Below are 71,605 nucleotides of genomic sequence, written 5' to 3'. Positions count from 1 at the left end.
CCATTTTTAGGGCCTTCCTCTGACACCGCCTGGTATAGAGGTCCAGGTATAGAGGTCCATTCGGGCGTTATTGGATTTATTTGCTATTTGTAAGCCACTCTGACACATTTTTCTCCATCGAGTGAGTAGCCTTCTGCAGTTGAGCTGGCTGCTTAAAGGAAAGGGCTCAAATCTACCCATGTAACTGTCATACTCATGGAATTTGTTGTCTGAATTAGCCTAAGTCCATTTATAGCTACATCTAGACCTTATGCCAATGCATCGTAGAGAATAGATGGGTTTTATCATTTCACTCCAGCGTTAGGGAATAGGTATAACTGTCCACCTTTTAGATGAATGGTTGTTATGGCGCTATGCATGGCATGTTTGAAGATGACGAGTAGCCTACACTATACCACTTTAGGCTATAGATTTGGTGGTTTTTAACTGGCACTGCCAGAGAACTGTTCAGTTATCCTCTCTAGCTGCATCCTCAATATAGCCAGGTATTTGCTTCTAGAACAAGTGTTCCACGCTTGTCATTGGCTTAAAAATAGCTGCTCTGCATTGTCCCACTTACCTACCTTTGCAATACTCCACCAAATAACTTTCCAAGTATCTATATTCTGCTCTTGGTATGTGGAAATATTAGCCTCAAGTGTCAAAGCCTTTGTTTTTTTCCCTCAAATTTACTGTTTACCGTATTTGCTTGGGAGTCACGTAGGCCTTTCCCTTTAGGCCGAATAGCTGCAGGGTTAGCCCAGGTCACTGACTGAAGCTAGGCCCTAGCTACTTTAATTGCAAGGAATCATAATTTGTTATATTGTTTACTTCAATGGCTCTAGACGTAGCAAGCAGATAGATTGTTTCTGTAAACAGAATTGTTTTGAAATTCAGAAAGGGGTAGGTCAGCACTCACAGCCCTGCATTTAAATGAACACTTTGACTTTGAAGGGGCACAGCACGACTCCTCAAAGCCACCACCCTCACACTTTCCTGTCTATCCTCCTCTGTGCAGGAACAAGTAAGCACGCCGTCCTCTGCGCACACTCACCTGCCAGAGGCGGCCAGCCCAGCCGGGACTATGAGCGAGCGTGGCCCTCGCACGGAGGCCTCCATGTTTTTCCAGGTGGAGGTGGACCGCCTCGAGCGCGATGACAAAGAGGACAACGATGAAGACAAGATGGCGCACTACGACGACGGACGACCTGATGTCGCCACCCTCGGGCTCCCGTGTCTACGACCGCACTACGGTGCTCATCGAGCAGGACCCAATCCGGCTGGATGAGGAGGGAGAGGAGGACCATAGACACTGCGTGGGGGACGACGACGGGGGCGCCTTCCTGGTCGACGGGGACCTGGACGAGGAGGATGAGGAGGAGGGCTCTATGACCTTCATGGGCGACCAGGATGGCATGTCGCAGGGATACGTGCATCACACCATCTCGCCCGACCAGATCCAGTTCATCATCAACCCGGGGTCCATGGCCATGCCGCGCAACATCGAGGGGGCCACCCTCACCCTGCACTCGGAGTGTCCGGAGACCAAGCAAAGAGAGGTATGTTTGCTTACGTGCCCCCTCACCACTGTAATGCATTATGTGACACTGTATGGAGGTCATACAGCGTGTTTGAGGGTATCAGTTTGAGCAAGGCGAGGCGCAGAATGAGTAGTCATTTGGAAAATAATAGAGAACCCGTGTTGAAAGGGAGCAACGTGAGGCATGAGCAGGGAGAGTACATTTGCCCGGATGAATTAAATGCTTTGATTTGCCTAGCGAGCTAGGTTCTCCGCAAGGCCTTTCTGCTTCCACATGGTTTTATATGATAAATGTTTAACCCCTCCTTCCCTGTGTAACAGCACAGCACACATAGTAAATGACTCAGCTTGTGCATTTGTCATTGTTTGTTTGTATTGTACTTTATGATGGCAGGTCTAGTGGCTGCAGACTTTACGCCTAGCTCTTAATCATTGTGTAAGGCACGCTGGTCTGCAAAAGAGCACTGTACAATGGAGCTTGTTGGAGGGTTGCACCTCTAGGCTATTTCTTCCTGAAATGCAAAGCAGCACCGTAACAACAGGCTAGCTCAGGGTCACACCAGTGTTCCGTTCAACACTACTCCTAGCCAATCATGGTGAGGCCCGGCCAAATATTGCACCCTCAATGCAACAAAGTTCCTGTTTGTTACCAGTGTCCCCCTTTGTCACCATGTTGGCCACTTGGCCAGTGCCACTAGGGTCCTTGTGCTGTCTTTGTGGTAAAGTGCTCTGCTGGAGCCCATCCAGTCCACTCCTCCCCCTCCTAGCCTAGCTACTTGCATGATGTCATTGAGGGAGAGACAATGCATTTTATTACTTACAATTGGATTTATGAAATCTCATCTACAGACTCTGAGCCAAAGATGCTATCACCCCAAATGATTGTTCCTCTCCCAACTCATTTGGCATCCGTTCTTGCTGCTTCTCCACAATGTGTCCTCCTTCTTTCCTTTTGACTTTTGTCAAACATTGCAGATGTTAATTTCAATGTTTCTCTAGCCTAGGTGTTCTAAATGTCTCTGCAACACAAAGCAGTCCATAGCATTGCATTTCAGTAGGCTTTGCCACATTCTTACATACCATTTCAGTACGCTTAGCAGCATCTAGTTGCATTTCTCTGTGTAGCCTACAACTGGAGTGCTCTTTCCCCGTTATTGTGCATGTGGGAGGCGATGGCATGCCAATCTAGTTACCCTCTGTGATGGAAGTGATGCTGCAGAAATTGGGGAGTCAGTCGTGAAGCTGTGGGGGTTGAATAACAACACAGTACAGCTAATCCACTGTAGCAGCACTGCAGCCAGGCTCCTCACTGCGTGGGGTTCATGTTCATTCATCTCTTTACTTCCTTTCCACCTCTCTCCAGTTAGAAATGATTTTTATTTTTTGCGCTGTCTTTATGCACATTCACAGGAGCCCTACACACTCACACACTCACTTCATTTGCTCATGCACACATAACACACACACAACATGCACACACATTTAAACTGACCCTACACACACGCACACATTCATCATATACGCTGTACTACTCTGTTTATCAGACAGTGCATTCGAAAAGTATTCAGACCCCTTGACTTCTTGATTTTTTTTTACTTTACAGCCTTATTCTAAAATTGATTAAATCGTGTTTTTCCCTCATCAATGACAAAGAAAAAACAGGTTTTTAGAATTTTTGAAATATCACATTTACGTAAGTATTCAGACCCTTTACTCAGTACTTTGTTGAAGCACCTTTGGCATGGATTACAGCCTCGAATCTTGTTTCTCATGGTCTGAGAATCCTTTAGGTGCCTTTTGGCAAACTCCAAGTGGGCTGTCGTGCATTTTACTGAGGAGTGGCTTCTGTCTGGCCGCTCTACCATAAAGGCCTGATTGGTGGACTGCTGCGGAGATGGGAGAACTTTCCAGAAGGACAACCATCTCCACAGAGGAACTCTGGAGCTCTGTCAGAGTGACCATTAGGTTCTTGGTCACCTCCCTGACCAAGGCCCTTCTCCCCCGATTGCTCAGTTTGGCCAGGCGGCCAGCTCAAGGAAGAGTCTTGGTGGTTCCAAACTTCTTCCATTTAAGAATGATGGAGGCCACTGTGTTCTTGGGGATCTTCAATGCTGCAGACATTTTTTGGTACCCTTCCCCAGATCTGTGCCTCGACACAATCCTTTCTCAGAGCTCTACAGACAATTCCTTTTGACCTCATGGCTTGGTTTTTGCTCTGACATGCACTGTCAACTGTGGGACCTTATATAGACCGGTGTGTGCCTTTCCAAAACATATCCCATCAATTGAATTTACCACAGGCGGACTCCAATCAATTTGTAGAAACATCTCAAGGATGGTCAATGGAAACAGGATGCACCTGAGCTCAATTTTGAGTCTCACAGCAAAGGGTCTGAATACTTTTGTAAAAAAGGTATTTCTGTTTTTTATTAGTAATACATTTGCAAAATTTCTAAAAACCTGTTTTCACTTTGTCATTATGGGGTATTGTGTGTAGATTGATGAGGAAAATAAATAATTTAATCAATTTTAGAATAAGGCTGTAACGTAACAAAATGTGGAAAAAGTCAAGGGGTCTGAATCATTTCTGAATGCACTGCATGTCCTGATTCCTAGTCACCTTACCCCTATGCATATCTACCTCTATCACTCCAGTATCTCTGCACGTTGTAAATATATACAGTTTACTTACTTTCTCGTGTTCTTATTTCTATTTCTCGTGTGTTTTTGCTCTATCTTATGTTATTTTTACTACATTGATATTGATTACTGCATTGTTGGGTTTAGAGCTTGCAAGAAAGGCATTTCACTGTACTTGTGCACATGACATTGACATTTGAATGAATAGCACAACCAGTCTCGTATCCCCAAGGGACGGGTTATGCTGGGTCGTATTCATTAGTGCACAATGTAGCATAACGATTTGCAACGGACAACTTCAGGTAGTCCCTCCCTATTTCAGTCAGTTTTCTTCAGTTTGGTCCCTGATGAATATGACCTCCGGCTGGGGGTTCTCCTTCTATCTCCTCCTTAAACATAGCCAAGACAACTGTTGGCCTATCTCCCGCTGCGTCTCTGTTAGGTTCCAGTAATTTGTAGTCTCATGCGGAGACTGCTAGCGGACACCAGTTGTCATGGCTGGAATCCATGCTTTTGGAGAAATAATAGAGGACCGCTAGCTCTAAATAATAACTTGGATTGGACAGGCTGTTGTGTCTAGTAGGGCCTCTGTGTGCAATGTGGCCATCCAGGGGTTACATAAGGGGATGTACGCCATTGTTGACTATTTATTAAGGGAAAAGAGTGTCATTTTAACGCGGTCAGGGCTGGTTGACTTTCTCTTGAAATGTTTTTTTTTTACCCCCAGTCTACAAGAGGATCAAGGCATTAAGTTATGGGATATAACGCGTGCTCTGAAAATAGATTTGTTTTGTTGGGGGGGGACGACAAAGCTTGGATGGGAAGGCTTTGTGTTATGACAATGTAGGGTGTGTTCTATGGGTATACGGAGGAGGGGAGAGGATCCAGCTTTATTCTCTCCCCGGGGCCTTTTGTGTGAGAACAGAACAGAGCCATAAGATTGACTGACTGCCACGGCCGCTGAATGCGGAGACTGCTGAGTTGAAACACAGTGCACAGCAGAATCAGTCGGATGGAAATGGATGGGGGGGTCGAGTCACTGGTGACATGTGTGCTTACCCGCTCATGCGCTGACGTGTGGCTGAGTCACTGGGTTCAAGCCCTGGGTTCAGGTTCACTTTGAGTCAGTGCGGTGGTTGCCTATGCGACCGTTGGAATGGGAAAGGTTCCTTATATTAAGCCATTCATCTTCCCTGCTCTCTCATATAAAATACTGTTTAAACAGCTAGTTATCTAAGGACCATTACTTTGATTGCTGGCTTTTACCTAAGCCTCTAGATAGCAGGAATCAGCCTTTTTCACTTTTTTTTCTCCACATCCTATTATCAGAAATGAGACAGAATCACTTCTCCATATTGCAATATACATCTAGCCGTGTCATTGTTGCCTGTGCAATCATACCCCATTTTGTTTTCCTATTGCCTCCTTCTCAACCGTATTGGAGGAGGAGAAGGTCCAAGGTCCCTCCCCTCTGACCTTATTATCCAAAGTCTTTCGAGAGGCGAGGAGAGAGGTCGCAAAGAATCAAGGAAAGATTAATTAAGAAAAAGTAATTATCTTCTTGTCTGTCACTCAGGTGAAGAGGTACCAGTGCATGTTTGAGGGCTGCACACGGACCTACAGCACAGCGGGCAACCTACGCACGCACCAGAAGACCCACCGGGGCGAGTACACATTTGTGTGCAACCAGTTGGGCTGCGGCAAGGCCTTCCTCACCTCCTACAGCCTGAAGATCCACGTGCGGGTTCACACCAAGGAGAAGCCCTTTGAGTGCGACGTGCAGGGCTGTGAGAAGGCCTTCAACACTCTGTACAGGTGAGGCTCGACTAACACAAAACTTCCTAGCTGCGTGTCGAAATATTCCCAGACATGCTGACTAATCGGATGACTATCTATCTACAGGTAACTGCCTAAATAAAGGAAACACCAACATAAAGTGTCTTAATAGGGCGTTGGGCCACCACGAGCCACAATAACAGCTTCAATGTACGTTGGCATAGATTCTACAAGTGTCTGAAACTCTATCGGAGGGATACAACACCATTCTTCAACAAGAAATTCCATCACACCATTCTTCCACAAGAAATTCCATCACACCATTCTTCCACAAGAAATTCCGTCATTTGGTGTTTTGTTGATGGTGGTGGAAAACTCTGTCTCAGGCGCCGCTCCAGAATCTCCCATAAGTGTTCAATTGGGTTGAGATCTGGTGACAGAGACACACACCCTTTAAACCCCCTATGCTGCTTTGAAACCCCGCTTTTCAAAGTTACTGAGATCTCTTATTCTAGTCATGGTAGCCAAAATAATGGGCAACTGGGCATTTTTATACATGACCCTAAGCATGATGGGATGTTAATTAACTCAGGAACCACACCCGTGTGGAAGCACTTGCTTTCAATATACTTTTATCCCTCATTTACTCAAGTGTTTCCTTAATTTTTATTATACAGTTACCTGTATATGTAGGCCTATACTAAAGATGGATAGATGATAGATGAAAGATAACCGGTAATAGATGACATATAAAATAGATAATAACTAAGATAATAGATACAAAGATAAAACAAATGAATAGTAAAGTGACTACCTAACCTACACCTAGGGCCTAAAATTTACTTTTTGGTCCACCATCCACAACCACTCAATTTTTTACCATAAAACAACAGATGACCATGCTTTTTAATGTTTCTTAAACAAGAAATGTATTAGAAGTAATGTGGTATATTGCTCAATTTTTTTGGGGGTGTGACCAATCTTTTAACCAAAATATCAGAGACAAAATGTTCAGCTGCCCCTTTAAAGGTGGGAGGTTACCGTGGTAACGGGTACACTTGAGTCCTGTCACATGATTTGGTATCAGACGAGGGCATCTCATCATAGTCCCAGTAAGCAAAATGACGTTGAAGTTGCGGTCAATTTAGGTTCTGAATGAAAGGTGAAAAGGTATTTCCCGTATGTTTTAAAGTATGATGAAAATACTTATTTTACAGATGTTGAAAATATGTATTTTCCGGATGTTGAAATCAGGCAAGTTTTTGGTTCTGAATGAAAGTAGAAAATAAGTCATTTATAGACGTCTATGTTTGGGCCAAATCAAGGCTGGTCTAGACCAGACAAAATCTGAACCAAACATAGACCGGACCAAAAATCTATGTCTGTTCTAATAGCAAAACTTTTCCCTTCTTCAGTCAGCTGTTCGTTCCACAAAACCCCCCAGCTGTGACAGTTATTTTATTTTCCATAACCATCAGTTACGCAGTAACAGTGAGCTCCATAATTCATTGGACAGTGACCAAAAAATGTAAATGTTATTTTGGTTCTGTACTCTAGCACTTTGAGTTTGAAAGGATACAATGACAATGAGGGTGAAGTGCAGACTGTCAGCTTTAATTTGAGGGTATTTTCATACATATCGGATGAACCGTTTACGAATTATAGAAGCTTTTGTACATGGTCCCCCCCATTTTCGGGCATCAAAAATCATTGGACAGTTTAACATAATGTAGAATAAAGTAATCATTGTTAATATTTGGTCGCATATCCTTTGCATGCAATGACTGCTTGAAGTCTGCAATGCATCGCCATCACCAGACGCTGGGTATCTTCCTTGGTGATGCTCTGCCAAGCCTGTACTGCAGCCATCTTCAGTTCCTGCTTGTTTCGGGGACTTATTGCCTTAAGTCTCCTCTTCAGCATATAAAATGCATGTTCAATTGGATTCAGATCTGGTGATTGACTCGGCCAGTCAAGGTTTTTCCACTTTTTGGCCATCAAAAACCCCTTTGTTGCTCTAGCAGTATGTTTAGGGTCATTGTCTTGTTGCGTGATTAAGTGCCGTCCAATGAGTTTGGAGGCATTTGGTTTTATCTGAGCAGATAAAATATTTCTGTAGACTTCAGAATTCATTGTTCTACTTCTGTCTGCAGTCACATCATCGATGAAGACAAGTGAGCCTGTTCAACTGGCAGCCATACAGGCCCAAGCCATAACACCCCCTCCACCATGTTTCATGGATGAGGTGGTATGCTTTGGATCATGGGCATTTCTTTTTTTTCTCCACACTTTTGTCTTTCCATCACTCTGGTACATGTTAATCTTTGTCTCATCTGTCCACAATATTTTTTCCAGAACTCTTGGGGTTCTTTTAGGTGCTTTTTAGCAAACTGTAATCTTGCCTTTCTGTTCTTCAGGCTTATCAGTGGTTTGCATCTTGTAGTGTACCCTCTGTAGTCCTGCTGGTGTAGTCTTCTGCGTATGGTAGACTTTGACACATCTACACCTGCATCCAGGAGAGTGTTTTTGATCTGTTGGGCTGTTATCAGGGTTTTTTTCTTCACCATAGAGAGTATTCTCCGGTCATCCACTACAGTGGTCTTCCTCTGTCTACCGGGTCTTTTGACATAATTGAGTTCACCGGTTGTTTTTTTCTTGTTAATGATGAACAAAACTGTTGACTTGGGCATGGCCAGGGTTTTTGCAATGTTCCTGAATGATTGATTTTCATTTCTGAGCCTTTTGACGGCCAACTTCATTTGCATCGACACTGCTGTCTTCCTCATGTTGTCACACCCCAATAACAACCTCCAAAGGCAATAGCAACGTCTAGAATCATTACTATTAATCAACAGCTCTCCTGCATTCACTAACGACACAAATGAATACACCTGCCTAACGACACACATCTGTGAAGCCAATTCAACAAATACTTGTAGTACCTTAAAATGGGGGGACCATGTACAAAAGGTGCTGTCATTTCTAAACGGTTCATCCGATATGTATGAAAATACCCTCAAATTAAAGCTGACAGTCTGCACTTCACGCTCATTGTCATTGTATCCTTTCAAACTCAAAGTGCTAGAGTACAGAACCAAAATAACAAAATAATGGTCACTGTCCAATGAATTATGGAGCTCACTGTATATGGTAATTGTGCCAGCCCTAGGCCTAGTTTCTTCATTCAGTCAGAGCCTGCATAAAAAATGATGTATCAAAAAAGAGGATGTGCTTGCTTCTCTTATCTACAGCACGGTCTGTCTGTAGGCCCAAGCATTCTGTCAGTTCATTGTGGTCTAATATTGGTAGTATTGAAGTTGTGTTTTTTCTCCCAAGTACTGAGCAGTGCCTTTTTATGCATTGTTGGGTGATCTAGCCTGATTGATATGGACTTTGTTTATAGATTATCTCCCAATTTAGTTTTCTAATTTGACTGTTGAGTTCTGCTACATTTAGCTTATTTGGTTTAGCACTCAATAAAGGCATTATGGATGGCCAGTAGTAGGTTTGTCAGCCAGTGGCTCCAGTGTTGTGACATTGAACTGAAGGCCACAGAGACGGGAGATGGTGGAAGCGTGCCACCATCGACTCCCCTGTCAGGGTCCATTTATCAGCACGGCCAAGCCAATGCCATGCTGTGTTGTTTCGCCCTAATCACATTACTTTGCTCTTATCAGAACCATGCTGCCCTGTCCCCTCCTATAAGGGAAACAGTGGCACTACATGTCTACTAGATCAAGGCTAATGTCCTGTTCATTAGGCACCAAACAGAAGAAACCAGACTGAAACAGGGAAGGACTACCTAGACTTGTCCAATAAGAATTGCTCATTTTGGTTTTCCATTGCTTGCCCTAATCAACATGACCCTGGATAGTGTCCTTAAAGTTTAAAGCAAGATTAGGTTAAATTCTTTCCCGATTTGGGCTCTTTCTCTTGGTGTGCTACCTAATCTTCTAGGCCCAAGTGTTTGCACATTAACAGTCTGCTGTGTTGTAATGTGTGCTAATGTTTTTTGAATGTTTATTTAATTCAAGACGGTGAGAACATTTTCAGCAGCTCAATATTTTTGCTCTTATTAAAATGTCCACTTGGAAGTAGGCCTAGCATTAAATATATATTATTTATATATATACAGTTGACATTCCTGTCTTGCAGGAAATCACGCACAGAACGAGAAGTATGGCTGGTGGCATTGTCATGCTGGAGGGTCATGTCAGGATGAGCCTGCAGGAAGGGTACCACATGAGGGAGGAGGATGTCTTCCCTGTAACGCACAGCGTTGAGATTGCCTGCAATGACAACAAGCTCAGTCCGATGATGCTGTGATACACTGCCCCAGACCATGACGGACCCTCCACCTCCAAACCGATCCCGCTCCAGAGGACAGGCCTCGGTGTAGCGCTCCTTCCTTGAACGATAAACGCGAATCCGACCATCACCCCTGGAGAGACAAAACCGCAACTCTTCAGTGAAGAGCACTTTTGGCCAGTCCTGTCTGGTCCAGCGACGGTGGGTTTGTGCCCATAGGCGACGTTGTTGCCGGTGATGTCTGGTGAGGACCTGCCTTACAACAGGCCTACAAGCCCTCAGTCCAGCCTCTCTCAGCCTATTGCGGACAGTCTGAGCACTGATGGAGGGATTGTGCGTTCCTGGTGTAACTCGGGCAGTTGTTGTTGCCATCCTGTACCTGTCCCGCAGGTTTGATGTTCGGATGTACCGATCCTGTGCAGGTGTTGTTACATGTGGTCTGCCACTGCGAGGACGATCAGCTGTCCGTCCAGTCTCCCTGTAGCGCTGTCTTAGGCGTCTCACAGTACAGACTTTGCAATTTATTTCCCTGGCCACATCTGCAGTCCTCATGCCTCCTTGCAGCATGCCTAAGGCACGTTCACGCAGATGAGCAGGGACCCTGGGCATCTTTCTTTTGGTGTTTTTCAGAGTCAGTAGAAAGGCCTCTTTAGTGTCCTAAGTTTTCATAACTGTGACCTTAATTGCCTACCGTCTGTAAGCTGTTAGTGTCTTAACGACCGTTCCACAGGTGCATGTTCATTAATTGTTTATGGTTCATTGAACAAGCATGGGTGTTTAAACCCTTTACAATGAAGATCTGTGAAGTTAGTTGGATTTTTACGAATTATCTTTGAAAGACAGGGTCCTGAAAAAGGGACGTTTATTTTTTTGCTGAGTTTATATATACACACACTACCAGTAAAAAGTTTGAACACACCTACTCATTCAAGGGTTTTTCTTTAATTAAAAAAAAAATGTTACATTGTAGAATAATAGTGAAGACATCAAAACTATGAAATAACACATGGAATCATGTAGTAACCAAAAAAGTGTTAAATGAATCAAAATATATTATCTTCAAATAGCCACCCTTTCCCTTTATGACAGCTTTGCACACTCTTGGCATTCTCTCAACCAGCTTCATGAGGTAGTGACCTATATATTTACAGTAAAGGAATAGAATTCCACGAGAGGAGTGCATCATTCTTCAAACACTGCTTAACCCTTACGTTTTTGTTTTTATACTGTAACTAGCCGGTCCGGCCCACTGCTTCCTGCTTCACGATTGGCTCTCATTCGCTGAGGTTGAAAACATAAACAACAGTACACTACTTCACGTCCATGCAACGTTTTTGGGGGATTACGACATGGTTAGAAAGCAGTAATAAGCTAATTTCTAAGCCGTATTCTTCAAAAAGGAAATCAAATGTATCCCCCAAACGTTACACGTAACTCCTTTAAATCTTCCCCATGGTTGATGAAATGTGATTATCTCCTCTTGGCAGACTGAAAGCACACCAGAGACTGCACACAGGGAAGACGTTCAACTGTGAATCGGAGGGATGCACAAAGTACTTTACCACGCTCAGTGACCTGAGAAAGCACATTCGCACTCATACCGGGGAGAAACCATTCCGGTGAGTTCTCCGACACGCACCACTGTGGTTTATGTTTCACAAAGGGGAGAAAGACCGCTGCCTTGGATATAAAGCAAGGACATTATCTCCTCATGTTTGGATGAGGATGCCCTTTTATTGGTATTAGATTTTCTATGCATATAAACAAATGTAGCCTAATTGAGTGGGACAAATGCACATTGAGGGGATTATATTGTTCATCTGTACTGATTTGTGAGATATATGGGTTTGTATTGGAAGAACAGTGAGGGGCATGACTGTGCTTTGTGGTGCACCAATTCTTTTCTAATTTCTATGCACCAGCTTTTCTAATTTATGCATTTTTCTCTACTGCTGTTTGGTTACATTGACAGATCATTTGTGTGATCTTCCCTCTAGGTGTGACCATGATGGTTGCGGCAAGGCGTTTGCTGCCAGCCATCACCTAAAGACGCACGTACGGACACACACAGGTTCGCTTTACTTAGGCTACTTCTGTTTGGAAAATACATTCTCAGTCAAATCTCAGAATGACAGTCAACCAATCATTCATCCACATTCCATACCTCAGAGACACAGAGTAGTGCTTAATATCTCAATTTTAACATTTTACAATATTTTATATTAGGAAATTATAGTGTTTGATTTAACATAACTGTTCGATTGGAAACTGTTTGTCATGCAGACCAAATAGTCATTTCCTTTGGCATACAGTGAAGGTGACCCTCTCCCTTCCTCCCTTCTCTCTCGCCCCCCTCACCAATCCATCCTTCCTTCGTTCCCTCAGGGGAGAAGCCCTTCAACTGTCCCAGCGACGGCTGTGAGAAAGCATTCAGCAGCCAGTACAGTTTGAAGAGTCACGTCAGGGGCCATGGGGACACCCTCACCCACCCCCTGTCCGAGGTGAGACATACATAAATCAAAGCATCTATTTAAGACAGGTCATGTGTGGCTCATTTTTGGTAAGAGCATGGCGCTAGCAACGCCATAGCCGTGGGTTCGATTCCCGCTGGGGCCACCAATTAGAAAAAGTATGCACTCACTGTTGGATAAAAGTGTCTGAACAGAGTGTATTTATTTAACATGGATTTGCCTGTGAAGTCATTTTAAGGTCAGTGTTTTCCTTTCAGGGGTAAACTCATTTATTTGTACCTAGAACATTACGCCTGCTATCAGTATAGTCTGTTTTGATTGTTTTTATGATCTAACGTATTACATTCTATCCTTATGCATCTTTTTTTTTACTTCAGATGGCTTTTGCTCTATAAAGGAAAATGTCATTTGGGCCTATTCCTCTCTAATTACAGGATGCAAATCATTCACTGTGCCTCAGTGACTTGAGCCTCATCTCGACTGACTCGGAGCTCCGAGAAAACATCCGCAATGTGAGTGTGTGCTTTATTTCATCAGCCCTTATTTGACTATATAGGTCCTTCTGCTTTTGTCCATGTATGAACATTTATTTTGTGGTGGGGTACTATGACAGCAAAAACTACCACATGTATTTTGTTTCTGTATAAAGGATCAATAAAGAATAAAGATGCATTGTAAGACAGACATGTACTATCGTCTTAATGCTTTGTTACCTCTGTTACAGTCTCAGAACTTGGACTTGAGCAGTGTTACCCCCGTGAGGATCTTCGAGCTCATGTTCCAGAGTCCGGAAAACAGTGTTAGTCAAGACGATGCCCATCCTCACGGCAAGTACCCATCACAATCTATAAACTGTAACTCGGGTTGATTTCAGTGCCTTTTCATGCTATCTTTTGCTCTTCGTATTTTTTCAGAGAGCCTTGTTGAAGCCTTTGGCCAGGAGACTGGCCAGTCCACCATGGGCGATGGATCCACCCCCATCTCCTTCTCATTCTCCCTCGTCCCTTTCTCCTCATCCTCCTGTTCCCACTCCCACCCACACTCTCACCCTCACTCCCACACCACCACCACCACTGTCCTGGAGGCTTCCTCCCAGCTCCCTCTTAGCCAATCCCCCTCTTCCCAGACTCCAGCACCTCCTGCCCCCATTAGTAATGTTACTGCAGTCAGCTCCGCCCAGCCCCCCGCCACCTTCGTACCCTTACCCACTGCCCTGCAGACGACAGACGTGCCTGCCCCGGCTCCAGCCCCCACCACCGCACCCATGCACTACGTGGCACTGCCCGCCCAGACCGCTCCAACAGTGCCCTCTGCTGCGCCAGTAGTGGTGCCAGGCCCAGCCCTCTCCAACGCGGCTCTGGGCGCTGTAGTCGCTGCCACAGAGACTGTGCCGCTGCCGGCCGTGGCTCACGCTCACACCGTGCCTTTGGCCAGCAACACCAACCCTGGCCTGGCGCCCCCAGCCTCTGCCCCCACCATCGCCCCAAGCCACAGCCACACCCAGAGCCTGCTGCAGCCCAGCATCGTCATGTCCGACCAGAACCTGCAGTGGATCCTTAACACCGCCGCCAACAGCCAACAGAACCCAGAGCAAGCGGTAAGAGTGCCGGTTTGACATGCCGGTTAACATTTAATTGATAGTTTGGTTGGCTGGTGATGAATTTGTGTGGACATCAATGCTGTCAATCTTGTTTGTTTCCAGCCACATGGAGGTCCAAAAGTGGAAAAGGTCTTCTTTACCACAGCCATACCAGTGGGAGGAAATTCAGGTGAGATTTGGCCCCTGCTTTTACCAGTGTGATTATTGATAGCAATAATGCTGCACTGACCCACATGAAAAAATACTACAGTATACTATTATTGTAGTGGGGGTTTTTTGTGGACATGACTAGGATACTGTAGTATTTACATAGAGGAAACCTACTGGACAAATACTAAAATAGCAAATTTCCCATAACCTGTAGATAGGTAGGACTGGGGTCTGAACAGATAGTTCAGAGCTTCTGCTCTTTTCTAAAACCTGAAGGGAACACTATATGTAGGTTTCTCACTTATGGGTGGCACAAATTGGGATATGGGGGAGGGGAACGGACACATACAGTAGTTTTGCTATAGTTAAAGACTAGTGTTTTTGCAAACTACTGTTTACTATAGTGTTTTACCATACACTACAAAATTCTATAGTAAGTACTGTACATGGTCAAGGGATACTACAGTGTGTAGGATATTATTCTGTACTGTAGTATTCTATAGTAAACTGTAGTATTTTTTCATGTGGGGTAGCCTACCAATGTTGAATGAATCAGGATATTTAAAAAGCACAAACTCGTCAGTCATGTAGAAAACTCATCCAATCTGAATGCATTTACATGGCACAATTTCATTTGATGTCCCTTAGTGGCATTTGATTGTAATTTGAATTACAAAGGATTGGATGTAATTATTGGACAGCTGTCTTGGTCTGTCGTCATACTGTAGCTCTGGTTTGTGTTCTTTAGGGTACGTTGTGTTTCAAAGCGTTGCACAAAAGAAAATGAAAACAGGCTTTTCTTATTGGAGAGTTCACTCTGTTTTGGACCACTTTCTTCTGTTTCGTGCCTAATGAAATACAACCCTTGTTTTGTAATGTGTTACAGGCAACTCTGTCCAGCAGATCGGCCTCAGCCTGCCCGTCATCATCATCAAACAGGAGGAGTCCTGCCAGTGCCAGTGTGCCTGCAGGGACTCTGCTAAAGACAAGAGCTCCAACAAGAGCAGCAACGCCTCGGCAGCACCGCAACAACAGCCTCCCGCTCCTCCACCTCCCCCCGCTCCCGTACTCCCCCCGGCACCCTCTCCCCCCTTGTGCTGCCTCCCACCGCCCACCTCGGAAGTGAACGAGCCCCCTCCTCGTCCCCAAACAGGAGCGGTACTAGGACCAGGTAGCCTCTCCCCCTCAGCCTCCGTACAGACATTCCCCCCAGGGGTGGCTACGGCCACCACCAACCCCTCTCCTATCACGGATGGTTTGGCCACCATGGATGTGTCGGACTTCCTGTCCCTGCAGAGCCCCGAGAGCACAGCCAACATCGAGGCTCTGCTACTGGTGGCCAGCAGTGACGACTTCACTATGGCTGGCGCTAGCAGCACCACCAACCCATAGTGGACACTCAGGCTTCGTCCCTGTTCTCCACCCTTCTCTTTAAGTGTGCACTTGCACACTCCCAGTCATGGATTTAAAAGCATTGAGTTGGTGTAAGCGTTGGGCAGAGGGAGTTTCTACCATTGTTCAATTCATTAAAGGGAGTGTGCAAATGCACACTTTGGGAGAAGGATGTAGAATCAGGACGCAGCCGCACTTGCCTATTTACCCACTACGTGTCCGCTTTTCAAGTATTGTAAGTGAAATTTCATGAGGGGGCTTATTTTGGCAAAGCCAGTCTATAAAAGTGTTCTTAATTGGCTGGCTCTCCATCAAACAAGACAATGTCCTAAGCACTGATCATTTGAAAGGCCCTAGGAACTATTGTGTGCTTCTAATATGGCGTGAAGCTGATTCCTGAGAGCAGCAAAACAAAACATTGTTGTCTATATCCATGTACTGTACAATAGTTCCTAACTGTAACTAATACGATTAGTTGGTAAGTGATTGACCAGAATGCACTGCATGTGAAGTGAATTGGAATTTCATCAACTATATTTCCTACAAGGAATTAGCGTTGCAGTTTTGCCATTCCCTTAAAAGCAATGTCCTGCTAATGCCATAATGTGAAGAGTAATTTCCAGTGTTTTACCTAAGTTAGCTAGTGTAGTCCAGATTATTTTTGTCTTTCGTCTCGCTTTGTTTGTTAGTTTTTGTCAATTTCTTTACAGATATATTTACTAATTTTAAAAAAAAAAAAAAAAAACCTGTGACACAATTTGCTTGTATTTTAAATATAATTTAGAAGTCAATACATTAGTAATAAATTGCCCATAACTTAATATTCATATTTAATTTGTAAAGAAATATATATATTTATTGGAGAAAAAATGCTAAATCTCTGCCATTAGACTGTCATCAAGTCGCGGCTTAATCATCATCATTTGCAATTGTTAATTTATTCCACTTTTCATCCAAGGTTTCTTTTTTAGTCCCCCTCCTGTTGTTACTGATTTTTGTTTTATGGAGCCCCTCTCAATCCAAGTTTCAGAAAGCTGTTTCAACACTGCACCGTATTGCAATTAATTGTACATGGAGGTTGTCAAAAAAGGTCCTGAATGGTCTTTTTGGTCTGCAAAACCTCTTCACAATGAAATAATGAATCAATTATGAAAATAATTGCTCACAACAGTGTTCCTCTATTAATTACGACCCACTCAGGGATGCATCATATCTAATTTATACAGCTTGAGATGTTCCTTTATTTGATAAGAGATTGTCCATTTAGACATTTTAGCAGTCAACTGCCCAGATGCACATCGATTGTAGGAGCCCCCTTTTTCGGCTGCACTCTCCCCTCTTTGTGCACTGTCTAATATGACTAGTTATCTGCGTTATTACTATGACGCTATTTGAATACCACTGCTGTCAGAAGGGGTTTCCGAAGGGTGTTGATGATGGTGTAAATACAGAACATTTAAATATATGAACACTTATTCCTTCAGATTGTTTTAGAATGTATTTGTTTTGTATATCATTTTGAATATGTAGACTTGAACCTTGGAGGCTAAAGACAATAGCCCCTGCTCTGCCCTTTGTCTCTGCATTCTGCCCACATGCAGATGCTCACACATCTTATGCAGAAGAGTTTCAAATGAAGCCTTATAATGGTTAGTTTTAGGGCCATTGGTGTCTGTGCAGTCAACATAGTATTTATTTTCAAATGCAAGCGTATGTAACTTTCTTAGAGTATAAGACGATATTGTTTCACATGGGACATAATGCAATGCTTACAAAAAAAGACTAAATTGGAGAGAAGGCATTATGCCCTAATATCTTGTGTAGAGCAACCTTGCCTTACTACAGGATATCTCACTTGCTGTGGCTTACTGAGCTGGCTCCTTGCCTTGTCAATCTTTGCCTATAGCTTGATTGGACATGCTGCTTGACTACTTCCTCCTGTTCATCTAGTCTTGTCCAATGCCTTTTAGCAGCTGTCTACAAGTGGACAAAATTACATTGAAAAGAAAATACATAATTTTTTGTTTGAAGGTTTAACAGAATTGTGCCAACAAATCACGTGTAAAATTATCTCCAATTTATTTGTACTTTTTTTCCGTGAATGTGAAGATGTGCTACTGCAGAAAAATACTGTAGACTGAAATTGTTTCTCTTTTTTTTTTTGTGGTACTATATTGTAGACAACTTAATACTGCATTTTACAGATCACTACATCAATGTTGTAGTCACCAATTGTAATTACATCATTTTAATTGCTACTTCACAGGCATTGATTGACAGCAGCTATCATGTTTTATTATTTAGCCATTGAGCATGGAAAGAGGGACTGAGATCCAACCTAGGTGTCATGTATCATAGGATAACACAGTATGCAGGACATCTTTGTCTGGCTAACCTGAATAGGAGAAATGTGTAAACACTAACATTGGGCTTTGCCCTTTTCCTGTTTTGAGAATTAACCGATACCAGAACTTGTGATAACCTGTAATATTAATTTATGTAGTTAGCACTTAAAATTGGTTCCACTAGAATTATGTGAATTATCAAATGTTAAATCGTTTGTTTCCTATTGATATTCCTACTGAACAAAAATATAAATGTAAAAATGTCAAGATTTTACTGAGTTACAGTTCATATAAAGAAATCAGTCAATTGAAATTAATTCATTAGGCCCTAATCTATGGATTTCACATGACTGGGCAGGAGCGCAGCCAATCAGAATGAGTTTTCCCCAACAAAAGGGCTTTATTACAGACAGAAATACTCCTCAGTTTCATCAGCTGTCCGTGTGGCTGGTCTCTGACGTTCCCGCAGGTAAAGAAGCCGGATGTGGAGGTCCTGGGCTGGCGCGGTTACACGTAGTCTGCGGTTGGACTTACTGCCAAATTCTCTAAAACAACGGAGGTGGCTTATGGTAGAGAAATGAACATTCAATGCTCTGGCAACAGCTCTGGTGGACATTTCTGCAGTCATCATGCCAATTGCACGCTCCCTCAAAACTTGAGACATCTGTGGCATTGTGTTGTGTGACAACTGTACATCTTAGTGGCCTTTTATTGTCCCCAGCACAAGGTGCACCTGTGTAATGATCATTCTGTTTAATCAGCTTCTTGACATGCCACACCTGTCAGGTGTATGGATTATCTTGGCAAAGGAGAAATGCTCACTAACAGGGATGTAAACAAATTTGTGCACAAAATTTGAGAGAAGCTTTGAGTGCATGTACAATTTCTGGGATCTTTTATTTTATTTATTTTCATGAAACATGGGACCAAAACTTTACATGTTGCGTTTATATTTTTGTTCAGTATAGGTATCCCCCTGACAATTCTGGTCAATAACTTGATGTATTGTAAGTATGAACCCTGACCCACCCTCTTACTGCCCTCAACATGTTCACTTCCAATTCCATGCGTACCTTTTTAAAGAAAATATCTATGTTATGATTTGACTGCAGTATTCCTTCAAGTACAAAATGCAACAAAAATCATGACCAACCTTTCACATCAATGTCTTGGTCCAAGTAATTCTGTTAAATCAATATTCAGGTTTGCTAGTGTCAAATTTGAAGGCTCAACTTTTTCATTTGCGAAGCTCCATGTATGTAACCATTTTTGCTCACAAAAGTCTTTCAGTATTCAACTTAGCGGTATGACCAACTGGGCATCCTATTTTGATCACCATAATCATCCATTTTATGTGAAGGTCCAATATATTACATGTGATTGATCATGTTTGAGGTGGGTCTGTGAACCTGGGCATTGAAATGTTCGTCTTTTTTTCCCCATTGCTTTCCAGTGAATATTGAATCATGAGTCTTATTTTTACATTTACCTGTTATCTCCAATGAGAGTTACCTAGTTAAAAACTAACTGGATTTGCTTGGGGTAAAAATTACTTGTAAAATCAATATGATTCTGTTGTAAGAATTATTTGGGTCAAATGTTGTACACTGCATCTTAAAAGTTTTGGGTGAAAAACAATGTCATTTTTCTTGGTCTCATACTGTATGTGCTATTTTTACTCAAGTCATCTCAATTAACTATGTTTATCTGTAAGGGTAATACAAATTTGGACCTGATTTGTTAACCCAATTTAACTATTTAGACCAACTGTTAGAATTGAAAGTGCTGGTTCTACCTTTGCCAGAAGATACCGACCTTACTGTTACGCTTGTTTACACTGAGCTGCACTAGGGTCAAAACTCAATCATGGTTACATTAATACACTGGAGCCGGCGCGAGATATGGGTGGGAAAACGCACCTCAATGCAGGGATGGGATATGCCACTGTACTCCAAAAAACTGCCCTTTTAGCTAGCAGTAGCGACAGCAGCCATTATGGAATGGCACAGGTATCCACTAGTTACCACAGCCACAAAGTCTAAATTGGCTATATTGTAAAACAAGAGCTTTTATTATCTTAATTTAAGGATAGGGTTAGGCATAAGATTAGCAGTGTGGTTAAGGTTAGGTTTGAAATCACATTTGAGTCGAAATTGAAGAAATAGTCGGGGTTTATGACTGAATTCATGAAAAATTAGCTTTTATCTTAATTTAAGGTTAGCATTGTGGTTAGGTTTAAAATCACATTTTGAGTAGAGAAATGGGCAGGGTCTATGACTGTGGCAACTAGTGATGACCAAGTCACGTCGTGTTGAACAACAAAGAAGCTGATTGGCTGACACTGCCATTCCAAAATGGCTGCGGTGAATACTGCTAGCTAGCATGAGCACGAAAACTAGCAGTACTTCAATCTTCTCGATGTTCTGTGCAAAGGTAAAATTGAATACAGTGGAATATCCCATTGAGGTACATTTTCCAACCCATATCACGCGCTGGCTCCACGGTGTCCAGGGCGGCAGGTAGCCTAGTGGTTAAGAGCATTGGGCCAGTAACCGAAAAGTCGCTGGATCGAATCCCCAAGCCAACCAGGTGAAAAATCTTGAGCAAGGAAACTTAACCCTAATTGTTCTTGTAAGTCGCTCTGGATAAGTGTCTGCTAAACTACCCTTGTTTACAGCTGTGTAAACAAGGGTCGAGTCCTGGCAAGTTCAGCCTTTATGGGATTCATTATATGTACTGCTTACCTTTAGGTTGAATTGTCAGGTGAATAACAGCACAAATAATGGGGATTTTGTACTTTTTCTAGCCAATGGTCAGATGCTTGGAGTTCATAGGTGCAAAACACTGGCAGTTGTTTGGAAGTTTTGGAAAGTGCCACTTTGAAAACAGCACAGTTTCTATTTTGGAATTCTGTTCATAGTTAGGAACACGTGATAATTTGAACATTCTCAATGGGTAAAATGAGGGGGAAAACATAGTAATTCTGAAGGAATGTCAACACCCAAAGAGTGAGAAGTTGTAAAGTAGTTATATTTTTTAAAAGAATGTATGTGAAATTGGTTTGCTTATGCTTGTTTTGTATAGAGTAATATTGTATTATGATAAAGTAATACCTTTTTGAATTGAGAGCAACATAATACTAATAAAATCTTCTGACTTGTCATTGGGTTCCTCCCATTTTTGCCCAAGCAAAAAACTTAATGATCCTTGATAGTTTATTTATTGACATACAAAATGTTCCACATTTCCACCAGGAGTAAAATGTCAAATCAGTCACTTCGGAGCAGGGAGTGATCCATCACTAAGTTTCTTCTCCTGTGGGGTTGAGAGAATATACTTTGGTCGTTGAGACATTATTCAAAGCTTGAAGCATGGAGAAACATACCCTTAAAACACCCCGCAGGTCCACCAAGTCCTTCAGAACAGTGTTGCATAGATCCATCTGTTCCTTCAGGGAGACCAACTGGTCTTGGAGATCTTCAAGTAGCTGTGCTGACCAAAACCAGGATGAGTTAACTTTTCATTGTATTACCAAAAAAAAAAGTCACACTCCTAACCAGAAACCAATAGAAGTTAAAACCTTCATTCAGTAAAGCGCATACCTTAGTTGATAAATACATGGTTATGAATTCTATTTGTATTAAGTGTCTGAATACCTTCAGTTTACTACCGCCAATTAGAGGTACTGTTTGAAGAATACATTAAAGTCCCATTGCTGACCTGTGTGTTTGAAGAGTCTGTCTCATCATTTTGGGGAGCTGGAGCCTTCACCATATTATCTACAACGGAAATGGCATTACAAGTAAAGAACCACAAATTAACAGATATATTGGCATTTGTGTAGTATAACGTTACCTGGAACCGACGCCATTTCTTCTTTCTGGAAAATCACCTGGCGTGTAAGTTTGTGGGTTACACGTGATATAGTTTTACTAATTAGTAATTGATTGGAGGCATGCTAGAAGTTGAATAACTGAACGTATCCTTTTTCATTTGATGTAATGGGCATGCACTATTTTGTTATTAAATTTGGATGAATTTCAGCCACTTCTTATCCAAAGTAGAAAGCACATTTTAACCTTCTTTATACTCATTTAACTGGAATGTTTAGCAAAGCTGTGTGCTTTCCCTTTAAGGAAATGCGTGTCATCGTTTTGAGGGCGTTACCCGGAAGACTGTCAATGTTATTTCATCAGCCGACACAGCATGCTTTCATCAACAGTGAGACACAATTTCTATGAATACCTTTTTTAAGTTTATTTCTTACTTCATGATATTAAGACGCGTTTATAATTCAGCCTTAGCGACCCGAGACGGAAGAGCTATGTGCAAAGAACTGAATAGCTAAAATGCTGCTCTTGTCACCGCAGTCGCAGACGGTCATGAATGGACCATCTGCCCGGTGTGAGGAAAGACTGCAAGGTAGGTTCAATATGTCACCATTCAAACTCAAACTGCAAGGTTCTACAATTAACATAAATATGAGAAGCTAACAGTTGCTAGCTAGATATCTCATTCTCAAGGTTTCAAGTGCACGTGTTATGTATTCTGCAATAACATTTCTCAAACTAACTAATTGTTAGGCTTTTTGTCAAATGCTTTGCATTAGCCACGTTCTGTTGTTGAAGGTCTACTCATGATGACATGAATCATACATCAATCAATGTAAGCTGTTTGCATAAGACCATTCATTCCTAATGGTTTGCTTTTGAACTGTAGATTGTGCTGAAATCCTGAATTCAACAGTGAAGGCTCTAAAGGATGGACAAGTTGTGGCTGTTCCAACGGACACAATATATGGGCTGGCTTGCTTGGCTCAGAATTCCAATGCCATCAAAAAGGTGTATGACATCAAAGGACGTAATGGTCAGAAACCACTGGCCATTTGTGTGGGAGAAATCCAAGACATTTACAAGTAGGCGTGCATTGATGTTGTTCATATCATTGTTCTTGTGGCTCAAAATGTCTCAATGTCTTGCATACATGCCTGACTCACACTATAGGGCCAAGCTGGACTGGCCTGGCCTTGTTACGCAACCACCGTAGTTGCTCAAATCTACCTTGCTGGAAAGGACAAAGTGAAAATGAAAATATCGGTTCCAGCACAGTATGGTTTGCTTCGGCCCTATAATGTGAATCAGCCTAAATTGTATCTTTTTTACCCTTGTGGTGGCAGGTACTGTAAGGTGTCAGTCAAGGAAGAGCTGCTTGGGGACCTGTTGCCTGGCCCTGTCACTCTGGTTCTGGAACGAGCTGAAGTACTCAACACTGACCTCAATCCCTTCACTCCGGTAAGACTTCCATAGACACGGACCATTACACAGACACGGACAATTCGCTGCCCCTAAAAGATGACAAATTATACTATAATTCATAAACCACTCAATTTGAAATGTGTGTTGCTTTTCTGCATGCTAGCTTTTGGTCCGGCACTTAGTAAGTTATTTATTGCTTGTATTGAGCTGTTGTTGATGTGTTTACCTGTTCCTTCCAGTTAGTAGGAGTGCGCATCCCAGACCATGCCTTCATGAGACGCCTCTGCCAGATGTGTGGGGAACCTCTTGCCCTCACCAGCGCCAACATCAGCTCACACTCCAGCACTGTGGCTGTACATGTATGTAGAGACAACCCACCGTGTGTGTGTGAACTGTTTTTATTCCATGAACTGGAGGGGAGGTGGTACTGCATCATGTACAACCAACCAAGGTTTATCAGTGCATCATTTTTTTTTCACTGATGCTGAAAATTACTTTTGGAAAAATAATAGTTATACAGGGATTTTCTCTACAGGAGTTCCAGGATCTGTGGCCTCTGTTAGCAGTGGTGGTGGATGGCGGACCAATAGGAGACAAGAGTCGGTTGGGGTCAACAGTGGTCGACCTATCGGTGCTCGGCAAATACCGCATCATCAGACCTGGCTGGTGAGTAGTGATACTGGCATGCTCAGCAGAGTACAGGCCACTGACTGTTAACACATTTCAATCAAGCTAGTTATGTTCAGGTAATTCCGTTTTGTTAATTCATCCAAGTGAAAAGTACATGAGCACATTTTGTGAGTAGTAGTTTAAACATACATTATAGAGAAAATGACCTGTGGAAGTGATAACCCCCCTGTGCTTTTTTGTTATTTCTTTCAGTGCCTTCTCTTCCACAGTTGATGTGCTGGAGCACAAATACGGACTGTCAGACACAGGGGATCATCAGTGAGGTTTGCCCCCTCCAAATTCATACCACATGCTGAAACCCACAACCAGCAAGAACCTGTGCATACCGTTGGCCAAATACAACTCTGAATGATGGCAATGCCTGCAACGCTGAGGCGAGTGATGAAAGCACTCATCTTTCTAAAGGAAGGACGGTCCTTTTGCACATTGCAGGCTGTTGTGGAAAGCTCTGGGTTTCATGTCAAACTTAAGGGATTTGTTTAGCCTTTCTGAGTTATTAGTTGTTCAAGCGTTCTTGTTTCTATGGGAAAACCCTGGGCACTTAAAACTCACGTCTTTGCTTTTACAAATTGACTTTTTTGTGTGGAGACTAGGTTGTTTTAGTCAAGCATGCTTACACCCAACAGAAGACCCCACTCTTGCCTCCTCTCTAGTGGGTCAAAATGACAGAGGCTTGGCACAGAATAAAGGTTGGAGTTCTACCCTGTTACTGTCATTTTGAGTTATGGCTAGGTTAAGCAAAGCTACTATTTAATTGATTTATTTCAAATGTCCTTTTCATGCAGTACAAAATCAAGTCCTGTGGGTTTTATGAACTGGTCTTGGAGTTTCAGGGATGTGAACATTGTGTAAATACATTTTATTTTCATGGAGAATTTATTTAACATTGTTTGGAACCAATTTCGGACTGTAAGGCTGCGTTTACACAGGCAGCCCAATTCTGATATTGTTTTCACTAATTGGTATTTTGACCAATCAGAGCAGCTCTGAAAATATCTGATGTGATTGGTCAGACCAATTGGTGGGGAAAAAATATCAGAATTTGGCTGCCTGTGTAAACGCAGCCTATGAGCCGTGATCTAGTGTATTATTGCTCGACGGTTGTGAGTACCTCATTACTAAACATCAGGCGTACTGGTTTGTATAATGGACCAATGAGAGTATGTTGTTGAGAATAAATGGCATGCATTATGCAGATCATGATGGCTTGTGTTGGTTTTCTCTCCTCGCCCGTAGTACTGGGTGAATATCAGTGTGGTGGATGTACTACTGCAGAAGCTCCCGTCAACAGAACCTCTCAATGACTTTTTGTGGTAAGTGTCTTCTCACATAATGGAAATGTAGATGGTCAGTATTCACCAAAGCCATATACATTAAGGAGGTAGCCTAGTGGTTTAAGAGCGTTGGGCCAGTAACCGAGAGGTCGCTGTTTCGAATACCCCAGAGCCGGCAAGGTGGAGAAATCTGCTGTTCTGCCATTGAGCAAGGCAGTCAACCCCCAACATCAGCTGCTCCCCGGGCGCCAATGACGTGGATGTGAATTAAGGAAGCCCCCCGGTACACCTCTGATTCAGAGGGGTTGGGTTTAATGCGGAAGACTCATTTTGGTTGAATGCATTTAGTTGTGCAACTGAGTAGGTATCCCCGTTTCCCTTCCCCTAATAGTTTCTGCTAGTTTGTTAGAGAATGACTAACAGTGACTGAGTGGACTTCCAAGCTGGATCAGTTGACTGAGTTAACGCGCAATGGCTCACACAACACTGCAGCTGTAAGTAGTTTTTTTTTCTCACAGAAAGGATAGTCTTTCTTTAATGATAAGTCAGAGGGCACATCCTTTTATTCCTAAAATATGTCATTCATTTTTTTAATGGACAGCAAGTACCTAGGTACAAATAGGTCATACACACTGCATATATCATTCATATTCCAGCACCCAGCCTGACCTGACTATACATTTACATTGCCTGCACACGAGACTGTTCATTTCTAAAAAATGTCAAATTATTTTAATGTCCCTACTGTAACTACTTTTGAACATATTTGCATTTATTGAAATTGTGCTAGATGTAAAATATGAAATTGTTGAATGTTTCTCTGTTGGTGGTGCTTGTTTTCTGTCTTCAGATAAAAGGAAATTGCTGTGGACATGGCGTTTCCCCTTGGCTGAATTGATCTGGTTGCAATCTCATGCTCCGATACGCCCAGCATCTGTGGAGCTGCTCCGACTCTCCCTAGTGCACTGACATTAAACCATTTGGTGGTCAACCATGCAGTTTTCCCTTCCACTTTGCTTTGGCTCCAGAGTGAATTTCCCTAGGTACAGATCTAGGATCAGCTTCCCCTCACCCAATCATAACATTAACCATTAGTGGGGGAAATGTAAAACTGACCCAGATCAGCATCTAGGGCGCAACTTCACCTTACATCTTTGGGCTCCACATCCTTGTTAAGCCACACAGGAAATACCCATTTACTTGACAATGAGCACACTTGCTTTGAGTGAAGAGAAAAGACTAGACTTAATGAAGAGAAAATATAATGGTACAAGCCCTCTCTCTCCTGTCCTTTATTCTCTCATACTTTCCAAGAAAGAGATGTCTTGTGGATGAAAGTGAAATCCTAGAAATGTCACCCAGTCTATTTTATTGGTATTATCATTTTAAAAACTTAAAAGGATTGTGCAGAAAGAAAAAACATCATGCCAGGGTCCATTGTATCAAACACATGGTTACATTGGGCAGTGGTTTGTCAAAGTAGGACAGAGTGTACTGTATACAGTATATTGGACTATTGATGTGTCTGTCCATCCATGCTTTTAGCAGGGGATGGGGGTTGTCTGGAGGTTATCAGGAGGAAAATCCAGGGCAGAGATATGGCAAGCAGGACTGGGGAGCTTTCTGTTGCACATAAAAGTGTCAACTGTAGAATATTCCAAATGTTCCACATAATGCCATTTCACTCAACAACAAAAAATTCAATCAAGAGGATTTCTCCCTGTTCTCCTTTTCTTTCTGGCACACACAAATACATACTCGTTCTCCAGTCCAATCCCCACACACTTGACTCTCACACATTCATAAACCTCTGCAGTCACTCATGCTTTTCCTCTCTCCTTCACACACACAGCGCCAGTTCACATGAGCCATGTCTCCTTCTCCTTGTTGAACTGCTCTGCCCACCTCCTGGTGAGCTCCAGGTAGTGTTCAGGCTGGTGCGGCTGGTAATCCAAATACAACCTGGTCACCGTCTTTTTTGGCACAGCCCTCTCGATCTGCGTGCCCTCGTGCCACTCGTTGAACGACGTTATCGTGACGATCTCGGGCCGCACGTTCAGCGCCGCCTGCAAGCCTGTCTCGTAGTAGCGGCCGTTGACGCGGTTGCGCGTGTTGTGGTTGTTCCACGGTCTGACCGCGGTGTCGATGTAGCCCGGCCCGGCGCTAGGTATAAATAACAGGTTGTTACCGTCGCAGAACGACTTGACTGCCTTCCAGTTCTGATGGGACGAACCAAACGAAAACCCGTTGGAGGCGAAGTACGTATACATCCATCGAAACCGCCGGCAAGGATGTCGTGCTTGTGGCGCTCCTCCACGATGAGGGCGATGAAGACGCTGTCGTACGGCGTGCCGCGCAGGCTGTGGGAGCCCGTGGGGTGGAGCAGGTCGGACCAGTTCTCGGGCGGCGTCAGATATGAGTCGTAAATGTAGAACAGAGGCAGGATATTCCCCGTGCTAGAGGTGAACTTGTAGAAGGCTCCGTGGTCCCCGTACCTTCAAACACAAATAAATGGACAGGAGATTATTGGCACAGATTTTGATATTTGCATGGAAGGAGAAATTACCTAGAAGTAACCTAATAAGATATGATGCTGCACATTCTAGAGTTATTTAAATGTAATCTAGCCTTCAGGAGACAGCAGAGGGATCACGCCCCCATCCACATTGACGGGCCGCAGTGGAGAAGGTGAAAAGCTTCAAGTTCCTCAGGAGGCTGAAGAAATTCACCAACTTCTACAGATGCACCATTGAGAGAATCCTGTCAGGCTGTATCACCGCCAGGTACGGCAACTGCACCGTCCACAACCGCAGGGCTCTCCAGAGGGTGTTGCGGTCAGCCCAACGCATCACTGGGAGCACACTTCCTGCCCTTCAGGACATCTACAGCACCCAGTGTCACAGGAAATTCAAGAAGATCATCAAGGACCTCAGCAACCCGAGCCATGGCCTGTTCACCCCGCTAGCATCCAGAAGGCGAGGTCAGTACAGGTGCATCAAAGCTGGGACCGAGAGACTGAAAAACAGCTTCTATCTCAAGGCCATCAGACTGTTAAATAGCCATCACTAGCCGGACTCCACCCAGTACCCTGCCCTGAACTTAGTCAATGTCACTAGCCGGCTACCACCCGATTACTCATCCCTGCACCTTAGAGGCTGCTGCCCTATGTACATTGACATGGATCACTGGTCACTTTAATAATGTTTACATACTGTTTTACCCATTTCATATGTACATCCTGTATTCTAGTCAAGTCCATCCTACTCAACTATTGCTATTCTATCCTACGTATTCTTCAGATATACTACATATTCTATCCATATACTGTCCATAATGTCTATGCATCCCATCACATATAACAGTGGGGGAAAAAAAGTATTTAGTCAGCCACCAATTGTGCAAGTTCTCCCACTTAAAAAGATGAGAGAGGCCTGTAATTTTCATCATAGGTACACGTCAACTACGACAGACAAAATGAGAAAAAAAATTTCCAGAAAATCGCATTGTAGGATTTTAATGAATTTATTTGCAAATTATGGTGGAAAATAAGTATTTGGTCACCTACAAACAAGCAAGATTTCTGGCTCTCACAGACCTGTAACTTCTTCTTTAAGAGGCTCCTCTGTCCTCCATTCGTTACCTGTATTAATAGCACGTGTTTGAACTTGTTATCAGTATAAAAGACACCTGTCCACAACCTCAAACAGTCACACTCCAAACTCCACTATGGCCAAGACCAAAGAGCTGTCAAAGGACACCAGAAACAAAATTGTAGACCTGCACCAGGCTGGGAAGACTGAATCTGCAATAGGTAAGCAGCTTGGTTTGAAGAAATCAACTGTGGGAGCAATTATTAGGAAATGGAAGACATACAAGACCACTGATAATCTCCCTCGATCTGGGGCTCCACGCAAGATCTCACCCCGTGGGGTCAAAATGATCACAAGAACGGTGAGCAAAATACACGGGGGGACCTAGTGAATGACCTGCAGATAGCTGGGACCAAAGTAACAAAGCCTACCATCAGTAACACACTACGCCGCCAGGGACTGAAATCCTGCAGTGCCAGACGTGTCCCCCTGCTTAAGCCAGTACATGTCCAGGCCCGTCTGAAGTTTGCTAGAGTGCATTTGGATGATCCAGAAGAGGATTGGGAGAATGTCATATGGTCAGATGAAACCAAAATAGAACTTTTTGGTAAAAACTCAACTCGTCGTGTTTGGAGGACAAAGAATGCTGAGTTGCATCCAAAGAACACCATACCTACTGTGAAGCATGGGGGTGGAAACATCATGCTTTGGGGCTGTTTTTCTGCAAAGGGACCAGGACGACTGATCCGTGTAAAGGAAAGAATGAATGGGGCCATGTATCGTGAGATTTTGAGTGAAAACCTCCTTCCATCAGCAAGGACATTGAAGATGAAACGTGGCTGGGTCTTTCAGAATGACAATGATCCCAAACACACTGCCCGGGCAACGAAGGAGTGGCTTCGTAAGAAGCATTTCAAGGTCCTGGAGTGGCCTAGCCAGTCTCCAGATCTCAACCCCATAGAAAATCTTTGGAGGGAGTTGAAAGTCTGTGTTGCCCAGCGACAGCCCCAAAACATCACTGCTCTAGAGGAGATCTGCATGGAGGAATGGGCCAAAATTTTACATTTACGTCATTTAGCAGACGCTCTTATCCAGAGCGACTTACAAATAGGTGCATTCACCTTATAGCCAGTGGGATCACCACTTTACAATGGTTTTTTTAAAAGTATTTGGTCAATAACAAAATACCAGCAACAGTGTGTGAAAACCTTGTGAAGACTTACAGAAAACGTTTGACCTGTGTCATTGCCAACAAAGGGTATATAACAAAGTATTGAGAAACTTTTGTTATTGACCAAATACTTATTTTCCACCATCATTTGCAAATAAATTCATTAAAAATCCTACAATGTGATTTTCTGGATTTTATTTTCTCATTTTGTCTGTCATAGTTGACGTGTACCTATGATGAAAATTACAGGCCTCTCTCATCTTTTTAAGTGGGAGAACTTGCACAATTGGTGGCTGACTAAATACTTTTTTTCCTCACTGTATATATACTGTGTGTGTGTGTCTTAATTCCATTCTTTTTACTTTTAGATTTGTGTGTATTGTTACATATTACTGCACTGTTGGCGCTAGGAACACAAGCATTTCGCTACACCCGCAATAACATCTGCAAAACGTGTATACGAACAATAAAATGTGATTTGATTTTAAGTGAACTGTGTGTCAGTCCTTTAAAAGGGTCTATGTTGACTGAACTATTCTTTCAACAGGAAAGTTCAAGGTTGAAGGTATTCTAAACAAAGACAACACCTACCTGTCGATGATATACTTGATGTTGTCATGGACACTGTGGTCGCTCCGGCCTCTGTAAGGCTGGAGGTGAAATGCAACCTGGAAAGAAAATGAAAAACATCTTAGTCCACGGCTTTCCATTCATTACGTTGTTGTCACATATTTGTTAGTGCGTCTATGCAGCCAACCCAACCATCTAAGGTGACGTCAGTTAGTATAGACTCAAACTCTAGAGAGTATTCACATTTGGAAAGGTAACAGGAGCTGGGCTGTGTTCAGCTGCCCCTTGGGTCTAATTGAGAGCTATTCAAAGCCTAAGGACACAGCAGGAGCAAGACAGACATTATTATGCAGCCATTATAATAAGCAGTTGTTACAGCAACAAGAAAATAGCTTCAAGTGTTGTGTCCAAATACTGGTAGAGTCAACTAAGAAAAGAATGGACGACCTGACCAGAGAGGTCCAGGACCTGAAGAACAGTTTGCAGTTCTCCCAGGGTCTGCTCAATGAGTTAAAACAGGAAAACGGCAAGATGCCAACAATCTGTAAGTCATTGAGAGAGGACATTAGTTCTGTATGTGAATCCATGATAACAATGACAGAGAAATCTGATTATCTCAATCAAGGCAGAACAACATTGTTGTAGATGGAATTGCAGAATCTCCACATGACCTGGACGGAGTCTGAGGACAAAGTGAGGGAAATGATCTGGGGCGGCAGGTAGCTTAGTGGTTAAGAGCGTTGTGCCAGTAACCGAAAGGTCGCTGGTTCTAATGCCCGAGCCAACTAGGTGAAAAATCTGTCGATGTGCCCTTGAGCAAGGCACTTAACCCTAATTGCTCCTGTAAGTCGCTCTGGATAAAAGCGTCTGCTAAATGACTAAAAAATAAAATAAAATAAATAAATAAAATAATCTCGGAGAAACTGAAGATGGACCACAGGAAGATTGAGTTGGAGCACGCCCACAGGACTGGAAAACCCATTACCAGCCCAGGTGACAGGCCCAAGGTAGCAGTTCTGGAAAGGGCCAAGAACTTGAGGGGAACGTACATTACTGCACTGTTGGCGCTAGGAACACAAGCATTTCGCTACACCCGCAATAACATCTGCTAAATGTGTATTCAAACAATAAAATGTGATTTGATTTTAAGTGAACTGTGTCTTCCTCAACGAGGACTATGCTGAAACTGTGCCCCAGAAGAGAAAATAACTTATCCAGGCCATGAAAGCTGCCAGAGTGCGTGGGGACATTGGTTACAACCGATATGACAGGCTCATTGTCCACCCTCCCTACCAAAAGCCTGGAAGGGATGAGAGAGCCAAGCCTATGGGTTCGAAGATTCAACGCAAAGTACACACACACACTTACACACACCAACTGATTAATGGACTGCTAAATGTATGTTTTTTTTCTTGCTTTGTTTGTTCTTTCCCATATTATGTCTATATCTGAGAAGCTATCCAGGAAATGGCTGAAAATAGCCCATATTAATATATGTAACCTTAGAAACAAGGTTAATGAAATCAATAACTTGCTAACATCAGATAACGTTCATATATCAGCCATTTCTGTTATATAGCAGTAGCAGCAATACAAGGATATAACATCTATAGAAGAGACAGGAATGCTTATGGGGGAGGTGTTGCTAATTATATTCAGAGCCATATCCCAGTAATGCTTAGAGAAGATCTCATGTCAAGTGTTATTGAAGTACTGTGGCTGCAGGTTCACCTGCCTCATCTAAAGCCTATCCTTTTGGGGTGTTGCTATAGGCCACCAAGTGCTAACAGTCAGTATCTAAATACTGTGTGTGAAATGCTTGATCGTGTATGTGATGTAAACAGAGAGGTCTACTTTCTTGGGGACCTGAATATTGACTGGTTTTCATCAAGCTGTCCGCTCAAGAGGAAGCTTCTCAAACCAGTGCCTGTAATCTGGTTCAGGTTATTAATCAACCTACAAGGGTGTTTTCAAAAACTACAGGAACAAGATCATCCACATGTATTGATCAAATTTTTACTCATACTGTAGAACTCTGTTCTAAAGCTGTATCCGTACCCATTGGATGTAGTGATCACAATATAGTGGCTATATCTAGGAGAACCAAGGTTTCAAAAGCTGGGCCTAAAATAGTGTATAAGAGATCATATACAAGTTTTTGCTGTGACTCATGTGGATGTTTGTTGGTCTGATGTGATTAATAAGGTGCATCCAGATGCTGCACTTGATGAATGTATGAAATTGCTTCTTCCAATTATTGATAAACATGCACCTGTTAAGAAACTGACTGTTAGAACTGTTAAGGCGCCATGGATTGATGAGGAATTTAAAAACTGTAAGGTTGAAGGAGAGGCTAATAAGTCTGACTGCACATCTGACTGGCTGACTTACTGCAAAGTGAGAAATTATGTGACTAAACTTAACAAAAAGAAAAAGGAACTGTAATATGAAGCCAAGATCAATGATATAAAGAATGATGGAAAAAATAAAAATAAATAGGTCATTTAGCAAACACTCTTATCCAGAGCGACTTACAGGAGCAATTAGGGTTAAGTGACTTGCTCAAGGGCACATTGACAGATTTTTCACCTAGTCGGCTCGGGGATTAGAACCAGCGACCTTTCGGTTACTGGCACAACGCTCTTAACCACTAAGCTACCTGCCGCCCAAACTTTGGCATACTTCAAATTAAATTATGGGCAGAAAGACAAATTCAACTCCATCTTTCATTGAATCAGATGGCTTATTCATCACAAAACCGTTTGATGTTGCCAATTAATGATGACTTAATTGGCAAAGTGGGCAAAGCTAAACAGGAAATGCCAACAACGAACAGTGAGCCATCGTATTCATGCATAAAAAAACGAATAATGAATGAAAAGCATTGTATGTTAGAATTTTGTATAGTTAATGTGGGACAGGTGGAAATGTTACTGTTATTTATCATCGTATTCATGCATAAAAAAACTAATAATGAATGAAAAGCATTGTAAGTTCGAATTTTGTATAGTTAATGTGGAAAAGGTGGAAAAATTACTGTTATCGATCAATAATGACAAACCTCCTGGCATTGACAACTTAGATGGAAGGCTACTGAGGATGGTAGCTGACTCTATGGCCACTAATCTGAGTCTATATGAAGGTCTTTGTCCTCAGGCCTGGAGTGAAGCCAAAGTCATTCTGCTACTCAAGTGTGGTAAAGGGGCCTTTACTGGTTCTAACAGCAGACCAATCAGCTTGCTGAAGGTTCTTAGCAAACTGTTGGAAAAAATTGTGTTTGACAAAATTCAATGCTATTTCTCTGTAAACAAATTGACAACAGACTTTCAGCATGCTTATAGAGAAGGTGTACTGCACTGACACAAATGACTGATGATTGGTTGAAAGAAATTGATAAGAAGAAGATTGTGGGAGCTGTACTGTTAGATTTCAGTGCAGCCTTTGATATTATTGACCATAACCTGTTGTTGAGAGAACTTATGTTTTATTGCTTTTCAACCTCTGCCATATTGTGGATTCAGAGCTATCTATCTAATAAAAGGGTTTTCTTAAATGGAAGCTTCTCTAATGTCAAACATGTAAGGTGTGGTGTACCGCAGGGCAGTCCTCTAGGCCTCCTACTTTTTTCTATTTTTACCAATGACATGCCACTAGGGCTGTTACGGTGACCGTATTACCGCAACACCGGTGGTCACAAGTCATGATGGCAGTCAAATTCCGTTTGACCGTCATGGTAATTAGGCTTCTCCAAGCTCTGATGCTGCTGATGGTCATTAGTAGCCTACCAAACTTGCTAACTGACTGGTACTCAGCACTCTATTGTCCCTCTAATCACTCTGACATCAATGCAAATGTAATTGAAAATCTAATCAAACACCTCATGAGAGCCCATGAGCTCATGTTGCGCAACATTTCTATAGGCTATGCAATTGCGTGAGAAAACAGACTGATAGCCTCTATTTAAAGGAGGAGGATCCCATCAGCTTTCTATAGGCTAGGCCTACTATATTTATTTCTCAACTTTCCTATTATTAAGCACATTGCTTCTCTTTACAACAGGAGTATAGCCTACCTAGCTGGCATGAAAATGAATCACTGTAAAAGCGTCCTCCATTCACTATTTAAGTGCATAGATTATACAGTGGGGAGAACAAGTATTTGATACACTGCCGATTTTACATTTACATTTACATTTTAGTCATTTAGCAGACGCTCTTACCCAGAGCGACTTACAGTTAGTGCGTACATTATTTTATCGAACCCACAACCCTGGCGTTGCAAACACCATGCTCTACCAACTGAGCTACATCCCCTGCCGGCCAAATCCCTCCCCTACCCTGGACGACGCTGGGCCAATTGTGCGCGCCGCCCCATGGGTCTCCCGGTCGCGGCCGCAGGTTTTCCTACTTACAAAGCATGTAGATGTCACGCCCTGGCTCTGGGGACTCTTAAATGTTGAGCCAGGGTGTGGACTTGTTATGTTTAGTTTTCTATGGGTTTTGTTCTAGATCGTGTATTTCTATGTTGGCCAGGGTGGTTCCCAATCAGAGACAGCTGTAGCTCGTTGTCTCTGATTGGGGACCATACTTAGGCAGCCTGTGTTCACTAGTTTATTGTGGGATCTTGTTCCGAAAGGTTTGTGTTGTAACCTAGGACTTCACGTATCGTTTGGTTTGTTGTTTTGTTCGTGTTGTGTACACTGAATAAAGTATGTACGCTTATCACGCTGCGCCTTGGTCCGCTTCAGTCAACGATCATGACAGAAGATCCCACCAAGAGAGGACCAAGCAGCGTGCCAAACAGGAGAAGTTGGCGATGTCCCAGGTGGGCGAATGGTGGTCTTGGGAGGACATATTCGCGGGCAGAGGGCCATGGGCAAAGATAAATGCCCAGGCAGGAGAGCAGAAATGGCGCCAACCGTGCCGACGACGGACACGCGAGAGGCAACCCCAAGTAATTTTTTGGGGGGGGCACACAGCGTGGACGACGGGGCTGCTGGAGGCAGCTACAGGGCGCATCGGCGATCTAGGAGAGGAGGCCACCAGGTTTGGGGGGCTGGAGGGGTAGTTGGCGGAGCCTAGAGGTAGAGCAGAGCCAACTCCCTGTACTCAGGCTAGGCAGCGTGAGACTGGGCAGGTTCCGGGTTATGTGGAGCCACGTACTGTGCCGCGAGTGTTCCGGCACAGTCCTGTACGTCCTGTGCTAGCACCACGCACGTGTCGTGCTAAGGTGGGCATGCAGCCAGGACGGAGTGTGCCGGCTCAACGCTCGTGGCCTCCAGTACCCCTCCTCGGTCCCGGATATCCTGTGCCAGTGCCACGTGCTGTAGCGCCAGTACGAGTGCACAGCCCTGTACGTCCTGTGCTGATGCCTCACACACAGGGTGTGGAGATAGGCATTCAGCCAGGACGGGTTGTGTCAGCTCTCCGCTCCAGACCTCCAGTCCGCCTCCACAGCCCGGTCCGGCCTGTTCCTGTCCCTCGCACCAAGCCTGTGGTGCGCCTCCACAGCCCGGTCCAGCCTGTTCCTGTCCCTCGCACCAAGCCTGTGGTGCGCGTCGTCAGCCCGGTCCGGCCTGTTCCTGTCCCTCGCACCAAGCCTGTGGTGCGCGTTGTCAGCCCGGTCCGGCCTGTTCCTGTCCCTCGCACCAAGCCTGTGGTGCGCGTCGTCAGGCCGGTCCGGCCCGTTCCTGCTCCCCGCACCAAGCCTGTGGTGCGCGTCGCCACCCCGGTCCGGCCTGCTCCTGTCCCTCGCACCAAGTCTGTGGTGCGCGTCGTCAGCCCGGTCCGGCCCGTTCCTGCTCCCCGCACCAAGCCAGTGGTGCGCGTCGTCAGCCCGGTCCGGCCCGTTCCTGCTCCCCGCACCAAGCCAGTGGTGCGCGTCGTCAGCCCGGTCCGGCCCGTTCCTGCTCCCCGCACCAAGCCAGTGGTGCGTGTCGTCAGTCCGGCACGGTCCGTGCCTGTCCGGCACCGGTCAGCTGCTCCACTCCGGAGCCAGAGCAATCCGCTCCACCGGTGTCCAGTCCAGCTCCGGCCAGCGGGGCCAGACCAGACCAGGGGCGCTACGGGGGGGGTAGAGGGAGAGTGGTGGTCACCCAGTCCCTCCTCTGTTGTGTTTGGTTGGCGCGGTCGCAGTCCGCGCCTTTGGGGGGGGTACTGTCACGCCCTGGCTCTGGGGACTCTTAAATGTTGAGCCAGGGTGTGGACTTGTTATGTTTAGTTTTCTATGGGTTTTGTTCTAGATCGTGTATTTCTATGTTGGCCAGGGTGGTTCCCAATCAGAGACAGCTGTAGCTCGTTGTCTCTGATTGGGGACCATACTTAGGCAGCCTGTGTTCACTAGTTTATTGTGGGATCTTGTTCCGAAAGGTTTGTGTTGTAACCTAGGACTTCACGTATCGTTTGGTTTGTTGTTTTGTTCGTGTTGTGTACACTGAATAAAGTATGTACGCTTATCACGCTGCGCCGTGGTCCGCTTCAGTCAATGATCGTGACAGTAGAGGTCTGTAATTTTTATCATAGGTACACTTCAACTGTGAGAGACGGAATCTAAAACAAAAATCCAGAAAATCACATTGTATGATTTGTAAGTAATTAATTTGCATTTTATTGCATGACATAAGTATTTGATCACCTACCAACCAGTAAGAATTCCGGCTCTCACAGACCTGTTAGTTTTTCTTTAAGAAGCCCACCTGTTCTCCACTCGTTACCTGTATTAACTGCACCTGTTTGAACTCGTTACCTGTATAAAAGATACCTGTCCACACACTCAATCAAACAGACTCCAACCTCTCCACAATGGCCAAGACCAGAGAGCTGTGTAAGGACATCAGGGATAAAATTGTAGACCTGCACAAGGCTGGGATGGGCTACAGGACAATAGGCAAGCAGCTTGGTGAGAAGGCAACAACTGTTGGCGCAATTATTAGAAAATGGAAGAAGTTCAAGATGGTGGTCAATCACCCTCGGTCTGGGGCTCCACGCAAGATATCACCTCGTGGGGCATCAATGATCATGAGGAAGGAGAGGGATCAGCCCAGAACTACACGGCAGGACCTGGTCAATGACCTGAAGAGAGCTGGGACCACAGTCTCAAAGAAAACCATTAGTAACACACTACGCCGTCATGCATTAAAATCCTGCAGCGCACGCAAGGTACCCCTGCTCAAGCCAGCGCATGTCCAGGCCCGTCTGAAGTTTGCCAATGACCATCTGGATGATCCAGAGGAGGAATGGGAGAAGGTCATGTGGTCTGATGAGACAAAAATATAGCTTTTTGGTCTAAACTCCACTCGCCGTGTTTAGAGGAAGAAGAAGGATCAGTACAACCCCAAGAACATCATCCCAACCATGAAGCATGGAGGTGGAAACATCATTCTTTGGGGATGCTTTTCTGCAAAGGGGACAGGACGACTGCACCGTATTGAGGGGAGGATGGATGGGGCCATGTATCGCGAGATGTTGGCCAACCACCTCCTTCCCTCAGTTAGAGCATTGAAGATGGGTCGTGGCTGGTCTTCCAGCATGACAACGACCCGAAACACACAGCCAGGGCAACTAAGGAGTGGCTCCGTAAGAAGCATCTCAAGGTCCTGGAGTGGCCTAGCCAGTCTCCAGACCTGAACCCAATAGAACATCTTTGGAGGGAGCTGAAAGTCCGTATTGCCCAGCGACAGCCCCGAAACCTGAAGGATCTGGAGAAGGTCTGTATGGAGGAGTGGGCCAAAATCCCTGCTGCAGTGTGTGCAAACCTGGTCAAGACCTACAGGAAACGTATGATCTCTGTAATTGCAAACAAAGGTTTCTGTACCAAATATTAAGTTATGTTTTTCTGATGTATCAAATACTTATGTCATGCAATAAAATGCAAATTAATTACTTAAAAATCATACAATGTGATTTTCTGGATTTTTGTTTTAGATTCCGTCTCTCACAGTTGAAGTGTACCAATGATAAAAATTACAGACCTCTACATGCTTTATAAGTAGGAAAACCTGCAAAATCGGCAGTGTATCAAATACTTGTTCTCCCCACTGTATGTATTTTCTTCCGCTGCCCCTGTTGTGACACAGGTGCATGATAATGGTCCATTCTAAATCCAAGCAAATTTCCAAGCAAATAACCTATATTATTTATATTATTTGTATATGAAAAGACAAGATTAAATCAAGAATAGTGTGATGGGTGACTATATTAGCCTATCACTTGTGAATGATGCCCAGCTTAAGGCCAGAAACAGTGCATGCTTTTTTGTGTTTCTTTTTCTAATCATAGTCACACACCTCGTGTAGCCTAGCCCATAGGCCTATATGTTTTGATAAGGTTTGTATCACAAATAAAGTGGCCAAATAACTTCTTAAAATTAAGCACATTAACCACGGGTGTAGAGCCTAACTGGCATACATACACAGCTCGTGAGTTTCAAGTTTGGGGAAGATAATTTTCACCATAAAAATGCACCTTTATAATAAAAGCATTACAGTCATTACCACATTTGCCGTCACTTTTGAGAATGGTATTTTCCTGCTAATGGAACGCCGTGTGTGCATTGCTGCTGTCACGGTTTCGGCCGAGGCTGCTCCTCCTCCTTGCTCGGGCAGGCTTCGGCGGTCGTCGTCCCCGGAGTACTAGCTGCCACCGTTGTATGTTATCGATGTTTGTTTGGTTTTGTCTTCCTGGTTCACCTGTTTCCTGTTAGTGTTAATTATGTTCCTTATAAGTGTCTCGTTTTGTTTGTAGTGAGTTGTGTGTAATTGTTCCGCCTGTCCGTAGGTGCTGGTATTTTGCTCTATTATGTTTAGAGTCCAGACGCACTTTTGCGTATTTCTTGTGCCTTGGAGTATTTTTGCGCACTGTTGCGTAATCGCTCGCCTCCTTGTTTTGTTGAGGCCCTTTTCTTTGTATCGTCGTGTCCTCTAGTAAAGTCTGTTGGAAGTAGCTTCTGTGTCCTGCGCCTGACTCCTACACCACATCCACATCAGCCATTGACAGCTGCGCATATAATGTGAAGAAATAGCCTAGTAGTTTATCAAAATCTTAAGTTAAACGTTCTCATCTGTTGTCAGGCTCATTGCTTAAAACAGTTTTTTTTATGCTAGTGGTTGTTTTAATTTGGGATCTATTGTATCGCACAAATGTCCCAGACTATGTTTCGAATATTTATTTACCGCACAGAATAGAATAGGTCAACTTTTGTACTATGGGGGATAGTAGATTGACATAGACTAGTGCTTTTGTTGTCCGTTAGGCCTACTCATCTTGTTGGCTGACTAAAAGTAAATGTGGACAGTTCTTCCGTTATCTTCAATATGCGCCTCGGAATTGGATAAGGACGCGCGCAGTTGCATCCTCAATGTGTCTGTCTTCATTGTAGCCTGTGAGAAAAACCCGATCACGTAATGGAGAGCCATGTGAGTGAGAGGTGCTTCAGCACTCAGTCGGGAGAAGGGAATTATAATATTCAGCCCAAGGGCACAACGGCCACTGGCCGCAAAAGGCATGGATTTTTTAAGGGGCCATTACGTGCACACAAAGGGGATACAGGCGGGAAATTTGAGGCATTATTAAGTGCTTGTCAAATTGTGAATGAGAGACTAATGAAGTGTGTACAGCCTGCACATGAAACAAAGAGCTCATGCCTTTCATGCAACTTTTTTCATATCCTCATTAGAGTCGCATCATGCAGCCTTAGAATGTATTAAAAATCAAAACATATAGCCCAACATTTGTATCACAACTGAAGTTACATAAATAAATCTAAATTAAGCATAGAGGAGTACCTGTTTCTTTCTTAACCGCTCAACACAGAATAGCCGCATGTGCGCATTTCCTCAAATCGTTTGGAGAAAATATCCTTTCTATTTTATTCAGCTATGTTCAATTGTATTCTTCATACTATAAAATAATGTAAAATAATGCCACGGAATTCTAAGAAAATCTTGTCTGCTAAATGAACTAGTGTAGCCCACAGCCATATGGCAAAGCCAGATCAGGGCCTAACATAAGGACAACTCTCAGTATGCTATTCTGTTCTTCTGAAATAGACCTGTTCTTCTTTAGACCTGTCTAAAAGAAATAATGGATTTATTTTGATCCTGTAGCCTATATTACATGGATTTATTAGACTTTTTTAAATGTAGATGTTCCAAAGGTCTGCATCAGTGGCTTATAGGCTATGTGTGGAAGCCAGGAGATGCGAAATGTGTTTATGTTAATTAATGGTCAATTACCGTGAGACCGGCAGTTATTTGCTTAACAATTGCTGGCTGACAAAATTTCATGACCGCCATAGACCTACATGCCACTGGCATTAAACAAACCCTGTGTGTCCATGTATGCTGATGATTCAACCATATACATGTCAGCAACCACAGCTAATGAAGTCACTGAAACCCTTAACAAGGAGTTGCAGTCAGTTTTGAAATGCGTGGCCTGTAATAAACTGGTCCTGAACATCTCTAAAACTAAGAGCATTGTATTTGGTACAAATCATTCACTAAGCTCTAGAACTCAGCTGAATCTGGTAATGAATGCTGTGGCTGTTGAACAAGTTGAAGAGACTAAATTACTTGGTGTTACCTTAGATTGTAAACTGTCATGGTCAAAACATATAGATTAAATGGTTGTAAAGATGGAGAGAGGTCTGTCCATAATAAAGAGATGTTCTGCTTTTTTGACACCACACTTCACAAAGCAAGTCCTGCATGCTCTAGTTTCGTCTTATCTTGACCATTGTCCAGCCATGTGGTCAAGTGCTGCTAAGAAATACCTAGTTAAGCTGCAGCTGGCCCAGAACAGAGCACCACATCTTGCTCTTCATTGTAATCAGAAGGCTAATATAAATACTATGCATGCCAGTCTCTCTTGGCTAAGAATTGAGGAGAGACTGACTGCATCACCTCTTTTTTATAAACATTTTTTACATAGTCAACTTACGCACAGCTCTGACACACACACTTACCCCACCAGACATGCCACCAGGGGTCTTTTCAAAGTCCCCAAATACAGAACAAATTCAAGAAAGTGTACAGTATTATATAGAGCCATTATTGCATGGAACTCCCTTCCATCTCATATTGCTCAAATTAGCAGCAAACCTGTTTTCAAAAACAGATAAAACAACACCTCACGGTACAACGCCTCTCCCCTATTTGAGCTAGATATTTTGTGTGTATGTATTGATATGTAGGCTATGTGTCGTTTTTAAATGTATGTAGTTCTGTCCTTGAGCTGTTCTTGTCTCTTAATGTTCTGTATTATGTCATTTTTCATGTTCTGTGTGGACACCAGGAAGAGTAGCTGCGGCTTTCGCAACAGCTATTGGGGATCCTAATAAAATACCCCCCCAAAAAAAAATACAGTCACAGCTAATTACATCTGAATGAAAGTAACACTACCCCCTTCTCCCCCGCTCTACTTATTGTTGAAAGTTGAATCACAAATTGTGGCTGATTTTTGAACCCCAGCTCTCAAGCATGAATAACTGCAACTGTCATATTTCTCGGCCAACAGAAGTGGACGAAGTAGTTGCCCAGAAATGTCCCCATAAGAGAGAATAAAAGCACACAGTGATGTTGTTAATATGTTGTATAACCTTTACAGACTGTGTTATAGGATGTCTCAGATGATGACTATTTCAGCACTGGTGTTATGCCATGACAAATAATCTGACACATCTATCCCAAGGTCATTCGTCATCTATTAAAGCCCAGTGAATCATAGTCCTATTCCAGCTGACTATTCCTCAATGAGGAACGGAGTGGCTGAACACACGATGGATCAGCTACGAAACTAATACAAAAATGTTTACTTGAACATTTTAAGAGTAAGAGTGGAGAATTTCACTACTTTGAATTATATATGATCAAAGTGGACCACTTTTCTCACAACTGGTTCCCCAGGGGCCCAGCATGAAGGAACATGGTTTTCTGAGTGGATGGATAGAGCCATAAGCAGAATGGAAGCAGCAACACCTTGCCAGCTAGCTAACATAATAAGTCTGCTGCTTTTGTTGTAGCGTAGCTCCATCATTCCCACCTGAGGCTTGATTAAATTCCTGTCTGAGCTCTGCCTTGCCACTCCCTGGTTCTGTCTGCCAAGACACAGTAGCACTATCTTATAAAATACTTTGTTGTCATTATGGGGATAGCTAGTATTTACCGTGAGCAGTGGAGATTAAATTGCTAAACATGTTGTAGGCTTAGCATGTTGTGCATTTTTCATGACTGGGAATTGTCTTTTATGCTATAAAAAATACTTGTCATTATGGGGTTCGTATACCATTCACTGTGGAGAATAAAGTGCTAAACATTTTACACGTTGTTAGGCTATGCATGATTTCCATTTTTCATGAGTGGGAATTGTCTTTGTCTTATTATGGCGAGGGACTGTAGCCAAGTATAGTGCATTAGATTGGGATAGGTCAGAGTGGGGGGTAAGCAGTATTGAAATGAAAGTGAGTGGCTACTGGGCCTTCCTAACCAGTTGCCGTGGTAATGTAACTCTTGGTGACACCAAGGGCTCAAAGTGTCACCATGACATTGGGACAGAAGTGCGCTAATGGATTGGAGTGATGCTGGCTAGGGATTGGATGGGAGGCGAGGCGGTTTTAAACTCTTGTCCTGTATAGTTAAATGTGGACATGGGGAGAAAATCGTTGTTGTCGCTAATGGTGGCAGCTACGTGCTTCAGTGTCGGATAAAAATATATTTCAATTTGGAGCCCCCGTGGCAGGGTAGCTCACTATGGCTGTATAGGCCACTGGTCTGAAATCAGTGTCAAAGACGATAAGGGTAGGAACAACTCTCCGTAATCTGATTAACGTCTTGAGGCAAGGTTTCATTAGAGGGAAAGTTACAACTCTTTCTGTGCTAATAAATTAGATTAAAAGCTGAAGTCGGCCGAAATAATTTTCATTCGAGTTTTTAAAGCATGCCGTTTCACTGACTGACTTACTTGAGCGCTCGTGTAATTATTTCTCCCAGAGAAAAAGAGCTGTCACCATCTCAACTCCAGCTCACCGCAGATGACTGCCGCGGTTGGAAAAGCCCACTAATTTTCCACCCGAGACACATAAGGCCATTACACAGCAGCAATTTAGACATAAATGATAGACCAAGGCTAACCAAGAGCATTTCAATATCTCACAGACAGACCCAGCCCTATCACCATCACCAGAGCATAGAATTGGCTGAATTGAGTAGAATACAACGTAATGCACTGTAACAGGCCCTTAGGAGGTGATTTCAACCATCCGTTAAACTACCGGGACAGCGTTTCACAACAGTCAACACCATACAGTATTGAACGTATCATGAGATGTTGCCGCTTCATAGTTCCAAGAACGTTTTCGGTTATATTAGTTTGATTTCAGTAGGGCTCTACACGCTAGGTTGTCAACTTCTCGTCAACATCAACATCTTGCAGGCACACCAACAATGCGCCACAAATAGCACCCTAGTCCCTATGTAGTGCACTACTTTTGACCAGGGCCCATCATAATTAGTGCACTATGAATGGAATAGGGTGCCATTTGGGATGCATCCAAAGTCTTGTGAGATGGAAGATGAAAGTGGCATGCTGTGTTGGGCATCTGGAGATGGGGAAGTGTGCCTGACAGCATGGCCTGCCCACACATGGGCCTCTCTGCGCTGCGGTTGTGCAACATGCCCTACTTACTGACTGGAACATTTCCTGCCCCTTGGGGCCCGGATTGTTCAGGGAGGCAAACTGAGTCATGGGACCGACACCCCCACCTATCCCGATCTCCCCCCTGAGCCCACACACAGCCCCTCCAGGGCCAAAGGGGAGTTTCAGCCTGAGCTACTCTCCAAGCAAGCAGAGTGTGACCAGGATTTTTCAACTCAGTGGAGCTCTGGAGCCTTCAACCACAAGAGGCTCTGCTCTTAAATTCCAACCGTACATACATAATACAAAAGATGTGTGGGTGCCCAGACTTGATTAGGGGCCTTTTCCAATGCTATTCTTATATAAACAAAACAATCTATTTTCTGCAGTGTCATCTAGTGTAAGGTCCCAGATTTGGGAGTCTAAGTCAGTGCCATAGTAGTATTGCCTGGCTACCCAGACTCCTTGCTCTGGCCAAACCCTACGCCATGCCACGCCATGCCCACCACAGAGGTTAGTTTATTTTCCACAATGAGTCTGGATCCTAGTACCTCCACTACCCTTCACTGAATGTGAACACATTCGTGGCCATCTGATTGGTCCAGAAACTGATGGGTTGGGCCAGAGCCAGAACACACGTGGGTTTGATACTCTGGTTTGAGACAATCGCTGATGACATTGTTTTGTACAACACCCCTCGTCACCACAAATGACCCCAACCCTGGTAGACTAGTCTAGACCTGTTCTGGCCTGTGTCTCTAAGGCTTTTTCAGACTGTGACGATTCACCATGTCTGTCTGCTTTTATTCAGACCACGTCACACACAGAGCTCCTTAGATTGCTCTGTCAAGTGGCAAGTTATGAAGGCTCTGTAGCCTTCGCTCATTGTGATCACCCCAGCTCAGACTGTAAAGAGAAGTTCCGTCACGACAGATCTGACAGGACAGGGATGACAAGACTGGAAAACAGAAAGATGGACTGACTGAGCAGGTACCATGTCAGACGTTCACCTGCAACAGTCACAGACACTTCACGCTGGTGCCCCCTAAAGACTTTCTCTTCTAGTCTCTTTCTTTGACAACATTGTTTGTGTCCATGAATGATAGCATAATTTATCTTTCATGTACTGCATTCACATTTCCTTTGAAGGGTCTACACACATTGGGACCTCAAATAAATTATTGCTCACTTTTGCTCCTAAGGATCCCTCAGAACGAGTACATTATAATGGACATGCATGTCAAAGAGCCCCATGATGAAGTGAAATGCATGGTGGGATGCTGCCACTGAGAATAAAGGGCCTAACATGAAATCCATATGCTTAACATGCTTTTGCATAAGTCATGCATTGATAACAATGGGACAAGTTATGCCCATGGATCTTATGTTAGGATTCAACCCAGAGCGATAATGCATTCTACTGCTAATACCCCGTCTTACATATTGGTGTGAAAGAGGAGGCACAGTTATACACTTTAACTTGCCTTGTCTATGCAGAAAATACCAGGGAGATTGTAATGCAAGAGGGCCTCGTTTGCATTAGAACATATTTTTTTTGCATCGTAGCTCAAAATTATTAAAGACCCAATACTTATTTTTCTACGGTCAGCAATTTGTGAAGAATATGCACTAAAGGCACTCCAACAATAGATGTCCTTATGTGCAGTGGGAGTGGGAGAATGTGGTCAGGAGCAAGTGGGCACTTGAACAGGATACTGCTGCAGAGTACCACTCTACATATTCTATGACAAGGTTATTAAAGGGGCAATCTGGGATTGGTATATCCATTTTTTGACTTTTAAAATAATGATACACTACATGACGAAAAGTATGTGGACACTTGCTCGTCCCCCCTTTGCTGCTATAACAGTCTCCACTCTTCTGGGAAGGCTTTCCACTAGATGTTGGAACATTGCTGCGGGGGCTTGCTTCCATTCAGCCACAAGAGCATTAGTGAGGTCGGGCACTGATGTTGGGCGATTAGGCCTGGCTCGCAGTCGGCGTTCCAATTCATCCCAAAGGTGTTCGATGGGGTTGAGGTCAGGGCTCTGTGCAGGCCAGTCAAATTCTTCCACACCGATCTCGACAAACCGTTTCTGTATGGACCTCGCTTTGTGCACGGGGGCATCGTCATGATGAAACAGGAAAGGGCCTTCCCCAAACTGTTGCCACAAAGTTGGAAGCACAGAATCGTCTAGAATGTCAATGGTATGCAGTATGTAGCGTTAAGATTTACCTTCACTGGAACTAAGGGGCCTAGCCCAAACCATGAAAAACAACCCCAGACCATTATTCCTCCTCCACCAAACTTTACAGTTAGCACTATGCATTCGGGCTATGCATTCGGGCAGGTAGCGTTCTCCTGGCATCCGCCAAACCCAGATTTGTCCATCGGAATGCCAGATGGTGAAGTGTGATTCATCACTCCAGAGAACTCGTTTCCACTGCTCCAGAGTCCAATGGCGGTGAGCTTTATACCACTCCAGCCGACGCTAGGCATTGTGCATGGTGATCTTAGGCTTGTGTGTGGCTGCTCGGCCATGGAAAACCAATTTCATGAAGCTCCTGACGAACAGTTCTTGTGGTGAGGTTGCTTCCAGAGGCAGTTTGGAACTCGGTAGTAAGTGTTACAACCGAGGACAGACTATTTTTACGCGCTATGCGCTTCAACACTCGGCGGTCCCATTCCGTGAGCTTGTGTGGCCGACGACTTGGTGGTTGAGCCTTTGTTGCTCTTAGTTGTTTCCACTTCACAATAACAGCACTTACAGTTGACCGGGGCAGCTCTAGCAGGGCAGAAATTTGACTAACTGACTTATTGGAAAGGTGGCATCCTATGATGGTGCTACGTTGAAAGTCACTGAGCTCTTCAGTACGGGCCATTCTTCTGCCAATGTTTGTCTATGGAGATTGCATGGTTGTGTGCTTGATGTTATACACCTGTCAGCAACGGGTGTGGCTGAAATAGCCGAATCCACTAATTTGAAGTGGTGTCCACATACTTTCGTACATATAGTGTATATAGGCCCCATCCCTTAGCTGTTTACAAGAATGTGACGGTGGACCACTTTATTGTTGTTTGTTAAAGTTATCTTTCCCTACTTTGGCTTTCTTTTTTTACTGCTCTCTCTTATCAGTATAACTGCCATTTTTTTGTGGAAAGAATATAGGCAATTCTGAATCCTCCAGAATTCACTATAACCTCTGTTCTGTGATGTCCCTCTTTTTGTTGGATTACTTATGCTTATAAGAACTGAGGTCAGGGAATTTGATATAGTTTAATTGAACTTTACTTAGAGTACGCTGGCAGTACATGGTTATTCACAAGGCTTCCTAGCACAACTATCGGTCCCGTGTAGAACATGGAACTGGAATATTTCTGTACAAATACACGGACTGGATTACGGAATAATGTTCACAACATTACATGTACAACATACATTTATTTTCTGTACTTGTGCTCTTATAAATATTCATTTTGAATATCGGCCTGCATTATTTGCATGCTTTTTATGTAGAAGAAATTCTCATGCAAACACAAAAACTAATCCGCTCTCAATTGTCTTTAATGCGACCGTGTGTTGCGCAAACACAGCGTGTGTATTATTGATGCAACGCAGCTGGAGAAAGGGGCTCTAGCACAAGCCTGTCTCTCTTGTCACACTGCACTCAGTCTGCATTCATTCACACAGGCACGAGGCTTGCAATTCCCCCGAGCAGTCTTTAAAGGCCGAGTGCAGTCAAAAACGTGATTTTCCTGTGTTTTATATATATTTCAATACTATATGGTTGGAATAATATTGTGAAATGGTGAAAATCATGATAATGCCATTTTAGTATAAGACCTGTTTGAAAAGACCGCCTGAAAGCTGTCTACTGACACACAGATACACACCCAGAGGTGTCATGCCCATAGGGGCCACAAGGGCACGTGCCCCCTCAGATTTGTCCTGTTTTTTATTTTTCAAACGTTAAATTAATTACTCAATTTAATTGTATTTCTCTTTATCATAATTATTTATTTTTTAAAAGATCTGCCAGCGGTATTTTGCGGAGGGGGCACACACATAAAGAGGTATGCTTAGATAACCCATGCAGAAAAATATACATAGTTTTTACATAGAATTAGGCATAATGATTATTGCTCTAGATTGCAGGAAAATGCTGTTTCAGGTGTTTGAAAAATGCACCCTTGGATACCCCACCCAAAGTGCTAGAAGCCGGAATTCAGCACACGTAACGTACACCACTCAAACTGCCTTAAAGCATCTTAGACACATACTCACAGACTTCTAACCACTCATGGTGAATGGATACACACCACTCAAAGGGCTGTGTGGCTGTTTTTATATATCGGTTATGTCATCTAAGATGCTGCCGGATCAAGCCAGTACAGCTCACGTGGAGTATCTTTTTTCCTTTGAACATCTTGAATAGCTACTACGTCTCTGCATCTAATGTGCATCTACCATCTGATGTTACAGGTATCGAATTACGAAGAAGGGGCCCTCTAAAAGTTTCATAAGCTTCAATGCAGTCCGTGACAGCAGGCAGAGGGGATTCGATGAGTCGACGTCGATGCAGTCGTTATCTCTGTTTCATATATATTTCAATACTATATGGTTGGAATAATATTGTGAAATTGTGAAAATCATGATAATGCCATTTTAGTGTAAGACCTGTTTGAAAAGACTGCCTGAAAATTAATCCTGTTGCGGTAGGATAGAGTTTTGGCCTGCCTGGTGACATCACCAGGCGGTAAATTAGTTAATAGACCAATAAGAAAGAGTTCCAAACCTCTGCCAATAACAGCTAGTTTACGGTTTTCCCCTCCCTACTCAGACCACTCCTAGACAGTCCTAGCAGTATTCTTGCTTGAGAAATTGCTCTTTGCTAAGAAGCTATTTTTGTTTCTTTATGACCATTTTAATTGAAAACAATCACAGTACGTTGATTTTATTGAGATATAAACGGCTGCATTGGACCTTTAAAACAAACACACACACAAATGCAAGTCATCCTGCTGCACAGCTGTCTACTGACACACAGATACACACCCAGAGGTGTCATGCCCATAGGGGCCACAAGGGCACGTGCCCCCTCAGATTTGTCATGTTTTACTAATTTTAAACGTTAAATTAATTACTCAATTTAATTGTATTTATCTTTATCATAATTATTTATTTATTTTTAAAGATCTATCAGCGGTATTTTGCGGAGGGGGCACACACATAAAGAGGTATGCTTAGATAACCCATGCAGAAAAATATACATTGTTTTTACATAGAATTAGGCATAATGATTATTGCTCTAGATTGCAGGAAAATGCTGTTTCAGGTGTTTGAAAAATGCACCCTCGGATACACCACCCAAAGTGCTAGAAGCCGGAATTCAGCACATGTAACGTACACCACTCAAACTGCCTTAAAGCGTCTTAGACACATACTCACAGACTTCTAACCACTCATGGTGAATGGATACACACCACTCAAACGGCTGTGTGGCTGTTTTTATACATCGGTTATGTCATCTAAGATGCTGCCGGATCAAGCCAGTACAGCTCACGTGGAGTATCTTTTTTCCTTTGAACATCTTGAATAGCTACTACGTCTCTGCATCTAATGTGCATCTACCATCTGATGTTACAGGTATCGAATTACGAAGAAAGGGCCCTCTAAAAGTTTCATAAGCTTCAATGCAGTCCGTGACAGCAGGCAGAGGGGATTCGACGAGTCGACGTCGATGCAGTCGTTATCTCTGGGATGGCATTTTCCGACCTAACTGGCAATAGGTCATGTAGTTCCCCAATGTGTTTCCCTGCTCATCCAGTCCCATAAACAACAGTTCCCGCCGGCAGCTTTGTTATGTCCTCTCTGCACTTAATTAGAGATGTCCTCATCCTTCCCCGCTGCCTGCTCAAAGTCATGTCACACTAGGCTATCAACTTTTTTGAAGTAATGGTATACTGTTGTGTATCACAATACTATTGTACAGTATTAGGATCTGTTTACCAGTTGGTTGTGTAACTTTGTTCTTTGGAAGATTCCTTACCAAAGCAAACATTCTTATCCAGAGCTCATGAATCCCAAACACTGATCCCAAAGCAAAGTGTCTGTCTGTCTGTCTGTTTGTCTCTCTGTCTGTCTGTTCCTTACCTTGAGGTTGTGTCTGTGAGCAGCGTCCAGGACGGCCGGCACCAGGTCCTCTGTGGGCTCCCCGTTGTCATCGGCCAGGCCTGGAGGATACCAAGACAGCACCAGCACCCCTAGACCACACAGGAGAAGTCTCTCTCAGTCTCCACACAGGACCTTTCAGGTTGGCTATACCACACACATAGAAATACAATTACTAGAATGGGGAAATAAAACGACTAGAAAGGGAAAAGCCCCTCATAGCATGGCAATTTTACAATACACTCAATATGGCTGCTGGTCCACTTATCACAGAATATTGACTTCAATGGGATTGTCCAATCTAGTCATTCTATTTCAATGACCACACATCTCTGATACCCAATTCTGAACCTCATGATCTCTCTGTTACATCCTTTTAAGTCTTATTGGTCAGTGTGATGTTGACACTGATATATGTGATTGTTGCCTAAGGGTTCCAGATTGGCTTGAAGGACTTATTGATGTGATCGCTGCCAGTTGTAGGCCTACAATAGGATCTCTATGGGCCAACATCTCTCAAGAGTTCCACTGACTTGAATGACTAACTTTGATGCATATAGGCTATATATTCTGCCAGATGTATATGGCTATGGCTCATTTGGAATACATTGCTTGCATTGCACATTGCTCGTGCTGTCTGTCTCCCTTATTCCAACAGACAACCATTCTACTGTATCTTTAGACAGCATAAGTGATGCCTCATATCTGACTCATGAAACATGCCTTTGCCTTCCTACATGCAGTGAATCTTCAGACACTCTGTTTTAATAAAAATAAGAGTGAGTATCTTTCAGTACACGCATGAGGAATTCTTGTCCACACCCTGATCGAGGGGAATATCAAATACTGTTTCTGTCAAGCAGCCAGCACAGCAGGCCACTGGCACACACAGTATGCATGCAGCTAATTGATCAAGTCACATCCACTTTGGTCACAAGCTGTGTGGAATATTTGATTACAATTTCTAAAAAGCCATGGCCGCGTGTATTAAAAAGTTATGGCCGCACTATTCATTTTATTAATGGGCTCCTCGCGGAGTGGTATCAGTCACCACTGCGAGCAGGATGCTATTTGGAATTTTTGGTGGGTCTTTGTGCCAGTGGCTTTAATTAGATGGACTCTTTTTAACTAAGCACATTCAGTTGGCCTTTCCTTGTTCCATCTGTCACAGCGTTCGGTTTAGGTGGAAGGGAGGCGAAAGATAGGGGAAGGGACGATCATATTAGCATGGCTCGATTGGCTGTCTCATCAATAATTTTTCAACACTTGTTTTCACACCCAACTCTAAGGCATCATCACTCCCATTTTGGTCAATAAAAGTAGCTTACTTTTTTCGTTTAAAACATAGGCTACTTATTTCAGCGCTGACCTTTACTGATAAGACTTAAGGACTCCTACTGACCAAGGATTTTCAATAGCTTTTCAGAGTAAAAAGGGGACTTGCTATTCGCCCGCTAGGCCTACTTCTGACTATCAACTTTGTATGTTCGATATAAGTGAAATACAGATAAGCAGTAAATACATATTATTCAAGTGTTCAATTGTTAACGTTCAAGATTGCTTGGAAGTGGATGTCAAGACAAACACCGTTCTAAAAGGCTGCTGGTGGGCTTAGGTGAGCGTGCGGAGCTGTCCACTGCATTGGTGCTGAAATAAACCGGCAAAGTGCAATAGAAGCAGCTGTGCTCAAAGTAGAACAAAATGTTAAAACTTTAAAGTTAACTTGACAGGTACTGCAGAAGCAAAACTAATACGAATGTTAAAACTTGTTTGTATGTTTCAGTATAGAATAACCACTGCACCTTTGCACTCTACCTGCTGCAGCGGCTCCAATCTGCTCCATGTGTGACTCCAATACATCCGGATCTCTCGAGCTGTACGGACCGAGCTCAGGATAGAAACTGGAGCCGATGTCCTCCGGCGGCATATGCCTCCCTTTCGGGTAACTGGCGGCGATTTTGGGGTCCCAATGTGGCACGAGGACATGGTCCCAGTGCATGTATTTCCCATCCATCAACGGGTTCCCGTACCACACGCTGTAAAATATGTGGACGTCGTAAAATATGATTCCTTCAGGTCCAGAGTTTGATAAAACTACTTTGGCGCGCACCTGCCCCGGGGAGGAGACGGCGTCTTGGGACACCGAGCGCCGGTCCATCCTTCCTCCAATCATCGGCAGGAGGCCCAACCCTGGGGCCAGGTCCGAGAACCCATCGCTGGGCTTCAGAGTTCTCAAACCCATCATGGTTCCGAAAACGAAGAGTGTAAATAAGAACAGAGCTATGCACGCTTTCTTCCGCAGCCTGGCCATTGCGGAACGATTGTCTCGCAGAGGCGATTCCTGCTGGAGTGAACGGGGGTGGGTGGTCGGCTAAAGTCACGGAGCCGGCGGTGTGCATAAGACTTTTTCCAAAAGTCGTTGAGCCTATAGGCAGTATACTGTAACAGTTAGCCTATCTTACAAGTTCACCTACTTCACCCTAGAAAAGTCTACAATGCAGGCATTCATATAGACTATTCATAAATGCAGTCGCTGTCGGAACGCAGAACATTTATAACTTTATGATTAATAGCCTAACTATTAGCCTACATGATTGCGGATGAAGCCTAATGGTCGCGTTTCATGACGCAGTGGAATCTGGCATTGCATTTAGATCTCAGTGATGTGAAATAATGTTTTCCTTTGTCAGGTTCTCATGCAGTGTTAACTTGCTCAATTAAATCAGTTTACAGAATATCATTGTCTTAAAGAGCGCACTTTACCTTGTTGTAGTGGAGAATGTGAAATAAGAATGCATGGCACATTTTGATTAGTGTTCCCCAATTGCAATGATGAAGGCTATACCACCATCTGATTATATGAGCTCTTGGAGAAAATATCCACATTTCGAGTTAAGAATAGCCTCCATGTCAAGCGATCAAATCTCTCCGATATCTTTCTATCGTTTATAGGTTACGGTCAGATGTCGGCTCCTGATGGCTGAATTGTCGCCACCCTGTTACACTATTTAGCTTTTCGCTGCTACGCTATTTCGCTTTTCGCTGCTGGCTCGATGTATCTCCTACCCAATGCTTTACATTAGGCTCGCAAGTAAACCCACCTAGTAACACCAACGAAAACGTTCTAAATTCAATGCAACACGATCCTGGACGTGCACGCTCCGTGGTCGCTGTCCATGGTAACAATTCGCAATCAGCGATGGCTGCTTTTTACCGTCAATGTTTTGCTACATGGAGGCGGAGCTTTTGCAGTCAGGGTATTATACCGAGATTTATTTTCCATTATGTTTGGTGCAAGGGGACTGATGGATGGCAACTATAGGCTATGCATGTACCTATACAAAGTAGGATATTGGAGCCTTATTGATGATGACAATAGACTGTAAGTTACATACAACCAGGGTTGCAAAGTTGCAGGTCTACTAAGCTAATGAGCTATTTGATTTTGAATTTTAAGACCCCTTGAAGTATGAAAAAAAATACATTCAAAACATTATTTTATACAAAATTAGGTTTTTGGCCTTACTGCTATTAGCCCATACAAAAGCATTGAATAACATATGCACTACATGAAACGACAGATAATCCCCCCAAAAAATCTAAAGGAAGTTTGTTCTGAAGTGTCTGTCCTATATCTGAAAGATCAGGAAAAAAAAAATTTTTCTTTACATGTATTTAACCCTTTATTTTTTGGCACTAAACAGTCTCCATATATACTTCCATTCATTTTTTTCAACTGGTAGGGGGGACCTTCAGATCAGTCTTGTGAGGCCTGTGGGCATAGTTTGTAAACCAAACCGTTCTGAAGCTACAGACGATTTTGTGAGAGGACCAATTTTTCGGGATGTCTCATGGTCTGTCAAACAACGCTCTTTTTGTATTATGCTAATTAGATTTCCGCAGGGGCGCAGACACCGACTCTAGGGTTTTAATAAGATCTCACTCACACACACACAGTATGAACTCATTAGTTCATTGGCATATTTCTAACCTTCGTGAAAGGGAAAAAGCTCGAGGGTGTCTGTCACATCGTTTCAACATCCTCATCAGCGGCCGTAAGTCTACCTACAAAGGGTGAACCGAAGCGCAGCGGTCAGCGTCAGTACGTCAGGTGTCAAATAAGGGCACATAAGAGTAGGCATAGGAAACAAGAGCTGTGCATAACTCATAGGGACTGATGCTTGTTTGTTTGCTTTTGTTCGTTGTTTTGCAAAACTTCAAACGCATCATCACAACTTGACTTTCCTGAACTATTTGTGTATTGATATTGTAAAAAGCAGATTTAGGACTACTGTATCCTATTGCATAAAGCCGACTGTAGAACAGTTTTACAAGACTGTTTATTAAGTAAGCTACGGTTCCATGTATAACACTTTTGGGTTCCATGTAGAACCCTCTGTGTAAATTTTTTTTTACATAGAACCCAAAGGGGTTCTACCTGAAACCAAAAAAGGTTATTCAAAGGGTTGTCCTATGGGGACAGCCGAATAACCCTTTTATGTTTTAGATAGCACCTAAGAGTGTAATCTCTCGTGGGAGCATTTTACTTCTGGGTAACCGAGATTAGAACATAAGCATTTCGCTACACCCGCAATAACATCTGCTAAATATGTGTATGCGACCAATACAATTTGATTTGATTTGGTTTTGAGATTACTGAGTGTAATACCAACTGCATAGCATTATTTCAGTCTTCAGGTTTTGATCATCCCAGACTTAATCTCATCAAGCATCATGGTAGGGTATTCCCTCCCAGTGCATCTGATCATTTTGGAAAGTCAACCTACACACTGTTTTCGTTTTAATGGTGGGCGGCGGCCTTGTGTATAACCAAAGTGTATTGTGTGCAATTACCATATTATTTCAACAATTCCAGATGGAAAACCTTATCTGTATTGTGGAAGAACTATACTGGCCTCTAGTGGTAGATTATATTTGTCTCACTCTGTGCGTCATTAGCATGAACATCCAGCATAGAATGCTGAACTCTAGAAAATCTCAACCAACTCAAGGACGAAATCTTCACCCTCCTTTATACCGGGGCATTTCAATAGGAGAAATGTGAATGGATCTTTTCCTCTTTTTTAACTATGCCTTGGTAGGCCTGTATATGTGTACATTTGGCTTTGTCAGTAGCCTACACCAGGGTTACCCAAACCCGTCCTGTTCCCTATGGTGTCATAGTTAGCTAGCTGAATAAAGTGGGTTGAGTCTATTCCTTTAAACACTGAACCGCTGTGGTTCACAACAATTCTGATTTCTAAAGGTGGAAGTTGGTAGAGTTTTTGTTCGGGTGGTTCAGTGAAACAATTATAGTTGTTAGAAGTAGAAGTTTTTGGTGAGGGAGGCCCTGCTCTCTACTCTCCCAGATGTGATGTTTAGTTCATTTCATTCCGATCTCCTCTGCATTATTGTAGCCATTTGCTACAGCCTGTCAACTATGCCTCTGCCTATCCCTGTTCTCTCCTCTCTGCACAGGCTACACAAACGCCCCACACCGCGTGGCTGCTGCCTCTCTAACCTGGTGGTCCCTGCACGCACCCCACACCTGGAGTTCCAGGTCTCAGGCAGCCTCTGGAACTGCCGTTCTGCTGCCAACAAAGCTGACTTCATCCCAGCCTATGCTAATCTCCAGTCCCTCGACTTCCTGGTGCTGACGGAAACATGGATTACCACTGAAAACACTGCTACTCCTACTGCTCTCTCCTCGTCTGACCATGTGTTCTCGCATACCCCGAGAGCATCTGGTCAGAGGGGTGGTGGCACAGGAATCCTCATCTCTCCCAAGTGGACATTCTCAATTTTTCCCCTAACCCATCTGTCTATCTCCTCATTTGAATTCCATGCTGTCACAGTCACTAGCCCATTTAAGCTTAATATCCTTGTCATCTATCGCCCTCCAGGTTCCCTTGGAGAGTTCATCAATGAGCTTGACGCCTTGATAAGTTCCTTTCCTGAGGATGGCTCACCCCTCACAGTTTTGGGGGATTTCAACCTCCCTGTCCACATTTGACTCATTTCTCTCTGCCTCCTTCTTTCCACTTCTCTCCTCTTTTGACCTCACCCTCTCACCGTCCCCCCCTACTCACAAGGCAGGCAATACGCTTGACCTCATCTTTACTAGATGCTGCTCTTCTACTAATCTCACTGCAACTCCCCTCCATGTCTCCGACCACTACTTTGTTTCCTTTTCTCTCTCGCTCTCCTCCCACACTACTCACTCTGCCCCTACACAGATGGTAATGCGCCGCCGCAACCTTCGCTCTCTCTCTCCCACTACTCTCTCCTCTTCCATCCTATCATCTCTTCCCTCTGCTCAATCCTTCTCCCTCCAATCTCCTGATTCTGCCTCCTCAACCCTCCTCTCCTCCCTTTCTGCATCCTTTGACTCTCTGTGTCCCTATCCTCCCGGCCGGCTCGGTCCTCCCCTCCAGCTCCGTGGCTTGATGACTCATTGCGAGCTCACAGAACAGAGCTCCGGGCAGCGGAGCGGAAATGGAAGAAAACTAAACTCCCTGCCGACCTGGCATCTTTTCACTCCCTCCTCTCTACATTTTCTTCATCTGTTTCTGCTGCTAAGGCCACTTTCTACCACTCTAAATTCCAAGCATCTGCCTCTAACCCTAGGAAGCTCTTTGCCACATTTTCCTCCCTCCTGAATCCTCCCCCCCCACCCCCCTCCTCTCTCTGTGGATGACTTCGTCAACCACTTTGAAAAGAAGGTTGACGACATTCGATCCTCGTTTGTTAAGTCTAATGACACTGCTGGTCCTACTCACACTGCCCTACCCTATGCTTTGACTTCTTTCTCCCCTCTCTCTCCAGATAAAATCCTGCGACTTGTGACTGCAGGCCGCCCAACAACCTGCCCGCTTGACCCCATCCCCTCCTCTCTTCTCCAGACCATCTCCGGTGACCTTCTCCCCTACCTCACCTCGCTGATCAACTCATCCTTGACCGCTGGCCATGTCCCCTCCGTCTTCAAGAGAGCGAGAGTTGCTCCCCTTCTCAAAAAACCAACACTCGATCCCACTGATGTCAACAACTACAGACCAGTATCCCTTCTTTCTTTTCTTTCCAAAACTATTGAGCGTGCCGTCTTTAGCCAACTCTCTTGCTATCTCTCTCAGAATTACCTTCTTGATCCAAACCAGTCAGGTTTCAGGACTGGTCATTCAACTGAGACTGCTCTTCTCTGTGTCACGGAGGCTCTCCGCACTGCTAAAGCTAACTCTCTCTCCTCTGCTCTTGTCCTTCTAGACCTGTCTGCTGCCTTTGATACTGTGAACCATCAGATCCTCCTCTCCACCCTCTCCGAGCTGGGCATCTCCGGCGCGGCTCACTCCTGGATTGCGTCCTACCTGACCGGTCGCTCCCTACCAAGTGGCGTGGCGAGAAGCTGTCTCCGCACCACGTGCTCTCACCACTGGTGTCCCCCAGGGCTCAGTTCTAGGCCCTCTCCTTTTCTCCCTATACACCAAGTCACTTGGCTCTGTCATATCCTCACATGGCCTCTCCTATCATTGCTACGCTGACGATACACAACTAATCTTCTCCTTTCCCCCTTCTGATAACCAGGTGGCGAATCGCATCTCTGCATGTCTGGCAGACATATCAGTATGGATGACGGATCACCACCTCAAGCTGAACCCTGGCAAGACGGAGCTGCTCTTCCTCCCGGGGAAGGACTGCCCGTTCCATGATCTCGCCATCACGGTTGACAACTCCGCTGTGTCCTCCTCCCAGAGTGCGAAGAGCCTAGGCGTGACCCTGGACAACACCCTGTCGTTCTCCGCCAACATCAAGGCGGTGACCCGCTCCTGCAGGTTCATGCTCTACAACATTCGGAGAGTACGACCCTGCCTTACACAGGAAGCGGCACAGGTCCTAATCCAGGCACTTGTCATCTCCCGTCTGGACTACTGCAACTCGCTGTTGGCTGGCCTCCCTGCCTGTGCCATTAAACCCCCTACAACTCATCCAGAATGCCGCAGCCCGTCTGGTGTTCAACCTTCCCAAGTTCTCTCACGTCACCCCCCTCCTCCGCACACTCCACTGGCTTCCAGTTGAAGCTCGCATCCGCTACAAGACCATGGTGCTTGCCTATGGAGCAGTGAGGGGAACGGCACCTCTGTACCTTCGGGCTCTGATCAGTCCCTACACCCAAACGAGGGCATTGCGTTCATCCACCTCTGGCCTGCTGGCTCCCCTTCCTCTGCAGAAGCATAGTTCCCGCTCAGCCCAGTCAAAACTGTTCGCTGCTCTGGCACCCCAATGGTGGAACAAGCTCCCTCACGACGCCAGGACAGCGGAGTCACTCACCACCTTCCGGAGACATTTGAAACCCCACCTCTTTAAGGAATACCTGGGATAGGATAAAGTAATCCTTCTACCCCCCCCCAAAAAAAAATTTGTAAAGTGATTATCCCACTGGCTATAGGGTGAACGCACCAATTGGTGAGTCGCTCTGGATAAGAGCGTCTGCTAAATGACGTAAATGTGCCCTTGAGCAAGGCACTTAGCCCTAATTGCTCCTGTAAGTCGCTCTGGATAAGAGCGTCTGCTAAATGACTAAAATGTAAATATGTAAATGTTCCCCGTTTTGTTTTTTGCCCTAGCAGTACACAGGTGATTCAAATAACCAACTCATCATCAAGACTGGATTATTTGAATCAGATGTGTAGTGCTACGGCAAAAAACAAAACGTGCACTCAGGGGAGGCCCCAGGACCGAGTTTGGGAAACCCTGGCCTATACCTTGAGCCCAAGAACACCGCTGTCTGTGGTGCTGAAATGCATCTTTGCTATATTCAATCCGAATTTGAATCCATACCATATTTTATCCGTAAAGCTTATGGGCTACCTTTAGCCCAATAACGCTGCTGTCCATGGTTCTGAAAGTAGCCTACTCATCTCTAATAACCAATCTTTCCCATTTAATCCAAACTAAATTTGTAAATGCCTGATGGTTCTGCAAAATCGTTGTAGCCTATTTGTTAAGATTTGCTCATCAATCTTTGTCCATGTGCTAAAAACTTGCATATGTTTATTTGGTGGGAAGTGCATGGTTGAGAATCAAATCGGCATACTACCTTTTCAACTTCAGTTGATATATAAAATACACAATAATTCAACTATGTTTTCATACTCTTGATGTAGATGTAATGCCATACAGTGTCCTATTTATAGATACACTGTATGTGGACACCCCTTCAAATTAGTGGATTCGGCTATTTCAGCCACACCCGATTATGACAGGTGAATAAAATGGAGAACACAGCCATGCAATCTCCATAGGGAACTTTGGCAGTAGAATTTTAACACGATTGCAAAAAAAGTTAGCTATCTTAACGGCATAAGTTAATCATTTTAGTAAAGTATTATGTCATTTCCGTTAATATCATTGGTATATGAATTAAATCATGGGCAGATATATAATAGTAATACAAATAATTATTATTGTATTATTGCATTTTTACTATATTATTATATAACTGCTAGGCCTATACCACCTCAGAGCAAGGTCTATGAGAGCGTTAAATAAGGGATATTATTTGGTTTATTTTTTCTTCATTAATCATTCTACAAGGACAACAGTCAACAACAACTTAACATTATGTGATCAATCATCATCGATCTGGGAATTCGTTTGACCAGATAGGCCTGTCTTTTCATGCAACAATTCCAGAAGAGCTGTATACTAAAGACAATAGTTTCGTTTGCGTCGTTGCCGTTTTATTTCTTCAGGCTACTCTTCGAATTTCCTGCTGAAGATTTGGCTATTAATTGAGTCAAAACCCACTGACTACATAAAAATGCAGTGATTTGATGATGACCGAGCTAAACCTCTTCCTGGCCAAATTGGCCATCCAGTCCCTTCCCCCTTCCATGCTTCACCTCAAACGAACCACAACTGGTTTACTTACCTCACCAAACCAACTTTTTCCATCCGTCAGCAACATTGCGACAGCAGCAAAGTGAGTAATCAATATTAACCCAATCACTTTACACCTAATTTCGTCACCCAATTTCGAAAGAGAAATAGGCCTACTTAAAACATGGAGTTGTTTAGAATAGCCTATTATATGCTCTATTATTTACGGGATATTTATTCAACATAAATTACGCGCACATTTGATTTATACATTTGTAATTCAACATCTCCCATATATGGGCCATGTTCGAATGGAATGTTGTCTGATGGGTTTGCAGTTGCCTCTTACCATTTGCGTTGTATTTTATTAGGCTGTGTGTGGTCGATGGCCACTAAATACAGAGAGCGATAGAGATGGTGGGGGCTCGGGCCAGCGTGGTGATAAGCAGTGGTGCGGTGGTCTCTCTGAATAAGCAACTGTGCGGTGGTCTCTCTGAATTGTGATTGGTCACTCGACATATTTGGGGCCCTCCACCATCAGGAACGTGCAATTAATCATGTAGGCTAATTGGGAATCACGTGGACATGGCCGAGAGGGTGGGGGGTTGGTTGGTGGTAGGAAGAAGATGCTCGCTGGTCATTTCTATATTGACCAAGAGTTAAAACTGACCAGGGGAGGAATAAAGACGTGATTCAACGCGGAGCGGGGCCCGAGACGTCCAGGCCAAAACACTGGGGGAAAAGGGACTGATATAGGCTAAAGACAAGCGGGACCGAACATGGCAGAAGGTAGGCCAATAATTTGGACTAAAACACTTTGATTGGTTATTTGGTTTGATGTTTTAAAGCCAAGGAGCCTCTCTGATGGCCATAGATGAAGAGGTTTAGGGGGCTAGGTTTCCTTGCATTGTCTTTTAGATCTTGGGTAATTATTATACAAATTCTTCCCTGTGACCCCCACCCCTCATTGTTTGGGGCAATAAGTTGCCAGACCCTTTTGTTTATTTCGCCCTCCCACTTTCCCCCGAAGTTGAGCTTTTGCTTTTCAGCGCATTTGGCATGAAAGTGGGAAACCGTGAGCATTTCGCTGCTCGAAAGGGGAAAACGATAGACTACATTAACTTGGGTGCTTCTTTTTAGTCAAGGCGTGAATTGGCAAGATGGGTTCTGTTTCTAACCAGGAATTCCCAGGTTGAGTAAAAATCTGACGATATATTGTGTTTAGTGTAGGCTCTCGCTCTCTCTAAAGAGATACAGAATTAATATCAGCCTACGAATTTACAATTGGGTACAGTATGGACAATTTACCTTTTTAAAAAGCCTAGTCAATACCAAAACATGCTTTATTTTGTTCGCAATAGGCTAACCACTTGATAAATGTAAATGTATATTTTTCTTTTTGTATACGAATTTTCTTATGTAGTCTTGTAAATGCAAATTAATGGTTTTATTTTCACAACATAACTTTTTTCTGTCGCACAAACGCAGCTAACAAAGGGCCCATATAACTCAGTTCAACACGGGCCAACAATTTAGTGAAATACTAGGTTTCGTAATTCGTTTCGTGTAGGCCTGTGTTGTTTCTTCACGTACTAGTACATTTAATATATACTCTCTATGAGTGTGAAATATATAGGTCCTAGATGTGATAGATTGAAATATAAGAATAACAAATAATTCTAGCCATAGTTAGAACTATAGATAATTGTCATTATGGACCCATACAAAATTGTTGTTTATGTATTTAAATGATTTGTAGATAGGTCTATATTTAGGGCTATGGATATTATTGGTTATTGATCAAATTGGTTTGGGTAACATATCGATCGGTTTTGCAACGATTTCCCCGCGTTTTCTACCTAAGGGTTATGAATGCGTGAGGGAAAACAAGGAAAGAACGAAGCTGAATGGCAATTTTACGCGCACACTCCTTTCTTCGCGTTCTGGTAAATAGTAAAACGAACATTGTTTAACATATTGTTCGAAATTACAGGAGTCTGCAAGACCGAAAAGGATGAAATACTGAGTACCGAGGAGGACTCTGAATCTTTCCACGGTGTCGGCGTATGTAAATGGTTCAACGTGCGCATGGGCTTTGGGTTCTTGTCCATGACCAACCGAGACGGGGTCCCGCTCGAGGCTCCGGTCGATGTGTTCGTCCATCAGGTAAGAGGGGCGCCTTAGTTTTAAATTGAACTGACTTACCGTCTACTTCTCACACCAAATATGTGGTGAATGGTGGCCCACTACAACTTGACACAGAATAACATCTTCAGGCAGTTTTCCTTCTCAAATGAACACGTGTTGCTGGCTTTCCATGTGACCTCGTGGTCATGTACAGTGGGATCCAAAATCATGGACACATTTACATTTACGTCATTTAGCAGACGCTCTTATCCAGAGCGACTTACAGTTAGTGAATACATATTTTTTTTATACTGGCCCCCCGTGGGAATCGAACCCACAACCCTGGCGTTGCAAACGCCATGTTCTATCAACTGAGCTACATCCCTGCCAGCCATTCCCTCCCCTACCCTGGACGACGCTGGGCCAATTGTGCGCCGCCCATGAGTCTCCCGGTCGCGGCCGGCTGCGACAGAGCCTGGACACCCTTGATAAAGATGAGCAATAATGACTCTATAAAATATATCATTCAAATACTGAGCTATATTGTAGGCAAAAAAATAAGGGAAATTATATTATTTTATACTAATACAATTGCTCAGAGAAATATATTTTGTTTAACAAGTAAACACATTTTGGGTTTGACACCCCTAAAGATTTTCATAAATAAAGTAGTCAAAATATTAATATTTGGTCCCATATCCCTAGCACTCAATGACTACATCAAGCGTGTGACTCTACAAACTTGTTGGATGCATTTGCAGTTCGTTTTGGTTGTGTTTCAGATTATTTTGTGCCCAATAGAAATAAATGGTAAATAATGTATTGTGTCATTTACATTGTAAATTGAAAACAAGAATATAATACGTTTGTAAACACTTATACATTAATGTGGATGCTACAATGTTTATGGATAATCCTGAATGAATCGTGAAAGTTACTGAGGGTCAAAGATCATACCCCCAAGACATGCTAACCTCCCCTGTTATTGGTAATGGTGAGAGGTTAGCATGTCTTGGGGTTATGATCTTTGACCCTCTGTAACTTTCTCACTCATCATTATTCACGATTCATTCAGGGGTAATTCTGACCTCTACCTTTTTGAGAGAGAAAAATATAACTCTTTCTCTGAGCAATTGTATTAGTATGAAAATAATATAATGGCACTGTATTATGAGCTGTCTTGTTTGCTAAATGAACAAATGCAGTAGGCAGTGGCATAGTGCATATAGCCATAGAAGCACAGTGACATATGCCTCAATTCATTCATATTTGTGGCTTATTGGGTGTGTGGCTTTCAGTTACATATTTTTGGTCACCCAACCCATGAGAGTGAATGTCATTCCAGTTCATCTGAATGTCATTCTACTGCACTGCTTACTATGAACTAAATCTGATGGTGTTTGCATGTTTAGGTAAAAATACAAATAATGTCCTGTTTGGAACACTGCCAAGTAGAGATATTTGGTCAATCTGATTGGGTGTGCTTGGCTCCCCAGTGGGTGCCTTACACGGCTGGGTTAACGTTACTTAACGTTGCAATATGTCACTTTTTGGGCGACCTGACCAAATTCACATAGAAATGTGAGTTCAAGATCTGTCATTCTCATTGAAAGCAAGTCTAAGAAGCAGTAGATCTGTTCTATGTGCGCTATTTCTGTCCTTCCCGTTCTTAAGTTTTGTTTTTGCGTTTGCTTTCAGTTTTGTACACTAGCTTCGAACAGCTGAAAATACAATATTTTTGGTTATGGAAAATATATTTCACAGCGGTTTAGATGGTACAATGATTCTCTACACTCTACAGTTCATTCGGAAAGTATTCAGACCCCTTTACCTTTTCCACATTTTGTTACATTACAGCTTTATTCTAAAATGGCTAATATTTTTCCTCATCAATCTACACACAATACCCCATAATGACAAAGCAAAAAACAGGTTTTAGAAATGTTTGCAAAACAGAAATACCTTATTATAAATATTCAGACCCTTTGCTATGAGACTCGAAATTGAGCTCAGGTGCATCCTGTTTCCATTGATCATCCTTGAGATGTTTCTACAACTTGATTGGAGTCCACCTGTAGTAAATTCAATTGATTGGACATGATTTGGAAAGACACACAACTGTCTATATAAGGTCCCACAGTTGACCGTGCATGTCTGAGCAAAAACCAAGCCATGAGGTCGAAGGAATTGTCCGTAGAGCTCAGAGACAGGATTGTGTTGAGGCACAGATCTGGGGAAGGGTACCAAAACATTTATGCAGCAGTGAAGGTCCCCAATAACACAGTGGCCTCCATTATCCATCATTCTTAAATGGAAGAAGTTTGGAACCACCAAGACTCTTCCTAGAGCTGGCCGCCCAGCCAAACTGAGCAATCGGGGGAGAAGGGTCTTGGTCAGGGAGGTGACCAAGAACCCTATGGTCACTCTGACAGAGCTCCAGAGTTCCTTTGTGGAGATGGGAGAACCGTCCAGAAGGACAACCATCTCTGCAGCACTCCACCAATCAGGTCTTTATGGTAGAGTGACCAGACGGAAGCCACTCCTCAGTAAAAGGCACATGACAGCCCGCTTGGAGTTTGCCAAAAGGCACTTAAATGACTCAGATCATGAGAAACAAGATTTTCTGGTCTGATGAAACCAAGATTGAACTCTTTGGCCTGAATCTCAAGTGTCACATCTAGAGGAAACCTGGTACCATCCCTACGGTGAAGCATGGTGGTGGCAGCATCATGCTGTGGGGATGTTTTTCAGTGGCAGGGGCTGGGAGACTAGTCAGGATCGAGGGAAAGATGAACGGAGCAAAGTACAGTGAGATCCTTGATGAAAACCTGCTCCAAATCGCTCAGGACCTCAGATTGGGGCGAAGGTTCACCTTCCATCAGGACAACGACCCTAAGCACACAGCCAACACAATGCATGAGTGGCTTCGGGACAAGTCTCTGAATGTCCTTGAGTGGCCCAGCCAGAGCCCGGACTTGAACCCGATCGAACATCTCTGGAGAGACCTGAAAATAGCTTTACAGCGACGTTCCCCCTCCAACCTGACAGCGCTTGAGAGGATCTGCAGAGAAGAATGGGAGAAACTCCCCAAATACAGGTGTGCCAAGCTTGTAGCGTCATACCCAAGAAGACTCAAGGCTGTAATCGCTTCCAAAGGTGCTTCAATAAAGTACTGAGTAAAGGGTCTGAATACTTATGTAAATGTGATATATATATATTTTTTTATATATAAATTTGCAAAAATTTATAAAAACCTGTTTTTACTTTGTCATTATGGGGTATTGTGTGTAGATTGATGAGGGGAAAAAACATTTTAATCAATTTTAGAATTAGGCTGTAACATAATAAAATGTGGAAAAAGTCAAGGGGTCTGAATACTTTCCGAATGCACTGTACGTGTTTGTTTTGTCACATAAACTGAAATTAGGCAAACTATTAGAATTTTAGTAACCAGGAATTGGCAGAGCAATTTCTGCATAGTGCAGCTTTAAAGGTGACTTAGCCACTTTTGTACACAGGTAATGCCTGCCTCATTCCCTTACATTGAAGTTTTGCTAGCGATGGCTGAAGTTATCTGAAGTTTGTTGTGGTTTTTTAAAGAAAACCGTACCATAGATTACAGTTTATCTTGGCCCATATGCTACTTTGAAGGTGAGGAGCCATCTAAAATACTGAACTTCCCTTTTAACAGCATTTTTGTCTTGACACTTGAAATGTAATCGCATGGTAATTCATTCCAAGTGAAGACCACAGGCCTACCTATGAGGCAATGGGCTTGTTCGACATTGCAGGCAACTGCTGACTGACTAATCAACAAATCACTTTGCATCATAAATAACTACTCATTATTATTTGTAGATCAGTGAGACGCAATTTACCCACTATGCATCACAAATTTGAAGCTCTCGAACACGACCAGTGTCTTTTCATCCTCATGGTGTCCAGGGCCCAAGAGTGAATTGGGAAACTACCCAAGTTAACCCATCCTTGCCAATAGTGAAGGGGGAGCATCCTTTTCCCTCCTAGCTTCCACGTGAGTGAGATCCTTCCACTACTGGCTGAGAAGATAAAGGCTTAGCATCTCATTGAGAGAAGTCCACTTTAGCTGCTCATTCACTTCAGGTTCCTGTAATAAAGTGATTAAAGCCTCCATGCTCCTGTCTTCTCTCTGCCAAGTCTATGTTAATGGTGAAGGAGGGAGAGCGATTTGAGGTTTACCATAACCCCACCGCCTTCATGGGGCACTCTGTTCACAACGCAAACCGCTTGCCCACATGACGCCATACACGCTATCTGCCCGGTGCTGTTGAACCTGGGATTCATCAGTGAAGAGCATACTTCTCCAGTGTACCAGTGGCCATGGAAGGTGAGCATTTGCCCACTGAAGTTAGTTATGACGCCGAACTGCAGTTAGGTCAAGACCCTGGTGAGGACGACGAGCACGCAGATGAGCTTCCCTGAGACAATTTCTGACAGTTTCTGCAGACATTCTTCAGTTGTGCAATCCCACAGTTTCATCAGCTGTCCGGGTGGCTGGTCTCAGACAATCCCGCAGGTGAAGAAGCCGGATGTGGAGGTCCTGGGCTGGCGTGGTTACACGTGAAGGCGGGTTGAACGTACTGCCAGATTCTCTAAATCGACATTGGAGGCGGCTTATGGTAGAGAAATTAACATTCAATTCTCTAGCAACAGCTCTGGTGGACATTCCTGCAGTCAGCATGCCAATTGCACGCTCCCTCAAAACTTGAGACATCTGTGGCATTGTGTTGTGTGACAAAACTGCACCTTTTAGAGTGACCTTTTATTTTCCCCAGCACAAGGTACACCTGTGTAATGATCATGCTGTTTAATCTGCTTCTTGATACGCCACACCTGTCAGGTGGATGGATTATCTTGGCGAAAGGAGAAATGCTCACTAACAGGGATGTGAGAGAAATACGCTTTTTAAACTAAACTAATTTGATGTGTTAAGATAGCCAGGATGAAATGCTCCTTAAAGGGGTCTACACAGTCTATCCAAACGTAGCCGACTTAGGTCTGTTTGCGTGGCTCTCTACATACTGTAGTTCTATGTACATTTGTGCAGCCACATTTTTGGAACGCGACGCAAACGCTTCTCCGTCAGTTCTGTTTGTTTAGACTGTGTAGAGCCCTTAAGGCTCGCACACATTGCACCGAATGTGAATCTAGCTTTTGTCTGCCGATCGTTTAGCACGCAGTGTTTTAGGAACAACCAGCTGTAGACCTCTGACTGACAACATTTTCCACCCGATTCTACATGTAAAATCAGTGCACGTACTCTCGGCCAGCAAACGCTATCGGTGTATCTGAGCCATTACATTTCATTATAACTCTTTCCTCCTTTCCAGAACCGCTGCTTTTTAGACCATTTATTTGAGCTATTTGAACTTTTGATCTGTTGAAATGGCCAGGACTACAATTACGCCCCAAATTAATGATTTCTTCCTGAAAACCTTTCTTTAATATCAATCTATTTCTCAATAAGTAATCTGTATGACTAAATACTTATTTTATTCTTCCCAGAATGTAGACATCCCTCTTCTAGTGCCACCACTATAGATTCCAAGCCTTATAAAGCATATGTTTGAATAAGTGAACAATATCTGTTAACAATGTAACTGGGACAATGTCCTCCTTATTCCCCGAACCCTGTCCCTCTCCTTTGACATCTTAAATAGTGACTTCTCCACTGATTTCCTTCCCTAGCCATCAGGATTCGGGTCAATTACATTTAATTTCAATTCAGGAAGCAAACTGGAATTCCAATTTTCCTCAATGCTTGAAGAATTCGAAATGGAAGTGACCCCAACCCTGCTAGCCGTTGTTAGGAAGACGAGATCATGTGTGTCCAATATTCATCCATGATGGACAGATGGGCGTTATGACTACGGTGCATTATGGCAATGGGGCTTTGGCCCCGAAATGAGTCGCCGCATGTCAGGGAGAGAACATGAACTCCCGGGGCCTGCTGGTGAACAATAGGGCCACGCATCCCAATGAAGCACACTCCTCTTGCCCATGACCGAGCCCCTCAGCCCCTCTTTGTCCTAGCAGCAAGCCTCTCCCATTGTCCTCTTTCTCTCTCTCCTCGTATGTCTTCATTCATCTACCCCACTCTGTTTTCTTCAAGCTGAAGGAGAGCTTCATATCGCCCTCCAATGCACTTCACCAGGTTGGTAGGGTTTAAGGCCATACTAGGAGTATCCTTTCTCTTTCCACATGGTATGTTCTCTGTGTTGGGGGTGGGTATGGATGGACCTACCCACTTCTGTGCAGCGGGGGAGGTCACACGTGTGAGAAGTGGGTTAATGGTCACTGGGGCTAACGCACAATGGAGCAGCTTTTCAAGGGGCCACTTCTGTCACCTAAATGGAGTTATGGATGACCTATCGTGTGTCCCAGATCTGCTTGTAACTTCACAGCAGATGCTCATCAGTGACCATTAGAGTATTAAGGGACGGTTCACTTTACTGTAATTTTCCTCCTACAGATGCTATTGCATTGCTAGTTTTCATTACACAATAGATGCAGTTCTTTGTAGCTTGTATCTGAATTAGTGTCCTGGTTAAAATACAATCTATGGCACATCATTTTTTATGCTTTTATTTTCAAGCTAGCCTAATTGTAACTGTATAAACCTTCCCCTCGAAGCAACTGCACAGTTACACACAAGCTGTTGTTGATACTTGAAGCAAAATGCAGAGAAGGCTGTCAAATAAGGATAAATCAGCTAGTGGCAGTTTCCCATTCACAGATTAAGCCTAGTCCTAGACTAAAAAGCATTTTCAATTTCTCCATTGAGCTTTTAGTCCAGGACTAGGCTTAATCTGGGTCTGGGAATCCACACCCCTAGTCTTTTAAATATATCCTTAAGATTGACTCAAATAATATAAGTTCGTCCCAGCCTGACAATGGCAGCCATTGACAGTTCTGGAGAGGAAATCCTTTGTGGTGAGCATGGCTGATGTCTTTCCGCTCCTAAATTGGGTCCAGGAACATAGACAAATGGCACTTGGTGCCTAGGAAACACCTCAATGAGGTGGCATAGCCACCAGTCTTGTCCTGACACTGACCTGAGCATGAGAGAAAGAATTGTGGAATTCTGTTTACAGCACAATATTGATCACCCTCTAATTGTGAAATTCTCAAAGGTTAGTTGAAACTTCTGATAGGAAACATCAGGTTTCATTGCTAATCATATCAAAATCAACGATATCTGCTGCCTGTTTGCAGATATACCATACCACCAATCCAAAGCTCTTTTGGAGGGTTCTTGTTTTACCCAGGCTGTTTTACTCCCTCCATTTCTTCATCCCTTCCTCCCTCCTTTTCCCCTTCTCCAAGGCTGTTTTATCTCATGGCTGAACTTCTCTCTGCTGAACAGCGCTGCCTGGGTCAACTGAGGTGAAGGCAGCAGAATGGGATCTGAAAAAGGGTCTGTAGGATAGCTAAAGTACTGGGTCGTAATAATTTGGCACCAATGAAACAGAATGGGACTATGTAGATTTGTCCAATAAGAAACGCTCATTTTTGTTTTCTGTTTTCACGAACCTGGTTTGATGTTAGCATAGCCTTTAGTGTTAATCTTATGACCATGGTATTGATTGTGTCCCTACCAATGCTATCAATACACATCGCCTCTTGAGCTGTTGAATGCTTTCAGGCTTTGAGTTTATACTGATTCCATACAAAATGTATCACATTTTAGTAAAACAATCAATCAATTATTAAATCAAAGCATGTACCTATCATTTGGAGTGAGAATGTGTTCATTCTCAACTTATCTGCGTGTCTCTCTGCCAAATAATCATCCAAGAAATGTCTCCCTGACCCCCCACCCCCACCCTACCCCACCCCCAACGCTATCCCTCCCAGCAAGAATCCTGCAGTGGTGGTCAGTGTGTTAGTGGTTCTTTGTGATGTGGTTGGGAAGAGAGGTTGGGGGCAGGGGACGTAGTAGTGCGGAATGCCGGTCCTTTGGCAGAGGGGGATGGGTAAAGGTTATCACATCAGGTTTACCACTCAAACACAAGAGACTCACAGGCCACTGTGGCCAGTGTTGGGCAACAGACCAATGCAGACTAGGGAGGGAGGACAAATAGTCAGTCTGACAACAAGAGGCTTTGTAGTTGTTTATTTATGAGGTGAGACAGAATGATCAACAGTCAGGAGACTTAGGACAAATGCCAGATAGCTCCTATCTCTGTCAGAAAAGTTTGAAGATAGCATGGTGTTCACAGGGGTCACTGCTCAGCGTCTCCCTTGGCTGATTATTAGTTGATTTGTTAGCTGATGTTGTAAGGTTTTTGTGATTGCGTCATCATTGATTTGGAGCATATCATGCAGCAAGACTTGAGTTCTTAAGATGTGTTCGTAAGGATGTGTAACGACTGAACAATCCTCCAAGCCCCTTGGAAAGTCCCTCTCTACGTTCAAAATGTGATATTTGATATGACCTTTAAAATGTTACAGGGCCGTATTCACAAGAGTCTCAAAGTAGGAGTGCTAATAAAGGATTATATGGATAGGGGGATCTGATACTAGATCAGCACTCCTACTCTGAGATGAATTTGGAGAGGGGCACAGGAATGAAGGTCAAACTGCTAACAGTATTCTAATATTTGTTCCTCCCGTCTTTCTCTACCATCCAGAGTAAGCTGCACATGGAGGGCTTCCGCAGCCTGAAGGAGGGCGAGGCGGTCGAGTTCACGTTCAAGAAGTCAGCCAAAGGCCTGGAGTCCCAGAGAGTCACTGGGCCAGAGGGCACACATTGTGTGGGCAGTGAGAGGAGACCCAAAGGCAAGAGCGTCCAGAAACGGCGCTCCAAAGGAGATAGGTGAGTGCCTGCCTTGCATGCACACTCTGTTTGTACATCAAATGGGGACAACGTATATACTCAAATGTACACACTGAAACAGAAACTCATTCCCGCAAACATTCCAAAACCCTCCAAACTATATTTGAACACTGGTGTTAAGTGAAAAAGAGGTCGTTCACAAAATGAAAATGGACAGAAAATGCCTTATCAGATA

The 71,605-nt window shown here is 43.6% G+C and overlaps 3 protein-coding genes, 1 long non-coding RNA gene and 1 pseudogene across 5 annotated transcripts in view; 3 read left to right on the top strand and 2 right to left on the bottom strand.

Annotated features, from left to right (window-relative positions):
* Window positions 1–16,130, top strand: part of mtf1 (metal-regulatory transcription factor 1) — a 17,718-nt gene extending 1,588 nt beyond the window's left edge. Inside the window, 11 exon segments of the mRNA XM_041903652.2 lie at window positions 998–1,179; window positions 1,181–1,538; window positions 5,736–5,974; window positions 11,731–11,862; window positions 12,241–12,314; window positions 12,629–12,744; window positions 13,149–13,226; window positions 13,439–13,541; window positions 13,629–14,311; window positions 14,417–14,483; window positions 15,351–16,130. Coding sequence (XP_041759586.2) covers window positions 1,064–1,179; window positions 1,181–1,538; window positions 5,736–5,974; window positions 11,731–11,862; window positions 12,241–12,314; window positions 12,629–12,744; window positions 13,149–13,226; window positions 13,439–13,541; window positions 13,629–14,311; window positions 14,417–14,483; window positions 15,351–15,856 — 2,472 coding nt within the window. The 5' untranslated portion in view covers window positions 998–1,063 and the 3' untranslated portion in view covers window positions 15,857–16,130.
* Window positions 16,131–21,402: 5,272 nt separating this feature from the next.
* LOC121586716 lies at window positions 21,403–22,290 on the bottom strand. The gene is made up of 4 exons (XR_006003958.2): window positions 22,057–22,290; window positions 21,922–21,980; window positions 21,587–21,688; window positions 21,403–21,516 (listed from the first exon to the last, which is right to left on the bottom strand). It is a non-coding gene; the product is annotated as an uncharacterized LOC121586716 (long non-coding RNA).
* A 72-nt stretch (window positions 22,291–22,362) lies between these two features.
* On the top strand, window positions 22,363–24,847 carry yrdc (yrdC N(6)-threonylcarbamoyltransferase domain containing). Its single transcript, XM_041903650.2, has 6 exons — window positions 22,363–22,623; window positions 22,921–23,116; window positions 23,378–23,492; window positions 23,696–23,815; window positions 23,992–24,122; window positions 24,339–24,847. The coding sequence occupies exons 1-6, from the start codon at window positions 22,551–22,553 to the stop codon at window positions 24,406–24,408; spliced, it is 705 nt and encodes a 234-aa protein (XP_041759584.2). The 5' UTR covers window positions 22,363–22,550; the 3' UTR covers window positions 24,409–24,847.
* A 605-nt stretch (window positions 24,848–25,452) lies between these two features.
* LOC121561842 lies at window positions 25,453–53,759 on the bottom strand (annotated as a pseudogene).
* Window positions 53,760–60,964: 7,205 nt separating this feature from the next.
* Window positions 60,965–71,523, top strand: LOC121585984 (protein lin-28 homolog A-like). Of its 2 annotated transcripts, none has more exons than XM_045218826.1 (3): window positions 60,965–61,214; window positions 62,419–62,591; window positions 71,225–71,523. In XM_045218826.1, the coding sequence occupies exons 1-3, from the start codon at window positions 61,205–61,207 to the stop codon at window positions 71,411–71,413; spliced, it is 372 nt and encodes a 123-aa protein (XP_045074761.1). In that variant the 5' UTR covers window positions 60,965–61,204; the 3' UTR covers window positions 71,414–71,523. The 2 variants fall into 2 exon arrangements, with proteins under 2 accessions (XP_045074761.1, XP_045074760.1); XM_045218825.1 differs by lacking the exon at window positions 60,965–61,214 and adding an exon at window positions 61,456–61,616.
* The last annotated feature ends 82 nt before the right edge of the window (window positions 71,524–71,605 follow it).

The sequence above is a fragment of the Coregonus clupeaformis genome, unplaced genomic scaffold, assembly GCF_020615455.1.
Source record: "Coregonus clupeaformis isolate EN_2021a unplaced genomic scaffold, ASM2061545v1 scaf1830, whole genome shotgun sequence".
Classification (NCBI taxonomy): Eukaryota; Metazoa; Chordata; class Actinopteri; order Salmoniformes; family Salmonidae; genus Coregonus; species Coregonus clupeaformis.
This window is presented reverse-complemented; position numbering and strand designations above follow the sequence as displayed.

Excerpts from the sequence above, each read along its gene's own strand:
- yrdc (XM_041903650.2), top strand. The coding sequence starts at position 22,551 with ATGCTGCTCTTGTCACCGCAGTCGCAGACGGTCATGAATGGACCATCT. Across the intron at positions 23,117-23,377 it reads GAAATCCAAGACATTTACAA|GTACTGTAAGGTGTCAGTCA; the intron begins GTAGGCGTGCAT and ends TTGTGGTGGCAG. Across the intron at positions 23,493-23,695 it reads ACCTCAATCCCTTCACTCCG|TTAGTAGGAGTGCGCATCCC; the intron begins GTAAGACTTCCA and ends TGTTCCTTCCAG.
- LOC121585984 (XM_045218825.1), top strand. The coding sequence starts at position 61,586 with ATGGGTTCTGTTTCTAACCAGGAATTCCCAG. Across the intron at positions 61,617-62,418 it reads TTCTAACCAGGAATTCCCAG|GAGTCTGCAAGACCGAAAAG; the intron begins GTTGAGTAAAAA and ends TCGAAATTACAG. Across the intron at positions 62,592-71,224 it reads TCGATGTGTTCGTCCATCAG|AGTAAGCTGCACATGGAGGG; the intron begins GTAAGAGGGGCG and ends TCTACCATCCAG.